This window comes from Pseudorasbora parva, chromosome 19, assembly GCF_024679245.1.
Source record: "Pseudorasbora parva isolate DD20220531a chromosome 19, ASM2467924v1, whole genome shotgun sequence".
Classification (NCBI taxonomy): domain Eukaryota; kingdom Metazoa; phylum Chordata; class Actinopteri; order Cypriniformes; family Gobionidae; genus Pseudorasbora; species Pseudorasbora parva.
The window spans coordinates 35,025,659-35,097,747 of NC_090190.1; the positions used below are offsets into that span (position 1 = coordinate 35,025,659).

Below are 72,089 nucleotides of genomic sequence, written 5' to 3' on the forward strand. Positions count from 1 at the left end.
CAAGTCCGATCCATGGAGGCCCCACCTCGCACAGGACTTAAAGGATCTGCTGCTAACATCTTGGTGCCAGAGACCACAGCACACCTTAGGGGATCTAGTGAAGTCCTTGCCTCAATGGGTCAGGGCTGTTTTGGCAGCAAAAAGGGGACCAACACAGACACAACACACACACACACACACACACACACACACACATACAGAGAGAGAGAGAGAGAGAGAGAGAGAGAGAGAGAGAGAGAGAGAGAGAGAGAGAGAGAGAGAGAGAGGTAAAAAGTATTGACTAATTGCTGTGCATTAGCACTTACCCATATGGAAATGCACAGAACCGCTATAGCTTTTCGTCCTGCTTCCCCAGCTTTCCTCTTCTAATTTCTTTTTTAGATATAGAGAAGATGAAAATATTAAGTAGCCTAGTGCTGACAGCTCACATATTTTATAGAGGCTACTTCAGCTCTTAGCAGCGAGCAAAGCATGCAGGAGATTGTTTTGGAGAGCTACACAGATTTACGCGTATATTAGCCTATCTAGGCTTTGTGCAAACGTGATTGCTCTCTGTAAAGCAGGCGAGAGTGATTTCCCGGAAATTAACGACAGCATCCGAGCAAAGCCGATCTTAAATTGTCTTAAAAACGAAATCAGCCGAGGTCTTCCAGATAACGCCGATTTGTAAAGCAGAAGTGTCTTTCTTTGGCAGATTGGGGGCGATGAAGAAGGGTTGGGAAATAGGAGGACGAAAAGCATCCTTTTAAACCATCATTTCTTTCATATAGCCTGCCGATCCTTTTGCTGATTTGAATTCCATAGCCTACAAAGGTAATTACAGCACTTTCTTTATAATATTTTAAAAATGTGTAAACCGGATGCTTGGCAGCATAAATAGGGATAAATTATGCAGTTTTGTCGTTTACCGCTTTAACTTTATTCTTATACAGATTTAGCCTACAGATGATTTAGGGCGTTTCTATTGATACTATCAAGCAAGAAACAGTTCGCGTCAGGACAAATTTTCTTAAATTGTAATAGCCTCGTTATAGGCTAAATGCAGAACTGTGTGTGGAGACGTAAAACCCTTTGACACAATTAATAGAATGTTGTATTTATGCACAGTTTTAGGTTAATAGCGACTGTTTATTTTTTATTGCTCGTTTGTATCAAAACAAATCCTTATATAATTTATCACGTTGGTTGTAGCGCAGCCTAGACTGTCAGTGCAGTGAAAGAAGTGGCCGTATTGGTAACACGATAAAATATTGATTCATAGTGTATTGTCGATTGATGCAGCTTCCACCTGAATGGGACATCAAACACCGTCCACCCATGACACACTGCTCTCAAAGGCTGGACACTCGTGACTTTATTATCGCTATTCTGCTGAGCGCTAAACCTACTGTAACCACAAGATTTCGCGACGCACCAGTTCGTTTACATAAGACAACCGGCAGACACGATATTTGAGTCTGTTTATCATCTCGCTGTAAAAGAGTGGTGATCGCCGCGTTTTGTCGTGCGTGTTCTCATTTCTGTAATCTGCTTGGTTGAAGCTTAGCCTGTATGTCTGCATAAGAGAACGAAAATATTCCCTCCATTCTTTTGATGGGACCGGTCCAGCAGAAGACTGTGACACACCCTTGTCGCATGCGGCCCGTGTGGTTAACACGAAAAAAAGGTGGCTATACATTTAAGCGAAACGTTCCCTCACGAACGTATTTGGTAACCATGTAATACACCGACTGAATACTTTATGAAATATAATTTAATTGGTTGTTTAATTAGTAGAGTCACAATCATCTGAGTCAGCGATTTAAAAGGCATGCACGCGGAGTCAGTCAGTCAGTCAGCGTCTCCTCACCCCATTTCATTCAATATTTTCTGTGGCAGTCTCTTAACGTAATATCTTACGCCAATAAGAATGAGAAATGAGCGTCCTTTCGGGTTAAGTGCATATAAAAACCAAACAGATTTATTCTAAAAATGCGGTGTTATAAAATCGATTGTTAATCAAGTGGAAGTGGAGCAGATGCAGTTCGTTTTCACGCGGAGGCGTTTTGTTCTGATTCAAGATGAGGCCAAAGAGTAGGCTAGGCAAGGCCTGATACTTTGGCAAAGGACTAGAACAAAGAAGATTGTATTTCTCTTTTTCGCTCTCCCAGTCTTGAACCTTTTTGCCACGTGATATTAAATATTATTTTTATTAATAAAAATATTTTATTTTATTAATAAGTGGGGGGAAAATAATTTCTAGTGACTATTTCAGTCACTAGAAATTATTTTATTAAATCTTTTTAATTATTTTAATAAATCTTTTTGTTAAAAAAAGCACCTAATTACACAAAGTGTAAATAGCAACTAGATTATATTTAAACTAAGTAAAAAAAAAAACAGATTTTCTTAACAATAGATGCTATTAACACTAATAGCAACAATAGCAGCATTTCTTATTGAGATGCTACACTAAGTGCAAGAAGCAATAGTTTAAATAGCAATAGATTCTTTTTACACAAAGTGAAAATAGCATATTTTCTTAGCGATCTGCTATTTACTTTATCCTCAGTGTTAATGTACACTAAACAGTATGCTAAAATTAAAAGAGTGTAAATAATTATATTTATTCAAATTATTAAATGAATTGTGCCGCCTTATTGCCACAAAAAAGCCCTCCCTAAACCTACTGTAACCGATAAACACGTTAGACACTTTATTAGCACTTTACAAATATTTTCTTCATCTCCAATCTGATATGTAGTGGGAAGAGTGATTAGAGCGAAATTTGAACCTTGGGTCGATTTGCGTCAAAACTTTCTGCCGCACACTTAAAGGGTTAGTTCACCCAAAAATGAAATTTCTTTCATTAATGACTTACCCCAATGTCGTCCCACACCCGTAAGACCTCTGTTCATCCTCGGAACACAGTTTAAGATATTTTAGATTTAGTCCGAGGGCTTTCTGTCCTTTGAATGTAAGTGTATGCCCACTTGCTGTCCACGTCCAGAAGGTAATGAAAACATCATCAAAGTAGTCCATATGTGACATCAGTTGGTTAGTTAGACTCTTTTGAAGTGTCGACAATACATTTTGGTCCAAAAATAACAAAAAAGACGACTTTATTCAGCATTGTCTTCTCTTCCGTGTACCTCAAATAAAGAATCAAACGGTCTTGAATCATGATTCAGATCGCGTGTCAAACTTGCAAACTGAATCAATCTGCTGATTCCCAACCGTTTGATTCTTTATTTGAGGTTTGAAAACAAACATAGAAGAGAAGCCAATGCTGAATAGAGTCGTATTTTTGGTTATTTTTGAACCAAAATGTATTGTCGACATGTATTGTTCAACCAATCAGACCACAAGAGGCGTGATCAATGTCCCATCACTTCTCTCACCATGTTAAGTCCGTAAATAGCGGGTCAGGGGGATAAGTCAGTCTGTGATTCCGCAAAAGTGTAACAGAAGCAGTAGAAATGAATGTACCGGCTTCCAGATTGAGTTGTAGGGCGAAATCAAATCACCGGTAGGTCAGGCTGGTTTACCCAGTCTAGTAAAAAAGTAAACCTTATAAGGGAGAGATAGAGTAGTAGAGATTTTAACTACATTTCTGGGCTTTTGGAAGAAATGGCACTGCCAGCTGTCTTCAGTCTGGGCAAGTAGCTTCTGCCAGAAACTGGATGTCATGGCATTATGGTCAGTGTTCATTACAAAGCTACTGTTTGAGAGACAGCCAACTAATCACCTCCCTTAGTCAGAGCTCAAAGAGACACCGATCAAACTGTCACGCTGCTGTACAGTCTGTTTAAACTAAACGCAATAGTGGTCTCATTTGGTATACAAGGGGGGATTTAGTTTGCATTAATGATTCAGCATTAGGCCTTTAGTTAGATAACAAGTGCTATTTGACTACGACAAGAATCTCTTTTAAGTCTCTTCACTTAGTGTCATCTTGCATCAAGTATTTATGAAATCCTTTTTTGAATTGACTTGAAATCATTGGCTTCATTTTAAAGGCATAGCTCCAGAGATCATATTCTAATTCAGTGAACAATTCATCAATTGAAGGGAAAATGGTATAGGCTATTTTATATGCCATATTAGGCATCTTAAATTATGATTTCATCCCATATCTTCCCGCTGGATAGACGTGTTTTGCTTGTTTATGTTGTTTCACTTTTCACAGTTGCATTTATTTACACAGATATCCAGCCAAAATGAGCATCACGTGTGTGGCAGTCATTACAACGCTCCTGTGTTCAGGTAACGCATTGAATACCTCTTTAGAACACATTTCTGAAGTATAAAAATAATTGTCGGTACAACAAATACTAGACTTAGCTTTTCATTTGCATTATTTTCTAAATTGTGTTATTTTACAAGGACATCATTTATCATAAGATGGACTGAAAGTGCACAGTTGGCAGTTTGACATGGCAGCATTCCTAATAGTCCTTTCATATTGTCCGTGCTGCAGAGAAGGGAAACTCTTTTCTCAGTGTATTTTTATCGTCAGCAAAAAGGCATATATTTTTAGAGCCTGTATATTCAGGCCATTGGTTTTTAAAAGCACGAAATGTTAGCATTTTAATTTGTGTTTGTCTTTTCAGTTAAGAGTGTATTGCTTAAATAGCTGAAAAAGGTTTTAAGATTTTGTTCACATTTAAGATATAAATAAAGAGAGAGAGAGAGAGAGAGAGAGAGAGAGAGAGAGAGAGAGAGAGAGAGAGAGACTTATCTCCTTGTTATTCTCCTTCATAACTGCTGATTTCCAAGTCCAATGGGATTTAGTTGGTGCGAGCATAAGGGCAAATTCATTGCTAACTTGCTGCAGTTATATAGATAAGCTAAATTTGATCTAATAGAAATTTGATCTGTCATCTGAGCATATTTGTGACCCTGGACCACAAAACCAGTCATAAATCGCATGGGAATATTTGTGGCAATAGCCAACAATACATTGTATGGGTCAAAATTATTCATTTTTCTTTTATGCCAAAAATCATTAGGATCTTAGTAAGTAAAGATCATGTAAATTTCCTACTGTAAATATTTCACAAATTTATTATTAGTAGTAATATTTCTTGCTAATGATTTGGACAACTTTAAAGGCGATTTTCTCAGTATTTAGAATTCCTTTTTGCACCCTCAGATTCCAGATTTTCAAATAATTGTATGTCGGACAAACAATTGTCCCATCATAACAAACCATATATCAATGGAAAGCATATTTGTTCAGCTGGATATGATGTATAAATCTCAATAAATAAATAAAAATTACCCTTATGGTTTTGTGGTCCAGGGTCACTGCCAGTGGCACTCTGAACAGTTTAGATTGTTCAATAGGATGTACTCTTATAGAGTTCCTTTAACTCGGATATTTGGAGTTAAATATGAAAACACCCAGATTAATTAAAATGAAATCAAAGATGTATCAATAAGGGGAAAGATGGTGTAAATGGTCAGTGTTTTATTAATCACAATTAATAACAACATTTAAGGTTATTGTAGGATAAATGAAGACAACACACATATATTTGAAAAATAAATGCTTTGTTTGCCTTGATTATACTTGTATTTACTTATTTTATTTTTATTTTTTTCAGCTTGGTCATCAACCATTAAAGGTAATGAATCTGAAATTATCATTATAATAATTACAAAGCAACTTACTAAGGATAGATCCTCTATCTCCTATATGTAGATTTTGTTTATTAATATATGCTTCTCAATTTTCTGTAGTTGATAAGTGACTATATTGTCCGACTCTGTTTTTTTGATCACTGTGCAGCTAAAGATGAACACCGCACTGCTTTCTTTGGAGAGGATGTTCATATTCCAGTGTCGGCTTTAGACACCTCAGAGGTGTTGTTCAAGCCGAGGATGGAGCCGGTGTCAGAGCGGGTTCTCCTGCGGAACGGGACAATCCTGGATCAAAGAGCCAAACTGAACGTTCACATCAGCCATCTGATCCTGGAGGATGTGGGCGAGGAGGATGAGGGCACATATGTGGTGAAGAATTCTGCGGCCCCAGCTGATGTCCGACGAATCATCCTTGTTGTTAGAGGTAAAAGTTACAATACCACTATATAAGTAGTTGCTCTGTTGGTTATTTTATAGACGACAGGAGGATAGAATTCACTCCGCAAAATGCTTTTTTAAATGATTAAAGGGGTGATGAATTGAGAAATGATCTTTCCCTTGAGCATTTGATCAATAAAAGGTCATGGTAATATAAGAATATCCTGTAAATTCCAGAGCTGAAAACTTCCTTGTTAGTCTAAAAGAAAAGCTTTTATAGACACCAGACTCAGCAAGCGATCGATTTCAGAATATGCCACACCTTGACGTCATCGTATGGTGAAACACCACCTCAACATAAAATGAACAACGCTTGGTTCTATAGCCCCGCCCACTGACTCGTGCCACTGACACAGGCCATGAACTGGAGCTAAGCCGGATCGAACTTCTTAGCGATAAAAATACCGCATAAAATTCATTCGGATTCCAATATTATGAATGCATGGATAAACTTTATTTTTAATTAACGCGCTTGTTCCTTTATTTCTGATCACGGATTAGTTTGTAAACAAGACACTGGATTTGCAGACAGGATGACATTACATGAATGAATAAAGCAACACACTAAATGTGAGTAAAAAATGTTTTTTATATGTGATCGTATTGCATTGTTATAGATTGTAGACTGTAAGACTGTACGTGTCTAACTGAACATACCTTAGGACGCTGTAAAAATTTGGAGAATCCTTTATTAGTAGTGTTGTTGGTTCATTGCTATTCGGAATCAGACAATGACATGTATGGGCCAGAGCTCCCAACGTCCCAACGGTGTTTTTCAGACGGGCTACCGAAACGTATCACCGGCCTACCGATGGGCTACCTTAAATAGTTAAAGAACGTTGTTCACTCTCTTGACCTGATATTTGAAGGAAAATACAATCGTGGAAGTTTTGATCATGCTGTTTGCAACGTACTTGGCGTGTGTGTGTGTGTGTGTGTGTGTGTGTGTGTGTGTGTGTGTGTGTGTGTGTGTGTGTGTGTGTGTGTGTGTGTGTGTGTGTGTGTGTGTGCGTGTGTGTGTGTGCGTGTGTGTGATGCACGCACGGTTTTCGCTTATATCACCGATCGGGTGGGCCAAGCAATAAAAAAAATAACATTCCAATCAGTTGCGGGTGGATGAGAGATAAATCATTGTGTTTGTTTGATAAAGACATTTTGCGAGCCCTGTGGGAGATTCATTCCAGTTACCGTTTCTCCACACGCTTTCAGAACAATTCCCACATGCACTGACAAGGGAGCTGGAGCTCATTATAATATTCAAATCTTATCCAATCCTAGCCGTGGGCGTTTACTTCCAAGTGTTCAGTGCAGCACGTCCATAAAAACCGATTGTTCAGGAGAGTGGCTCAACACCAGTGTAGAAAATAGCCTATTACTTATTTATTATGATGTTTTTGAAAGTAAAAACCATGCAAACCTCAGACAACACAGTATAAAAAATAAAAAAGCCAGTTCGACTCCTTTAAAAGCTTTGTTCACATGTTATGAATATATATATATATATATATATATATATATATATATATATATATATATATATATACCAACACACATATATACACATATACTATATACAGGGATTGACATTAACACCCGCCAATGTGGGTGGATTTTAACAGTGTCGTGTAATACCTACTACTAGCCACTTTGGCGGGTTGATTTTATATATAATATAGGTTATACATTTTTCAGTTGTAGTTTCTTATAAAGGCACCTGAAATGAAAAACTATGTGCAATGCAGTGTTGTCAAAAATACTGTTTTTTCGATCGATAACGATTCTGAAATAGCACTTCCAATACAAATTTTCTGCAGAATAGATGCATGATAACAGACTGACAGTTGACACACACCGTTTACTCATTCGTTTCATTGGCTTCAGATGAATAAGTAATCTGACCCTAAATTGTAGAACTGTACCGTACCATGATCTCCACAAAAAGCAGAAAATCAGCATATTAAAATGATTTCTTAAGGATCAGGTGACAATGAAGACTGGATATTTTTGTGTATATTTACACACCATATTTTTTTAATTTAGACACTGAATCACAGATTTAAAAAAAAAAAAACAGTATTATTTATATTTTTATGATATAAATCCTCATAGGTATTCAGTCCACCTCTATTTGCGTTCTGTTTTTCTCCTAGACTGTGCACTAGAGACTGTGGTGAAATATGGAGACACCTATCATATCCCCATCAACCCTGCGATCGGTCCATACACCCTTGAGTTCAGGCCTGGAGCTCTGACTCCAGTTAACCAGACCACAGAGGAACCACCTGTACTTCTTGTCAATCAGACCGGCATCCCTGCGGAACAATACGAGAATCGCCTCACCATGGGCGAGAAGAGGGTCAACCTCCTTCTGGTTACAGGAGCCGATGAGGGCAGCTACACCATCATGGACAGGGAGGGAAAAGTCAGATTGAGGGCCTGCCTCAACGTGAAAGGTGCAGAATCACTGTTTGTGAGTGCATTATATGAGGAGAAAGTTTCAGCGCTTGATAAAAGAGAAAGCCATAGATGACTAATGTGTCAAAGTCTTAAAATGGTGTAAAAGTACAAAGAAGGAAGTGTAAGAAGAAGTGAAGAAAAGACTATGAATGTAAAAAGAATAAAGGATCAAAAATAGGACATGTAAGCATAAAGATTCTCTAAATCTAATTATTTCTTGAGTCTTACTAACGAAAGTAAAACATCAGCTGGTCACTGAAGGAATAAACCATAAACCATTTGAGTCTTTGCATTACAATTATTATTATAATTTTTAACGTAAGTAATGTTTGTTCTTAGGCAAGAGATTATAAAGAAATCAGTGTTCAGAAAATTATTATTATTCAGATAATTAAAGAAAATTATAATTAAAGGCATGCTATCTTTGGGTATAGCAACACTATCAGACTATAGTAATGGTCTTACTGTCAGCTGTTTGCAGGGACATAGAAATATGGTGCATTTATTATTTAATTCAAGATTCAATATCTGTGTATATTCAGAGTCTGAGCTATCCTTTCTTTTTTTCACAGATCATCAGATATTTGATCACTTGAATTATGGTGAAACCTTGAAGATCAAGCTTCACGTGGACCACACCAAAGTCAAAATGGTCTACATCCCAGACTCTGACCACAAGGAGCGAGTCCTCATGGACCAGGGAGAGCTGACTATTGAGTCTGTTTTTGAGGGTCGGGCGTCTGTGGAAGGATCCGTATTCTACTTGAAGAAGGTCAAAGTCAGCGACATGGGTGTCTTTCGAGTGATGGACTTCTCAGGCTTCCGCATAGCTGACGTCTACCTTCATGTGGATCGTGAGTAGAGAATTTGAGAACGTACTGTTGAGTGTTAGACTGAGTAAACCCAGCCTGATCTGCTGGAGATTTGATTTCACCCTGCAACTCAAGTCTGGAAACCCGTACAATAATTTCTACTGCTTCTTTTACACTTTTGCAAGAACCAGTCACAGACTGGCTTATTCACCTGACGCCCTATTGGCGGGTTTAACACGATGACGGATAGAGAAGCGATGGGTTGATCACGCCTCTTGTGGTCTGATTGGTTGAAGTTGTGTACAGAGTCATTCAAATAATGCTCATATGTCACGCCTCTTGTGCAGGAGAAAATACAGAGCAGACTCCCCAGACCAATGTTCAATCTTAAATTGAGCTTGGTCAGGTGATAGCCAGACAAGTTGATTGTGTTAGCCTCGGATTTTAACCTTAGATCGTCCCTGAATAGGGTTTACGTTTAAGTCCCTTGGGGTCAGATAGACCCCAAACTTTTACAGAGCAATTGCATAAGGAAATATAAAAAATGTATATGGCAAACTATATATCTTTTTTTATTTACTTCTCATCTATTCATTCATGCTGTGTTTTTGTGGATATTTTGTAGTTTTTTACCTATTTACTGCACAATTCCCTAACTATGCCATAAATTGGCTCATGGAAAACTATTTTTTTATGAAAAAATCACTTAAATGATGATTTTAATTAAATCTAAATTGTTTTTGGACATTGCTCTATGTGTTAGGGATAGAATACTGCCATCTGCAGGTTTGTCAAAAAACGTTAGTCTTTATAATTTAAGATATAAAGTGCAATGACCACATTATCCACTAGAGGTCCATATAGGGACCCACTTTCACTTCAGTTTTCTTGATACTTCAACTTCTACTCACAATTTTATGATATACAGTTTGTAAGAATCTATATTTAAAGATTCTAAAATACATTCAAAATCTATATTTTTGTATTTATTTTTGTTGTTGTATGATATATTTTGAATCATTTGCTTTTGCAAATTATTATACCTACATTTGCAGAAATGTTACAAGTTGCCACTAAAAGACTGTAATCACATATTTCAGAAAAAGGATTTTAGAACAAGAAATTAATTTTAGAAAAGTAAATAAAACGGACACAATAGAAAACAAAACAAAACAACAGCACAAATAAACAGTAATGAACAGGAGTGAAGAAGTGTGTTTGTTTGTGTGTGTGTGTGTGTGTGTGTGTGTGTGTGTGTGTGTGTGTGTGTGTGTGTGTGTGTGTGTGTGTATGTGTGTATGTGTGTGTGTGCATGTGTGTGTATGAGATAGAAAGTTTGTTCCACTTTGTTTATGCTCTAGGACCAGACTTTGATATAAATGTAGACATTTTCAGATTTATACTTGATTTAGTAGATTTTTTTTTACAAACAAAGTGGGGAAAAACAGCATTTTTTTTACAGTTTCCCATTCATTGCTAAAATCTAAAAAATGCCCCATACACCTGTGTGCGTGTGTGTGTGTGTGTGTGTGAGTGAACATGCTTGCTCCATATTGCATTTGTGCTCTAGTATTAGTCCTTTATTTATGAATGAAATTTTTTCAGATTTATGTCATTTTTGCTTATTTTATTTGCCATTTTCAATAAAAATACTCTCTGTTGCAGTCACATACATGTGTGTGTTTGTGTGTGTACGTACGTGTGTGTATGAGATAGAAAGTTTGTTCCACTTTGTGTTTATGCTCTAGGACCAGACCTTGATATAAATGTAGACATTTTCAGATTTATACTGGATTTAGTTTATTTTGTTTTGACAAACAAAGTGTAAAAAATACTTTTTTACATTTGCCCATTTATTTTCAATGTGGGGTCAATCTGACCCTGAGGGACTTAAACGGTAAAAAAATTTTTTTTACACACCTTTAGAGCAACCAAATCAAGCCTAGATTTTTTGTGCATGTTTAGATAGATTATTTAGGAAAAGTCCCAGAGTCTCATAGCCCTGAGATGAAGGGAACACTTTTTAAAAATGGAGGAAAAGTCCATCGGGGTCAGCTGGAGCCCAAGGGCCGATCAAAAACCAACGAATTGAGGTCTGTTTTCTGTACCCATGATCCTCTCCTCTCCCATAACAGCCTACAAGCTGCCCCACCTCTATGTGGCGATCATCTCCTTGCTGTCTCTGCTGGCGTTCCTGCTGTTGGTGTGTCTGCTGTCCTGTCTGATCAAGGTTCACCGCCGGACGGAGAGAGAACGTAAGATCTCTCTAATCGCTCAGCAGGCTGGCAAGGGTGATGGAGAGGCTTTCAGACAGGTAAAACCAGACACCCCAGACATATAATCAAACTCAATTAATGTTTACTTTTTTATTGAACACAATTCAATAAAAACACATATTGGAACACATGCTCCTCTACATTTGGACAGTATATTAAAGGTTGCAAAATACTCTACCGTTCAAAACTTGAGGTCAGTAAGATTTTTTTTGGAAAATTAATTAATAAATTGATTTACATTTTTTACATTTTTTTATATTGTTGTCTGAGGTCAACTTATGACTTTCATCTGGTTTTTACATTCAAAAACATCATGACTAATAAGTAATAGGCTATTTTCTACACTGGTTTTGAGGCTCTCTCCTGAACGGTGGGTTTTGATGGGCGTGACACACTGAAGATTTAGAAACAAATGCCCACGGCTAGGATTGGATAAAATTGGCATATTTAATGAGCTTCAACTCCCTTTTCAGTTCACGGGAGGGATTGTTTTGAAAGCGGCAACCGGAATAATTCTCTGACGGGGCTCAGTCTCAAAACGTTTTTATTAAGCAAGCACAATGATTTAGCTCTCATCCACTCGTGATTGATTTATTTTTTATTACTTGGCCAGCCCGACCGGTGGATATAAGTACGAACCACAAACACACACACACACACACACACACACACACACACACACGAAATTAATGTTATTTCATTATTTAAGATTCACCAGCCTGCTGACGTGCTTATGTTTTGGTAGCGTCTGAAAAACACAGTCCCGGGACGTTGGGCTTTGCGAGCTCTGGGAGTCTGATCCCGAATCGCAGTGAACCAACAAACAAGGGATTCTCCAGCCTGTGACAGTGTGCTGGTACGCTCTGTTAGACACGTCACATAAGTTACACATAATCAATACAATCTGTAACAATGCAATTGTTACCATCGCATATAAAAAAACATGTTACTCACGTAAGTGTGTTGCGCCATTCCTGTCGGATCCAATATAGAAGGCACAGCATTGTGTTTTAATCTCAATATGTCTGCAAATCCAGTGTCAACCTGTGTCTTGTTTACAAACGATTATATTGCTATCTTCGGTGTGTTTATTGCTCGCGATCAGTTTAGCTCTACGAGTCGGTGGGCGGGGCTACAGAAGCAGCGTACACATAGAAGCGCCGTTTCACCCTTCTACTATGTCATGGATTTGAGAGCTTCGTTTTCTGGGCCTGCTGTCTATAAAAACGTTTCTTTTACTAACAAGGAAGTGTTCAGTTCTGAAACTTACAGGATATTCTTATATTGCCATGACCTTTTATATATCAAAGGCTCAAGGGAAAGTTGATTCCTCAATTCATCACCCCTTTAAATATATCAAAAGTGACAGTAAAGACATTGTTACAAAAATCCATTTCAAATAGATGCTTCAAGTTCTTTTTTATTCATCAGAGAGGCGTGAAAAAAGTGTCAGTTTCCTCAACCATTTAAAGAAGCAGAACTGTTTTCAGTATTGATAATAATAATATAAAGAAATATATACTGAGAAACAAATCAGCATATTGAAGAGTAATGGCTGCTAAAATTTCAGCTTTGCAATCACAGAAATAAAATACTTTTAAAATCATTTTAAGAGGTAATAATATTTCACAATATTATTGTTGTTTTACTGTATTTTTTTTATCAAACAAATGCAGCCTCTGTAACCATAAGGGATTTCTTTCAAAAACATTAAAAAGTCTTTCTGACCCCAATCTTTTTAAACGTCACTGTAGGTTGTGATTATACAATATATAAGGATAATTAAATCAGTTTCAGCAAATGTAATTGAACAAAAATATGTGTCTATGTGCTTGTTTTAAGTCTCTTCTCTTCTCATGTCTTGTAATTGTTTTGTACATCCATACATACTGATTAATCCCTAAGGATTATGTCTTATTTTTAAATGATTTTGTTTAATTATTTGGACTATTAATGGGTAATTTGTAGTTTGTGTTTACCCTGTTTTAACCTTGTGAGACAAAACCTCTTATAGCATGTTGTTTTAGCTTTAAGAAAATGTCCCCTATTTGTTTCAAGCCCTTAGAAACCTTTCACATGCATCCCTTTTCCAACAACAAAGCAATCCAATCCAGTCTTATCTATCATCACCATCAGTCGATACAAAAATAATCGGGCTGTTTGTCTGTGGAGTGTAAAGTGAGATTGAATGTGTGTATTTCACCCAAACACAGTTATTTGGAGGAGGTTTTGTGGTGGTTAGCTTAACACTTCATTTCTCCCCCCTAAAGGATCATCTGACGGAGTCCCTGCTGGGTGAGAGAGCTTTGCGTTCCGGTGTCGTATTTTCTTATATTGCTAAGTTGATGAATCTGTATTGGTGTTGTGGTAGCTCAATAGGAGTCCCAAATGCCTTCTGTCACTCTTAGTGACTGTGTATCTGTCCATTATTCCCTTCATTTTCCTCTCAGACCTCCTGAGATGAGTAACTTCAGGTGTATTGCACTGATCCTAATTTGACTTTTTCTTAATATAAATGGGTATAAAGGTACATACACCTGTGTGTTAAAGCTTCTGCTGTGCTTAAACACACATGCACATATGTAATATATGTGGAGAGGTAAATATGAATCTATGTGTATGTGTGTATATGTGTGCTGACTTCTGTTTATATGCGGCTGTGTGGATGTGTACAGGCTGGCAGTGATTAATGGAGTCACTTTATATTTTAATTATGTCCTGCTCATACTGAAGTGCTTTGGACATTGTTGCAGATTTTGTAATTGTTAACCATTTTTCTTTCACAATTCAAGTGTTTAGCTTTGCAAATTAGATACAGAATAGATATAAGGCTATGCTCGGAATGGAATACTAGCATACTACATACTACACATTTAAAGGGATTAAAAAAAGATTTTAAAAAGTATTAATTTACTTACCCTCAGGCCATCCAAGATGCACCTACATATTGGATGTCCTGAGTTTGAGCAAATTCACAGCAAACTTTAATTTGTGGATGAATTATTGCTATAAACTGCATATTTATGTGAAACAAAATAATGACCAGTAGTATGCTACATTGTTTTCACTTGACCTCATGACATCATATTGGAAATAAAAACATTTACTTTGCATTTTAGTTAAAGGTCCCGTTCTTCGCGATTCCATCTTTCAAACTTTAGTTAGTGTGTAATGTTGCTGTTAGAGCATAAATAATACCTGTAAAATTATAACGCTCAAAGTTCAATGCCAAGCGAGAGATTTTATTTAACAGAAGTTCCCTTTCAAAGCCTACAGCGAACGGCTGGTTTGGACTACAGCAGGAAGTGCAGGGATGTAATGACGTCACTAGAACCGTTTGTTGACTAACCCTCCGCCCACAAGAACACGTAAAATAGGGGGCGTGGTGTTGTTGCTCTCCCACGTGGAGAAGAGCGCGCATTCAGCGCTTGCATCTCCCCGTTATGGTAAGAGGCGGGACCTTTCCGGGCAAAGTGCGCACAGCTGCTGTCCAATCACATCACGGGAAGCACTGGCCCAATCAGAACTCGTTACGTGTTTCTGAAGGAGGGACTTCATAGAACAAGGAAATCATCAGGCCGTTTTCATAGCGGTGCACAGATAAGTAAATTGTGTTTTTTTACACGCGAAACATGAACTCATGTTATATTGCACACTGTAAACATAATCAAAGCTTCGAAAACACGCGAAGAATGGGACCTTTACATTTTTGTAAGACAAGTTTGCTAGACCAAACGGTGTGATTGGAGGGGGGGGGGGGGTCTATTTTGAACTTAATTGAGTATCAATTCATATGTAGTATTTAGCTTACTGTACATAATAAGGAAAAGTTAGTTTGTCTTAGCACTATTTTAGCACTATTTTAAATGTTTGAAACATTTCAAATTATATGTGCTCGCATTCATTAATATTCACTTGTGTGTGCATAAGTCTCATTATTCATTAAAAATATTAGGATACTAAGTCCTAATATGATGCATAAGTTATTAACGTTTTAAAATTTCACATTTAAAGAAATCTAGTGTTTGATCATATCTAAATATTTATTCTAATGGAAGACAACTGTAACTAAATTAGATACATGTATATTTATTAAAGAGCCATAATGCACCTACTGGGTAATAATGGCATTACAAATTAACATTATTATTTTTAAGCAACAAAATTACTTTAATTTATCACTTTGAATTGGTATTCTCTATTTTAACCTTAATTACTGCACAAATTAAAATATAAATAATAAAACAATTTGAAGAAATATATTTTAAGTGGTCATTAATTGACAACAATTATTGCATAAAATTTTGCATAATTTATCACGTATTGCATAGTATTTAGTAGCCTACCAAAAGATCTCTTTAAAATATTCAATAAATTTTATTGAACTAAAATATAGAACACAAAAACTGATTACGGTGTATGGTCACATTTGACCATCAATGAGTATGAGTGTGACCAATTAGTAAGGAATACCTGAGGGCTAAATACAAGAATAAAATTAATGTTAACAATGTTACATCTCTATCACTCTCCATAATAAAACGATCCTGGGAATATGGCTGACTTAATAATCAATGCACAAGCTGTACTGTTTACTAAAACTTGCTGCAAACATCTGTATAGTGAAACTGTTGTGTAACCGCTTAAGCCATTCAAATGCATTGACACCGCGCTAGAAGTATTGAGCGCTCCATGAGCCACATGACTGTGCGCGCCGCCGGGAGACGAAAGCATGCTGCCACTCTGCTTTTCAACGCCTCTGGCTTTAACATTAGCGCCAAAACACTATTTATTGTTTGAATTTCGCATTAAAACTTAATAATAATAGTAATAATAATAATAATAATAATAATAATAATAATAATAATAATAATAATAAAAAGCTATAGGCCTACTAGCTTTGTTTAATATAAAAAGCAGGTTTGGCAATTTGGCGTGAGATTAAGATGGGCAGCGTGAGAGCGTGACACAGAGCCTGAAAGCGTGTGTGTCACGCCAAATGCGTGAGAGTTGGCAACCCTGTTTCTGGTCTTTGTCGACTCACGCATATGATCCGCTCTGTGCTATCGTCTCTGGACTGGAGCAGACTGTGTGTGCACTGTGAGTCAGTTCGCATGACACTAACGTGAAACCAGACTTCATTCCCCTCAACTAAAAGCATTTACACTGTCTGAATCTTTCTCTATCCCCTTTACAGTGCACTATGTGCCATTCACCATGTAGAAAATAGTAAATGTGTGAACAAGAGACCAATTTCAGCTGCAGCTTAAGCTACGTTATTTATAGTGTAGGGTCACTTCGGATTCTAGAGAGCATTTGTGGTCGGACAGAACATTTTAAAAAGTGCAGCGTGATGTCATCAAAATCATTAATCTATATTGGTGGAAGTGAGAGATTGTATGTTTTGAACACTTATCTTCTAAATGCAAATGTCATTGTTTTGGAGCACAATAGCTTATAGATATCAGTAAGGCTAACATATACTAATAGCCAAACATTTTGATTTCATGGGGACTTTAAACCACTGTATCGGTAATACTGCTGGTTAGATGCTAGGTGGTGCTGTGGGAACATTTTTGCTGTGCAATAACTCTCAAAATAAAACAAAGGAAGCTTGATTTCCAACTTTTATTTATTCATTTAACTGGGAGTTCAATCATGTTTATTACTTTTTGATTACATTTCTAAATTCCAGCATTGAAACGCCTTTATCAGACATGTAGCCTAAAGCTTGTAGCGGCGATGTGGATTGATATAATTGATAACCTGAGGCCCTGCAAATTCAAATGAGAACCAATCAAAAGCATCAGAATAGCATTGCTTTACTAAACGGCCTTTAAATGGCATCATGCACATTAAAAAAGGCAAAGCAACAAATTTATATTATTCAACATATAGATTATTACATATAGATCAACATACTAGATTTTTAAGATTTAACCCCCTTTGTAATCATTAACATTTTCATAAGTAACTGTAATTTAATTACACATGTTTTCTCAGTAACTGTAACAGATTACAGTTAATTTTATTTTGTGATTTAATTATGTAATCTAGTTACATGTAGTTACATCCCCAGCACTGCTTATAATCGTCTTGACTTCTAAATGCAACTAGATCGATTCCTTGGCAGTGTTTGGATTACTGTATTAATATTTTACACTCTTAAGATGTGTGCCGTGTAACCAGATAAGCCAATGACTTCAAACAACTGTTCCGGTCAAGGTGATGTATTCTGTCAGAGCATATGCTGTGTTACCTGTGTCATTTTGATCTGTCTATAGAAACATTTGGCTGTCAATGCGTTCATTTAATTTGTCATTAGTCGCACACTTTTCATTAGGCGACTATAAGGCTGTTCTTTTTGTTAGGATGTTACTATTGAAACTGTAGTTACTAAATAAGTTTCATTAATAACATTTCCCTCTTGATATCAGATTTGCTATCGTCCCTCACCATGGCAAGAATTCTGCTGCACACAATATACAAAATACTGCAGAGTAGTATGCTAGTATGCTATTCTGAATATAGAAACAAGACTCTAGCAATTAATCATCTGCCAGCCTATAGTGAAATTCATGTTGTCCATGTGTTTGTCTGTGACATCATTGTGTTTATCCTCAAATTATGGGTTATTGTGCCTCAGGGCTTTTACAATATGCTCATACTGTATATATTTTGTGACACTGTGAAGGGCCAAATACAGGAGAGTTGCTGTGTGTTTGAAATCAGAAGTAATCAGATATATTTGCCCTTTGCATCGTCCAGTTTTCACAATGTTACAGTATACAGTATATTCTGTTTCCAACAGCCCTAATCTGTGCAGAATATTTATTCTGGAACTGCTGATTTCTCAGGCTGTTTTCACACTTGGTGTGATTTGGTTGGTCTGAACCTGAATTCATTTCCCCCTGGCCCTGCTTTCACACAACATTTCAACATTGCATTATTTGGCTCCAAACTGTGATACGTTTGCATCAGCAGCACAATGCGGTTACCAACAGCAGCTGTCTGCCACTCTAGATAACAGCTCAGGGGAAGGAGCCAAAATGGAAAGCAAAATTCAATATTCATTGTTGTATTCATATTTTAGTCCCTTTGATTTTCACTAGCAGATTTTAACACCACTTGCATCTGTCATGGCAAGAGAAGCAAAGAATGCAGGATACTTGCCAGAGGCAATTTCTGCAGGCAAACAGGAATGACTGATTCATTGTACGATGCAGGTAAATCGGGCCACTTTTTGGACTGTCAAAAAGTGACAGTTCATTTCACTATATCAGTAGCGGTTCACTTCTGCAAAAATGTCTACCATAATCCACATAAAACATCCATCATAATCCCATTTTCAAGTCAACCCGTGAACTGGCATGTATTCAAGTTCAAAACTAGCTTTCACGCCCAACAAACCAAACCTTTCCTTTAATGGACTCTGGTTCGAACCACAAGCTCTAGTGTGAAAAAGCCCTCGCTTTGATTTTAATGCTATTGTGGGGCCCCCGACAGACAGTATGATTATTTTTGACATGTGTGTTTATGTTTTTCAGGTGGTTCAAGAGGTTTATACTAGATTCACAGAGGAGTCCACCATACAGTCCACATGGGAGAACAACACTGAGAGCACAGAAGTTGAGATTAAAGTAGGCGATTTTTTTTTTCAAACATGATTTTGAAGGGATGGTTCACCCAAAAATGAAAATTCTGTCATTAATTACTCACCCTCATGTTGTTCGAGACCTTCGTTAATCTTCGGAACACAAATTAATATATTTTTGATGAAATGCTACATTGTAAAAAATATTTAAAAAATAAGTTACCTGACGTGCGGGACAAGGGGTGAAAATGCTGTACCCTACGGTACACGCAAAGCGGGACGGGTGGTCACCCTAGTAAGGATTAATCTAAAATGCAGGTTAAACTCACAGCACATGCAGTGATGGAGCGTAGCATTCTCAACAGAAACGCTGTGAGTATCATGAGCTGCTCGCGTGAACAGTGCAGGCGCCAGGAGCACGGCAGCGAGGTCTCTGTCCCACCTTTCTCACTACAGCACCATCGCCTCGGGCAGCCCTCGCGGTCGTCATTCATCCTCGCCGCCCGACCTCCGCAGCACCGCGATCCCCCTCAGCAGCGAGGGCTCTACGACAGCATGTCCCTCCTTCCCCCCGGGTTTTGGCACCAGTGTAACGGGGTTCGTGGATGGACGGACGACTGCCCGCTCATACACACATAATAAAACGTGTGCAGCCCCTCACGGACGACTGCCCGCTCATACACACATAATAAAACGCGGGCAGCCCCTCACAGACGACTGCCCGCTTATACACACATAATAAAATGTAAACAAAACATAACATAAAATCCAGGCCTGGTCCTCTCTCGTCTTCCGCTGCCTTCGCTACTCCTTTTATGCTCCCGTCACTTGGCCGCGAGACGAGACCGGTGTGTCCCGCAGCTGGTACTCATTACCACTCGTCACCGGCCCGCTCTCGCGGTCCCTCGCCCCGCTGCTTGCCACAATTAGAATAATAATAAAATTTTTAATGAATTAATGAAAATTACTACTAATTTCTCAATTACTAAAATTACTAACTGGAAATAAAAAAAATAAAAAAATAAAAACTGAAATAAAAGCAAATTAAACCTGAATGTTAATGTTTTAGAAGAATAAAAACTACAACAAAATGTAAAAAAATGGTATAAAAATAAAAAGGAAAATATAAACATAAAATATAGTTCTGGAGCCGTATTCACAAAACTTTTTATCTTACCACTAAGAGTTCTCCTAAATGGCAATAAAAGTTTTTAGTTGAGTTTTCTCTTAAAACCTTTTCAAAACGCTGAGAGCAACTTTTACTAATGGCGGCCGTACACTGTGCGAATTCGGACATCACGGATACGAGCATCCATGATGTCCACGCGACTTCTCCCGAGAGAAAAAAATCTTCAGCGAGTTCATACGACAGCAAAAATCGCAGCGTGTACGCCCGTTTTAAGGAACAGAGAGAAGTCTTAAGCTAAGGGCGGGGTTGACCTCATTGCTATGGATGATGTCATCACGCTTACTAACTATGACCACAGTTATTGGCTGATAAATAAATAAAAAAATAAACATTAAAAAAAGTTATTGGCTTATAGGGGAGGGGTCAGCTATTTAAATATAGAAATATTTTGTTTCATGCCGCAACATTCAAATAAAAATGTTCAAAATCGAATGTTGCCATATTCAAATAACAATTTTTTTTTTGCCATATTCAAATAAAGATTAAAAAAATTAGGGTCAAGTGTTACAAACTAAACTAGTATATGATCAGCTAATTGTCAATTGACTCTAACATGTCGTGAGTTTGCAGAATTCAGGCGGAAATTATGTTTTATAAACAGAGTTTGTGAGGAGCACGTTCAAATGGTCTATGTAATCATCTCAGGAGGATGTATATATAGACAGCCGAGAGCCGGCTCACCAAGTTATCCCTCCGCCCCCTTCCTCACTCACAGACTGCAGTGTTGGGCAGAACTCTGGGTTTGGGCTCAATTCCGAGCTCTGAGCCCTAGATCCCATCGGACCTAATACGCTTATATCGTTTTACTCTATTCAATAATTTTTTACGTGTAAACTCATAAAAACAACTGCCACAGGTAATCTGACATCATTTTTTTATTTTATTTTATTAAATAGAGGCCTATAGCAGGATTGTTTGTGATTTGGTCTTAGTGAATTAGGAGTCCTCTTGACTACTCCTAGCGTTTCATGGATTTAGGAGCTAGTTTTAGCTCTAAAATGCTTTGTGTTGGAGTCCTAAAATTAGTACTGACACGCCCATTATTTTTTAGATTTTCTCCTAAATCGTCAAGTTAGGAGCTACTTTAAGCCTTAAGATGTATTGTGAATACGGCCCCAGAACAATAATACAAATTTAATACTAAGTTATGTTTCCATGGAGCATAGCAAATTTTATGCAGCTTGTACAACAAATGTTTATATTAGACCAAAAAAAAAAAATTGTATTAAATAAAATTTAATTTAATTTACTTAACAGCAACATAAAAATAAGTAATGACAGAATTTTCATTCGAGGTGAACTTTTTCTTCTTTTTGCATTACTATTTGAATAGTTCAGACATTAATCTCACAGTTCTGCGGTTCTAATTAAACTTCACTTTCAGGGTCTTGAGGTATCAAAACCAGGTCAGTACCAGGCCCTCAAATCTGACAAAAACTTCTTGGAGATGAACGACTCAGGCGTGGAGTTCTCCACTTCGGCGCTTCCTCTGGACAGTGACACAGACGTCCCCGACAATTTCACCTCTCACAAGCTCCTCCTGGAGTCTGACACTCTCGCCGGCGTCCCCCCGGCCATTTCTGAGGGCGACCACAGTGCCACTCGCACCCCTGATTCCATTCTGAGCGCCAGCCCTGTCGTCCAGACCAAATCCGGGGCTCAGATAGATGGCGACTTGATCGGCGCAACCACGCCTGAGGAAATGGCTATAGTGAATGAGGCGGATGGAAAGACGAGCAAAGATGCTTCGCCACATTCTGAGAAAGCCGCTTCATTGGATCCAACTAATGGAACCACAACCTGAGCTCTGTCAGTTGTGTCACACTAACAAACATCTATAACACCAGTGCGGCCACTTTTCATTCGCAACATCTCAACATCTTACACTTTGAAAATGACACTACACCTTGTTTGGACTCATCTGATGCTTAACAAATGGCTTGTCGAACAAGCAAGAAGAAGAGCGAGAAGACAACAGCACTCACAAAAAAAACTAAAAAAAAAAAAAAAAACTTTGAAGAACAGAAGCGGTCCTGCACTATGCATGCATTTGAATTACTGAGGAGTTCTTGACTAGTTTAAAGCCAAGTGCTAGATTAGAGTGGCCGTGTAGTGCATGTAAAGATGAAAAAACACATCACTTGTGAGACTTGACAATACTTTTTTGAAACTTTATTTAGCCATGCCACTGTCGCTAGAACTTTTACAAGAGTGTCAGACTTTCTGAAACTCCAAGGACGCTTCAAGCAACACCTGAAGTGGATTGCAAATGGGTGTCATATATTTTTCAAACAGTTCAAAATGCCAAAAGAATATTGGTTGAGTCACTTATCATCAAGCTGGATTCCTTTCGAGACCAACCTGGACGCATCTCTCCGGCAAACACACTTTCCCAGCGCTGCACCCGGTGAGAATGCTCCTTTTCCGTCTGCAATCGCCGCCGGCTTTGAAGTGCTGTGCCGATAATCCTTGCCAATGGTAAACCAAACACCTTGATGAATCAGGTCCGCATGGATGACAGGTATCTGATACGGTGGTTTAACACTGTAAATAGGATCGGCTGTGGTGGAGGGTTTTGGCACTGGTTCAGAGGATCTCCGCTGAAGAAACGGCTTGTCTCAGCAGTTTCAAGTGCTGACTCCGCTGGGGTTTCTCCACAAACCGGGGCCTTTCCGGCGATCTCTTTTCTTGCGCTTCTTGTGATCCTTTATTCTCACTCATTTGAATATGTTTTAGGAGCTTTGTAAGACTTGCTGAAATGACAGAAATTCGCTTGAGAATCACATACATTTACTTTTATTCAAAAGCTCATATAATGCCCTTTATAAAGTCTAACAGAATATGTTTTTATGCTTGAAAACATAATTATTTACATAGTTGATATAGGCTGCATCCAAAATCGCATGCTTCCCAACTGTAAAGTGGGTTAGAAACATTATGTGATAAAAGAAGTATGTCTGAATTCACGGTACTCATAAAGAGTTGGCGAAAAGTACCCGGATGACCTACTACTCCTGAGATTTTGAAGTGTGCATACGATGGACACTTTACTATCTCATGAGGCCACCGGAGAGGATTTATGAATGGCGTTGAAGCAATGTAACTGACGCTGGTAGGTCACATGATAATGACATCATGGCGAATGTAGTATGTACGGATTACATTCATACTACACGTTTATACCATATAGAACACACTTTTTTAGCGGTCGTGAAGCAATTGCTTATTCAAAATAAGCACCGACTCAAGAAAGTGCGATTTCGGATGCAGCCATTGTTGCGGCTTCCTCTTCCAATTCCGCCAGTAACGCTCTGTTTAGTTACGGTCTCCGTGAAGCCCCTCCTTCCGCGAAGCATAATGCGCTCTGATTGGTCCGCTGGCCCAGTGTGTTGTGATTGGCCAACCACTTTGAGTGTGTTTCAGAAATGTCACATCCCTTTACCATAACTACTAACACAACACAACCAAGCCTCGCCCCCCTTTTTTGCATATGCCTTTGGCAGGAATTATTTAAATGAGGGATATTGTCACATGTTCTTGCCTAGAAGAAAACTCAAGACTACGATTGTGGCGTTTCATGGAATACCTTATTTGGAAAGCTTTTTGAACCTTCTTCATGCCATACACCCTTATCTTTATTGGCTTTGATGATTCCATGCAGAGCTATTTATTATTTACTGAAAGGTTGGTGGAATCCAAATTGGAAACTTTGTTAAGAGTGTATAGGTCTAATTCTCTTTCATTATTCTTCTAGCAGCACTTGATTTTTAGGTTAACACTACTAGTTTCTACTGGAAAAAGGCATTTATATAGGCAAATGATGTGTGAGGAAGATTATAATGCAATATTAAAATGAGCTGTAGATGGTGGGCGGAGTCTTACATCATGGGGCGTGGCTTAGGCTGCTGGTAAAATTGCTACCTCATGTTTTGATGTCTAAATGACACACAGAGGGGAAAAAAGACACAGGGTGTCAAAAAAGCACAATTAAGACGAAATCCTTGCAATGATGTGAATTAAATTTCAGCTTATGTAAATACATGGTTTGCAAAAAATAATGGCAAAAAGATGGTCAAATTATGAACTAAATGGATCCCTTTTTTGATTTGGTTTACTAACCGCATTCAGTACAGGTATAGATTGTAATTTTAAAGCATTGTATAAAAGGTAAAAAAGTTTTCTATATTGCATTGATACTTATTAGATATATTTCATGTTAAAGCCCTAGATTTTTTGACTAGCAAACCTTCTTTTAAACGCCCATTGCTTCAGAAGAAATTGTATTGGTTTGTTCTTTTGTCACATGACTGAATGTGCAGTAATGGGCCTTATGAAGCAATATTAGTGTGAAAGCATTGAGCCTCATTTATCAAACACGAGCAGAACAGATTTATTTGTAAGTAGTCCAGAAAGCCATTTTTGCTTTAATGTTCATACTCAATTCAGTGGAACATTGAATGTAAGAATGTATTATTGATTTACACAAATTGGTTCTGCTCATGTTATCTAAACGAGACTGAATACACACACACACACACACACACACACACACACACACACACACACACACACACACACATACACATACAGACACAGGGTAGGTGCAACAGTGTGAACAAACACTTCTGTACATAGATATATTGCATGTCGATGATCAATACTCTTTCTGTCCAATGATTGCTGGATTCTCAACGAATGACAAAAAAACAAGAAACATTTAGCACTGTATTTTACTGAATCAGAATCAAATGCTTTGACTGCTTTTTATCTTCGCACTTGAGAATGGTTTTTATAATGCTAAGACTCAAGGTATATTTCACCGAGACTATATTGTTATTGCTATTTATGAATTATACAATGCGCTCTATATATGCGCTGATGTCATAGATCTATATACACAATTAAAAGCATCACAGAAGCATGCTAAACTAGAGGTTGCCTGCTAGAAATCAGATTTCATTGCATTACTTTGCCTCTGATGAGAAGTATTCTTAATGTCAATGTCATTTTAGCTGCTAATATGACAATATATTCAATATTAGCAAAAAAAAAAAAGAAAAAAAGAAGGATGTCACATTTAAGCTTATGCAATTTTCAATTATGAATGGATTTTGAGTGGTGCACACATTTCCAGTCCTCAGGCATAACTGAGCACAACAACATCAAAACTGGTTAGCAGCTCAATCAAAGGGAATGGTCATTTTTTCTATTTCTTACTGGGACTGAAATCATTTTTTTCAGATGATCACTAGCGTACAGAGTAAGCCAGGTGCATAAACTAGATTATACTTGAACAAATGCATTCAGCTCTCAAAGTTCAGCGTGAGTCAGATTTTCAGAGGTCATTGCTTTTAAATATGTTGGAATTCGCATTTGCGTTCGGTGAAGTGAACTTTACCCTGAGTGGTTTGAGCTGGATAAATCAAATTCTACATTGAATATGCACTTACTGCACTGAAAGTGACTGGTAAAAAGACTGGTAAAAAAAAAAAAAATGTAGCAATACAAGCCCATCCTGTAAGTCTGCTCAGGTTTGATCTGCGGTTTACACAGATGCTGGCATTACATTATCAAACGAGCTCAGGAGTGTGTGCTTTCTTCATCGATTTATGCTGATTTCATTGTTTCAATTGATCTTTTGTCAACGCACATGCAAGAGTTCTCAGGACAGTAGAAAGTGCTTTATTCATCTGCAGCTGTCAGTTGTGATTGTGAATATTATAGCATTTTTCCTCAAGCATTGAAACTCACACATGGATTTGCTTTGAGCCAGATAGCAGGCAAATAACTGACCCACATAAAACCATGAATATTAACAATACTTCACAGTCATGTACAAAGTATGGTCATGTACAAAACAATTGTATTTTTTGGCTGCTTTGTTACTTTAGTATTACATGTGGCTTCATAGTTTAACTTCTTTTAACTGTTTTTCCCTCGTGAATGAAAGATGAAAATAAAAGAACTTAAAAAATCTCACGCTTGATGTTCTTGTCTGTTTGTCTTGTCTCTAACTGACACGGCCATTCCCAACCAGGAAAATAAAATTAGGATTTTTAAAGTATTTTATAAATATGATTCATATATTTAAATAGCCTACAAATATCATTTCTATTTTTATTATTTAATTTATAGTTTATTTAATTTTTTTTTTCAGTTACAACATTAAATAGTCGCAATGATTATGTTAACAGCGAAAAGTTAATCTGTGGTTAAAAAGTCATTCTCCAGTGACCTCTTTGACAACATCGACGGAAGTGGCGTTGATTTTCGCGCAAGGAAGCGCGTCCTGGTCCTGGCGCGCCAAATTTCAAAGCACTTCCTGGGGAGAGGAGGCTATATGGTGTACCACGGAGCACAAATAAAAGACCAATGTTGCGTCTTATAACACATATACCTTCATAATTTAGGTATGTCATGCTTTTGTAAGTGTTTTATTATCGTGATGTTCGACGAACTGAGATGGTTGTATTTATAAAACAGCTGTTTTCAACTCGCTTTGTGTGGATGTGCTTTATGCGCGAGACATCCACTGCTCAGCCTTCACAGCCACTAACTTTTCCTTTTGCGACGCTGCTCGCGCGAAATATTTATGACGAACAAACGTTTGCGCTTTCTCAATACCATGCTTGTTTATAAACCACTGCTTTGCTTTGCTACGTTTTTTTAATCAACTCTTTGTATATGATTCATATTTTGGTAAGGAAACAGGCTACAGTGCATGGTGTAAGTTAAATCAGAGAGAATCAGACGGCGATAGTGAATAGACGATGCACAGCTAATTTGACATTTGGTCAAGCTATAAATCGTCAGTTTATAGAAATGTATGTATTATTGGAGCAGTGCCATGGCCCACGTTGCCTAGCGACATCGTATATATATTTTTGGAAATTTAATATAATATTTGTACACGGTACACCCTTCCTTTATTACTCTGCATTAAGAGCAATACACCATATTTAACTATTGTGATATAATTATTAAAATGTTCTATGTAAAAAAAAAGTATGAAAATAAGCACACTTGTGCATTATATATGTATTAGTAATCTCTCTCTCTCTCTCTCTCTCTCTCTCTCTCTCTCTCTCTCTCTCTCTCTCTCTCTCTCTCTCTCTCTCTCTCTGACTCTCTCTACACACACACACACGCACACACACACACGGAAGATATATACACACACACATATATAGTTAGAACTATTAAAGCATGTTTTTAAATGACAAATGTTCACTATGTACAAATGCTAAAAGAGTTTGCAATAAATAAAATTACATATTACACTATATAAAGAATGTAATATTTGTAATGTCACTAAAATGCTGTATTGTTCTGTTTTCCAGAATGAAGACCAGCAAGTGACGGCATCCAGCCTGGCACTGCTTAACCACTTTTAACACTTCACCTAAGTTACCTAGAAATTTAGTGCAAATATCTGTGCTGTAGCTTTTTAATTTGTCCTCCCAACATTTTAATAATGTCTAATGTGTCAGATGTTATTTACTGGGCTTAATCATTTATTTATGAGGGTCGTACTCCTAAGAGTCTTTCTGAGCGGAGAGTCTTCGATGGAGGACGTTTAGCCCAGTGTTATGCGAGTGGCCCAGCTGCTGCCGGCGTTGTTTCAGATTTTCTCCTCATTCACCTGTGGGATGTGAAAATGTCGTCAGGAGTCCAGCCGTGTTTTCAGCTGTTGAGGATTGGATTGTCTCATACGAACAATAGTAACGGCCATGGAAATGAGCCATCAGACGCTGTGCGTGACCTGTACACTTTCCGCCCCGTGCTGGCCCAGTGTGTGTTCCGACTGGGACGGGCCACAGAGCTCTGCGACGTCACTCTGGAGTCAATGATCGTGTCCCGTATCCATGCCGAGCTCCATGTGGAAAGAGAAACTGATGCCTCCGGAGAAGAGGGCTGGAAGGTTCAGGTGAAGGACCGCAGCAGCTGTGGTGGGTACAAATGGTATAAATGGTTTTATCTGTATGGTAGATGCAACCATTTATAATTATGTTTTTCATATACGTTTATATGTATAGTATTCTTATATTTAAGTCAGTATAAATGGTAGGGATGCACTGAAAAAATGTTGATGCACGAAAACTAGAATTGTATTAAAATTTGACATTTTTTAATTAAGTTCAATAGCCTTATTGAATCCAAATAAAATAAATAGAACCCAGTAAAATGACCACACTTTTATATAAAGTAAAATACCAAAATTGGAAAGAGAGTATATAATAAATAACAATATATTATTCTTCATTCAGTTCTATGCAATAGAATCAGATCTATCAGATTTATTAACACGGGGGCAGGACGGCACATATTTTTGGCTGATAATGTTTAACAGATTAAATTTCCGTGCATCCCTAATAAATGGTTTTATATATCTATATGGTCGTTATATCAACTGATATGTTTATATTTATATAATCCCTATACATGGATATATAGAAAACCATTATAATGATTTCAATGTAAATAAACATACAAGATTAACACACAAATACACACACATACACATTTATATCTATACTGATCAGGCATGACAGGTGGAGTGAATAACACTGATTATCTCTTCGTCACGGCACCTGCTAGTGGGTGGGATATTTTAGGCAGCAAGAGAACATTTTGTCCTCAAAGTTGATGTGTTAGAAGCAGGAAAAATGGGCAACCGAAAGGATTTAGGAGAGTTTGACAAGGGCCAAATTGTGATGGCTAGACGACTGGGTCAGAGCCTCTCCAAAACTGCAGCTCTTGTGGGGTGTTCCCGGTCTGCAGTGGTCAGTATCTATCAAAAGTGGTCCAAGGAAGGAACAGTGGAGAACCGGCGACAGGGTCATGGGCGGCCAAGGCTCATTGATGCACGTGGGGGGCAAAGGCTGGATCTGTCTGAACAAAACAGATGAGCTACTGGAGCTCATATTCCTTAAAAAGTTAATGCTGGTTCTGATAGAAAGGTGTCAGAACACACAGTGCATTGCAGTTTGTTGTGTTTGGGCTGCACAGCCGCAGACCAGTCAGGGTGCCCATGATGACCCCTGTCCACCGCCGAAAGCACCAACAGTGGGATCTTGAGCATCAGAACTGGACCACGGAGCAATGGAAGAAGGTGGCCTGGTCTGATGAATAACGTTTTCTTTTACATCACGTGGATGGCTGGGTACATGTGCGTCATTTACCCGGGGAACACATGGCACCAGGATGTACTATGGGAAGAAGGCAAGCCGGCAGAGGCAGTGATGCTTTGGCCAATGTTCTGCTGGGAAACCTTGGGTCCTGCCATCCATGTGGATGTTACTTTTACATGTACCACATAACTAAGCATGATTGCAAAACAACAATCATGGAATTGGTATTCCCTGGTGACTGTGGCCATTTTCAGCAGGATAATGCACCCTGCCACGAAGCAAAAAGGGTTCAGGAATGGTTTGAGGTGTTGAATTGGTCACCAAATTCCCCAAATCTCAATCCAATCGAGCATCTGTGGGATGTGCTGAACAAACAAGTCTGATCCATGAAGGCCCCACCTTGCAATTTACAGGATTTAAAGGATCTGCTGCTAACAATCTTGGTGCCAGATGTCACAGCACTCCTTCAGGGGTCTAGTGGAGTCCATGTCTCGACGGGTCAGGGCTGTTTTGGGAGCAAAAGGGGGACCAACACAATATTTAGAAGGTGTTTATTGTTATGCCTGATCATGTTTATATAAATCAGTATACATCATGTATCTATACATCCATTTATATCTTTATATTTATATAATACAATATATAACCGTTTTAATTATGATTTCAAAGTACATATATAAATGTTTACAAATGCAATATTTTATATAAACTTGATAAAAATGTTTGTGTCAAAATATTCTGCTTTAAATGTGCAGCCTAATGTTCTTATGTGAACATGACCTACACAGTTGCATTCTGGGACAAGTGTAGAATATTTGATTAGCTCCGATATTAAATGTTTTTTAAAAAGTTTCTCTCTTTTCCTCAGGCACTTGGGTAAATGACATGCGCCTCCAGCAAGGGGTTTTAAAGGAAATCTTTGATGGCGACACACTCACCATCGGTGGCCAATCCGGACGGGCTAGCCCAGAATTCTACTTCCTCTTCCAGAAAGTACGGGTTCGCCCACTGGACTTTGACGCCATCACTGTGCCCAAAGCGGGTTCCTTCTCATCTGACATTAAGAACCGGATCAGAACATGCTCGGACCGTAAACCAGACCCTGCCCTGGACATTTCCAAGCTGTCCATCAACAGAGCCACGGTCATCCTCAACTCCATCGGCAGCCTGAGCAAGATGAACGGCAGCTGCTGGACTTTTAAGAAAAGCGAAAAAACGACCACCTTGAATGCTCCAGCATTCAACGCTTTGGCCCCGCCAACCACCCCGCCTCCTTTCCAGGCTGTTGGCGAGATTTCATCCAAGTCTGTCCCGCCATCCTCAAAGAGCCGACGCAAGTCAGCCCACACGGTTCTGCTGGAGGACAGTTCAGATGATCCTGAGGGCCGCAGAGACATGGAGGATGGGAGGAGAGCACAAGCAAAGAAAAGACGCCGGCTTTACAAGTCCGAGTCGGAGGTGTTTCAACCCCCTCTACCCAAACTGGAGCAGAATTGCCGGTCACAGTTTGATGTGTCGAAACACACCGGCAGCATTTTCAATGTGGCACCGAACAGGCAGTTCAATCATGTTGTGAACATGAGTCACACCACAGGCAACAGCATCAATTTGACTCCCCTCCGCCAGCAGAAGCCCTGCTTGTCTGGACCTGGAAGGAGACCAAGAGCCAACAGTTCTCCGATATACTCTTCCCTTGGGGTGGGAAGTGAGAATTACAACCTGACCTCCCCATCAGCGAGGATGTCAAAGACGGAGAAGGCGAGGGGGGTGATTTCTCGCTTTCAGGCCTCAACTGGGTGAGTAATAATGGATAGTCAGATACAGGAGTGTCACGATCATCAAAAACACACAAAATCTGTGATTCTGAGGCCTGCAAAAACTTTCTTTTCTACAATATAAATAAATAAATAAATAAATAAAAAGGGGAGAAATTTATTTTGTGTGTTTTTTTTAAGTTTATGTACTTATTTTTATTGTAGAAATATAAATGAATTCATATGTCTAATAGTATCTAATTAATCGCATATACAGTACAGGCCAAAAGTTTGGACACATTACTATTTGTAATGTTTTTGACAGAAGTTTCTTCTGCTCATCAAGCCGGGATTTATTTGATCAAAAATACTGAAAAAAGGTAATATTGTGATATATTACAATTTTAAATAATTGGTTTTCAATTTATTAAACTTTAAATTATCATTTATTTCTGTGATGCAAAGCTGTATTTTCAGGATTATTCCTCCAGTCTTCAGTGTCATATGATCCTTTAGAAATCATTCTGATATGAGGATTCATTTTCAAAGTTGGAAACAGTTCTGCTGCTTAATATTTTTTCATAACCTGTGATACGTTTTTTATAATACTTTGATGAATAAAAAGAAAAAAAGAAGCAAATGTTTTAAAAATATAAATATTTGTAACAACAATATACACTACTCAATAATTTGGGGTCAGTCATTTTTTTCTTTCTTTTTTTGAAATAAATTAATAATTTTGTTCAGCAAGGATGTGTTAAATTGATAAAAATTAATAGTAAAGGAGATTTATATTATTTGAAATGTTTTTATTTTGAATAAATGCAGTTCTTGTTCTTTTGAACCTTTTATTCATCAAATATATTAGGCAGCAGAACTGTTTCCAACTTTAAAAATGAATCCTCATATCAGAATGATTTCTGAAGGATCATGTGACACTGAAGACTGGAGGAATGATCCTGAAAATTCAGCTTTGCATCACAGAAATAAATGATCATTTAAAGTATAATACATTGAAAACTGAATATTTTAAATTGTAATAATATATCAAAATATTAAAAACAATTCTGTATTTTTGATCAAATAAATGCAGGCTTGATGAGCAGAAGAAACTTCTTTCAAAAACATTACAGATAGTAATGTGTCCAAACTTTTGGCCTGCTCTGTATATATGTACAGTACATGTGCTAAATATCAGGAATTAATTTGTGAACGTTTTATTCTTTTCAAATTAATATTTCTAATAGTGAATATTTTGTAATTGTATAAATTATCAGGCAACTTGTTTTCAAGGACTGAAAAATTAATACAATCTTTATTCTGTATAAAAAGTGTTTTATTTAGATATATAACAATGTTTATATAAAAAAGTCTTAATTAATTGATTTTATTAATATTAAATATCAGGGAATTTGTGATTTCCAAATCTGGAAAATGTAAAGGAAATGAATAAAATATTTATTCTAAAAGAAAAATAAAATAACATTACCATTTGTTTTAAGTTTCTAATTAATAGTATGTTATTAATTGATTGCATTAATACAATATAAATAAATGCAAATGTTATTATTAGTCATGTGTTGCTGCTTGAATCAATCATATATATTACAAATTCTATCTGCACAAAATGATGCGAATGCACAAGTGAACTTGCATTAAGTTGCGTTATATTCATATTCAGAATTGTCGTACACACAAACTCATGTTGTGCACGCACTCTTCCTGGAGAAACATGGTGAAACACAACTAAACCCAAATTATTCACCAAGTTTTATTACAAATACAATGTTCTGATTATATTGTTATCTAATATGACAGTCCCAATCATAGTCATTATTAGTTGTGCATAGCTGAAGATGATCACCTACACGCTTTAATACCACGTTAATTCTTAACCAAATGCATCTTTTATGAGAGAAATCAGATAAAGATAGGCCTCCACAAAATAAACACATTACAACGTACATTTTGCACAAAACAAGAGGCTGTGAATGAACACACAACGCACACTTAGTCATAATGAAGGAGTAACTCCGGCTGTAAAACGGTCCCACACAGAACTCCGGTGCGCTCGCTTTATTTTTCCTCATGTCTGCTTTAAGTGTTTCGCGGTTGAGCAGCACGCACATGCATGACCTTGCTTAAGTTTTATCGATTCAATGCATTATTGACCATTAATTGATCATCGATTAATCGTCAACATCCCTAATTGCATTTATTAATGTACAATTTGACAGATTTTTTTTCTTCCTGCAGGCGACGACGTGGAAGGCCTAGAAAACACCCGCTGCCACGACCTTCCCTGCCGTCTCCCTCCTCATCATCTTCCTCTAGCTCCTCCTCTTCCTCCTCTTCCTCTTCATCATCTTCTGAAGACGAGGACGACGTTGGCGTGGGGGTCGCGCAGGGCGTGGAACCTTGCGCGGCGGCCCATTGCCGTCTCCCGCAGCAGGACACCGTGCAGTGGATCCAGTGTGACGACTGCGACGCCTGGTATCACCTCGACTGCCTGCCGCACAACCACAACCGAGACTCGCTGCTGCGAGACCCCAATGCAGACTTCCACTGCGGCTGCCACCGAGCCAGAAACCGCTGAGTCCAGGAATCAATCCGGACAAACGCGGCTTCCTCTCTCATTTAAGGCTCTGTAATAAACCAAATGCTTTCAGATGTTTTTGTTATTGCAGTCAAATTCATGGGGATTGGCAAATATGTTGCTGCTTGGCATTCACCATGCAAATGATTGTGGGATAATGTTTTCTGCAGTGGTGCTAATTGCTTTGAATGGTGATTTAAGCTGATTTGGATCAGAGGAGGGGTGTTGGATTTGCACACCAGCTTCAATACGCACTGCATCCCGTTAAAACTCAACACTGGATGCTTTCTTACAAGTTATGATATATGTATTCAATATACACAAGGATGTAATCTTCTAAAAGCTACAAATCAAAAATATGTATGAATATAAATGTCTTTTTTTGTGGGATTTTATATTTTCTGAAGTATGGATTGATGAATTAGCCTTTGGATTCAGTTATTGAGGAAGGCTTGGGCTTTGTTAACTATGTACAGGTTGTTAAACATACTTTACCAATGGCTGGTATGAAATATGTTATCATTAAATACTGTATGAAAGGTTTTAAATGGACAATGAGAATATACACATGCAGTTATGAAGATGTGCTGTTTTACTCAAGGGTTTCATAAGCGTTCCTTTCAGAACATTTAATAACAGATAACCTGAAACCACTCCAGAAGCTTTGATTGAATTCATAAATGAAGTGCAAGTGTACATTTTAACCTTGAAATTTCATCGCACACACAGTTTATTGTAATGTGGCCTGTTATTAACACAAGTTTTGATTCTGGTCTGGACTAACCCTGTGTAGATGTATAACTGTCTATAAGAATAGAATTTCTGTGGTATGAATGTTCCAATATACTTTCACTGTCTTCACTTTAACTCAACATTCTAAAAATGACAAATGACCCCTGTCACCATGTTTGTCTTGTTGGGAATCAAGGGCTGAATAAAGAATTCTATATTTAAAATATGATCTGTCAGTTATATGTATAAGGGTGCAGTGAGGAGCTGTTAGTGGCAATGGGACACATTTGACATCTAGTGCAGGTTTAATAAGAAACTTTAGCTGTTAATATAAATTTATACTATTATAACAATAAAATATGACATGCATTTCTCACTTTTGCAATCTTGCACGATCTATGATTTGAACAAATTCATTAAGATACATTAACATTTTATTTATATATATATATATATATATATATATATATATATATATATATATATATATATATAATTATTATAATTACTATTATTATTATTATTAAACCATGTCATGAATACAGTACTTTTCTCTCATTGCTGGTCCTGCAGTTTCATTTCAGGGTTTGATTACAGGACAGTTATGTACTAACAACAAGTTTTTCCTTCACGTTTTTCACGCACAGGCGACAGTGTTGTCAAAACAACATAAAGAAATAGTGCGCATATAGGGCCCTATCACATACCTAACCCGGCACAATGCAGCGCCAGGTACAAGGCGTGTTTTTTGCTAGTTCTTACCTGACGCAGTTATCATTTTCATGTCCAGCGCAATGTTATTTAAATAGCAAATGCACTCGTGCCCATCTGTTCACCCATGGGCGTGCTAGTCTGAAAAAAAGGTGTGTTCCAGAGGTGGACAAAGTACACAACTCTATTACTTGAGTAAAAGTAAAACTACTGGTCAAATATTACTCCGTTACAAGTGAAAGTTGTAAAAACAGATTTTTACTCAAGTAAAAGTACAGAAGTATTTGTTTTCCAAAGTACTTATGTATAAAAGTAAATTTCCTTTTTTATGCCAATGTCATCATAAGCCAGTCAGTGATGCTCCATCTAACATACTACCATACGACTAACTTGAACTAATTTAAATACTTGTATAAAAGTTACAAAGCTCTTTACAAAGCTGCTGTCACTTTAAGGCCGAATGCACGGATCCAATACACTGATACACATCTGAAAATCTCCCAACTTTACCAATCTCTTTCTCCCAGACGTTTATATTTTATAAGACACGCACCAAGTGTATGCCAAGTAAATTAATCTTGATTTTTTTTAAAAAACTGAAACATACTTTCAAAGTATGGCTATGGGTGCACACACTTGTGCCTAAGAACCGTCTTCTTCCATTTTGCTATGAACAGATCAGTGTTCAAAAAAAGTTGGGGAAATGTTTATTACTATAAGATTGATTCCTGATAGACTGTCTGCAACAACAACAACAAAAATTATTTTAAAGAAGGAAAAAATCATCCACCGACTTTCAGAGCTGCAACAGAAATGACTTTTGACCTTGATAGAAATGTAGTGGAGTAAAAAGTACGATATTTGTCTTTCAAATGAAATGTAGTGAAGTAAAAGTCATAAGTTTCCAGGAAAAATAATACTCCAGAAGTACAGATACTCAAAAAGTATACTTAAGTACAGTACTCAAGTAAATGTACTTAGTTACTGTCCACCTCTGGTGTGTTCAGGCGCATGGTTGGGATGTTGCTATTTTGAGGCAACAGAAAACTGAAAACGCAGTATTTTTTGTGTTATTTAAAGAGTGCGTTAGTAATATGTGCCTATAGACGGGAGCACAACTCGCATACACTCTGCTTATTATTCAAAATTAAAGGATTCCTCTCTGGAGAAGCTCAGTCTTTCCACTCGCAAATTCCGTCATGTAAAATAGCAAATCCACCATGGTGCAAGCACGGCTGGCTTTTAAAGGGAATGGGAGATGAGACTCTGATTGGTTTATTGCTCGTTACACCCCCATGACTCGACTAGGTACAACCCTTTTGGACCATGCGCTGCCTGGCACAATGTTTTATAGCGAAAGTGGATTCAGACACGCCCTAAGTGCACCTGTCCAATGTGCTTCAGGGACCATGTGCTCAGATCGTTAAAATAGGGCCCATAGACTGAACTCGTAACGCGCATGATGTCACCATTTTCACAAAATCCCGATTTTGTAGTTTCAATGAGACAATAGTGGTATTGTGTTCAAAAACTTGCATATTGAATCCTGTAGTGCACTTTTAGGCCTTCAAAACATTGTTGTCTTGTAAATGAACAGTCAAATAAAAAGTTTTCACATAAAAAGTTTTCGTTTTAGTTGAAAACTGTCATGTAAACCCCCACCCCCCAACACACCTGTTTATAATGTTCAGGTAAACCTACCTTGATTTCTTGATTCTAGTGAATTGTGCAGTAAAGATGCTCTTTTGGACCTGAAGGAGAAACCCATTTAAGGCCTTTAGTATTTTTGTTATAAACTATAATCTAAAATAGGGTTGTTAGGGGCTAACAGCTTATGACCCAGGACCAGTAGTGAATAAAATGAAGACAGAGTCAGGATTGCAATTCATTAAAAGAAAAAATTTCTAAATAGTTTGCAGTTTCAAAAGCAGAAGCCAGCTTCAAGTCTCACAAGGAGTTCGTAGGCCGCGCTCCCGCTCTCACCGTCTCGTTGCCTCGCCCTATCGTACATACAATTGTCCCAACGGTTATACCGTTTTCAAGGTCTTATCCACGTCATTACTGCAATGTGGACAGTTCTGATCGGCTCAGAGACAATGCACAGTCATGGTAAATTTCCACTCGAGTCTAGACGTGTCACTTGTTGACGCTTTCACCCCAGAATCAGGCCCGTAGTGACCTTCCAGATCTGGAGCAGGCGCCAGCTTACCCAGAACAACAAGTCCACCCATGTCTTAGGGTGCTCATCGTACACCATTCTCAACACTGATCTGTGACACAAAATATTGCACACATACACAGATACAGTCTCTCCAAGGTTGGAGCTGATTAAGCTCCAATTCTAACCAAAACATACTGATAACATGTGCTTTCTTTCAGTGAGAAATAGTACAGGCAATATTCATATTGACTCTTTAGTGTTTCAGAAAAAGGAAATATAAAATGAATAAAATATAATAAATTAAATGAAAGACAAATCCATATTTCATCTCTCGAAGCCAGGCTAAGTGAGCAAAAGCTGTTACTGCACTCCTGACATGTTAGGGGTGTGTGATACCTTAAAAATCCACACACACGACCTTGTTGCCATGTTTAGTGACACATCACACATCTCTAGACCAGACCCTCAGTCACTCCTCAGAGACCAAATACACACTTTAGAAAAATATAAACATAAAGCAAAATCATAAATGGAAAGAATCACTGTAATAATATAAGAAGATAAATATTGATTAAGGTTTTGATTATGAAGTTAATTAGGATATATGTACTATTGAAGCAGCAGTGGATTTTTGAATCCCCCTTTCAGGGAACATTAGTAGCATGAAAAGTATAGCTTGTTTAAAACCTTAAAATGACTCTTGATCTCTGGAGGGCTTGATCTTCATAAAATGAAATTATACAAATATGTCAATTTTGAAAGTAGGCCTATGTGGCAGTTAGAATATTGAATGGAAGTCTGTGAGTGAGTCATTTAATTGGCTATTTTTTGTTTGGTTTTCAGTTGTATTATTGTAGTTATTGTTTGAGTCATAATTGTGTATTTATATAATGCTTGTTTTATGGAAGTCAAAAAGCTAAATTTCCACATTGGTGATTTTAAAGTTCAGTCAGTGTGGAAAAAAGTTAATGTCAACATTTTTTCTCCACTAACCTAACCTAGTTCGATTTTTTGACATTTATTTAAATAAAAAAATAAAAATTTCTCAGCACAGCTGAACAAGAGTCCATTATTGCTGTTGTTCGGTTATGAATCCAACTGCACAATGCTGTCGTATAGCTGGACTGTTTGTCAGGTGGAATCCAGTACAATTCCTCTGACCTTCATGAAGAATGTGACCTAAATGTCTGAATCACCTAGTGTCACATCACATCCCGTCACATCTGTCCATTCCTTCAACATCCCTGTTGGTCTGGGAGGCATTTGTAACACCTTGTGGGTTTGAGGTCAGCAGAGACTCATACCTGGGCATTACAGAGGCTGTCTCTCTGATGGATGGCTTGTATTAACTGTTCTCTGCTCAGATAAAGTCAAACGCGTCTAATCTTGTAAAAATTTAAATAACACTGGCTATTTTATATCTGTAGGCAGGGCCGGCTCTAGCTGTTTGGTTGCCCTAGGCGAGATGGAGTTTTGCGCCCCCCACCCCACTCCACTCACTTTTATCGTCTCTAATTCAGCACGTCTGTTTTCCTAGGCCTACCCCTAACCGAGAAGCACTTATTATTAAACACGTTCGACGCTTTATTTCCACTTTTCAAACATTTTCTCACTTTTTATTAAAAATATATGCCTTTCCAATTTGATATGTGATGGGAAAAGGGAATAGAGCGAGTGTGGCAAAAGGCAGGATCGAACTACTGATCGATCTGCATCAAATCTTGATGCCATGTGTCTTACCACTACACTACAGCCACTGTAAAGAATTAGGTGAACACAGCATATTTGTGTTTAAGGTAAATAATATGGCATATATCATTAGGCTGCTCCAGTAAAAAAAAAAAAAAAAAACGAGAGGCCGTATTTATTTCCTTCCGACGCCCACGTAGAGAGCGTTTGTACTTTTCATAACTAACATGCATACGTTATCCATATTCATAACGAACTGGACTTTTGATATTTAAATGACATCCATGTAGGTTATTGTAGATTATTGTCAGTGAAGTTATGTTTGCAATACGTATAGTAATTATGTAGAAAACTAGCAAGTGATAGCTTAGTGACAATACTAATAATATTTATAAAATAAATATTAGTTGATAAGATTGATACTAAGTAATTTTATTTTGTTTGACAACTTATTGGCTGAGATAAGAAGACTAACCTCTATACTGGGCTTTCTTTCAATTTTCTTCCTTTCTTTTTTTCTCTTTTTCCGTCCCTGTGCATCCGCGGGGTTTAGACGTCTCATTTTTGATGAACGCGCAAGATGAACTAATAATCAATAATCACCATCAATTCAATCTAATAATCAGGTTGATAAGTAATAAAACGTGTGGCTGAGGGGGCGCCCTATGATGATCATGTTTAATGAACATTATGTTGTATTTCGCTTGTTCCGATTCTATGCTTAATGGGTAGTAATGCGCGGCACTAGAGCGCGCTCGCGCCCCTAACACAATTGTCGCCCTAGGCAACCGCCTAGCTCGCCTATAGCAAACGCCGGCCCTGTCTGTAGGCATGCATCTAGAGGACTGAGGGCGTTTGATTTGTTATTATTATATTAAACTCTATATTAAATACCTATATATATATATATATATATTGCATATTTTATACACAAAATACATAATGTAGAATAACAATATACAATTCATATGACTTGCATGATATATATATATATATATATATATATATATATATATATATATATATATATATATATATATATATATATATATATATATATATATATATACACACACACAAAATTATGTTAGATGCAATTAATCAATTTAACTGTTATAGTTATATAGTGTGTGTGTATTTCAGTGTTGTTCTACATAATATTAATTTATATTTATGTTACCATTTTTGGATCTTCTTAATCTGAGAATAATTAACGAATTCATGTTTCTTTGAAAGGAAATAAAATTATCATTTTAACACTATTTAATGGTAATTATTAATGTCAATGATAATGATGTATAAATTAATAATGAACTAATTTAAAAATAACCTGCATAATACATTTGCACTGCAGAATTAAGGACAGAACAATCTATTATTCATGTTATTTATGTGTCCAGCACTGAGCACACGGGATTTATGATTATATATTTTAGTCCCGTAAAATTGTCCACCTGTCCAGTGCTCTTATATGTACAGGGGTTGCCATGTCAACCTGACATCTGTACGTTATCAAGGAGAGATAAAACAGAGGTGTGAAATCTTTTCAGGTTCTTCCTAATGAGGGCAATGGATTGCAGTCTGTCCGTGTTGCCATGGCGATGCTTTTTGCAGTCAATGGAAGGATGTGGCGCGCAGACTGCAGCAGGACCTGGGAGACAGAGACAAATGCTGGAAGAGAAAACAAACTGATGCGAGAGGACAAAGCTGAATACTGCTGTGCTAGTTAAGAGTCTGATTAAGATAGTTGGGATGAAGCGAAATATAAGGGCTTATGAGGAAGATTAATAAATACACATACCGCTCCGTGCTGTGTGAGCAGCTTCCTTTGGCCACCAGAGGGCAGACTCGTCCCATTAGCCTGAGCCTCAATGCTATTGCTCAATACTTTGGCATAATTTCTATCCCGATGTTTTAAAATTTGGCATGCACCTCGTCCCATACTTGTGCGACAGACAAAGACTAATTATAGCGGCTACGCTACTTCTTTTATAATCAATCTAACAAGCTCAATCCAAAACAGGTGGAACATTCTCAGACTTACTTTATAATGTCACCATGAAATTATTTCGTATAGACAAGCAGCATTTATTATAAACTACATATATTCTCTGATGACGCGTTTTTAGGCGCGAGGACGCGGGACAATCAACATGAAATCCACCAATAGCAAACCACAACCATTAAAACATTTCCTGGTGGAAAATCAAGCCCGGACTTAGTTTGCGTTCCAGGTAGGTTTTTCAGCCCGTACATTACGACTTCAAACCACGACTCACGACTTTGTAGCTCCTGTCAAATTGCCCGAACTCGAGGAATTGCTTAGCTAGATGTAAACAAAGCATGCTCATTTACAATCGTTTCTATCGCCAAAGGAGTTTACTTCTTGCTTACTTAAGGGAGAAGGAGGAGGAAAAACGGCGTAAAATGCAGGAGAAGCTGTTATACCTTTCATTTTACATTATTTGCATATTTGGAAATGTATTTGGTATTAATTTATTCTTGCACGCAATGGACTGAAAAACTAGCTAAAGCTAGAAAAGCTGCTGATAATGCATAACATTTGCGTAAGAGCAATACCTTTTTTTAATAAATGATTTGACTTCCAACACCACTTCCGTAGGGGCTGCCATTGTTGTTTCGCGGGCTGTGTGACGTCAGAATTTATAACTGGGAGTACGTGGATCTAGTACGAGTTCAAGGGTGGGAAGTCACAGGTTTGACGGCCGTTCCAGTGCTCTTTCACGGGTAGAAGGTTGGAAAAACACGGGTTACGGGTTGTCTGGAACGCGGCATTATGCTGTTTCCGGGCCAGGCAGGGTTTTTTTGAGCCTGTAAGTTATCTTCCTCAAACCACCACTTTTTAGCCTTCCAGGCAAAGTCACGCAGAACTCCCTGAGCGCAAGGAATTGTAAATTTGAGAATAATATTTGAGAAAAAATTACACATAAGGCAAGATAAGCTGTTATACCTTTTATTTTACATTATTTGTATATGTTATAATGTATTTGGCCTACAATTTTTTTAATTTGGTGCACAACTTCCATCCTGTAGGGACTGCCATTGTTGCTTCGCGGCCTATGTGACGTCAGAGCCCGTAACTGGGAAAAGGCTACACTGATCTTGAGGTCACAAGTTTGACTACTGCCGCTCCAGTGCACTTTCACAGGTAGGAGGTTGGAAAAACATGGGTTACGTGTTGCCTGGAACATGTTTTATTTGGATATGTCACAATAGGGAAGAAAAGGCCATCACAACTTCAATTTCATCCCAACTTTTTAATAAAGTCTCAGAGCCATAGAGAATTGAAGCTGAACTATTTGACAACCAGAATGTAAAGTAAAATATACTCATGTTATATATTTTTATATATCGTCGTTGTCAGGTGGAAAGCTGATAGGCCTACCTCCAAAAATGCCATTTTTTTAGGAAATGGAAAAAACACTGCATTGTCAACGTTGTTATTGTGGCTTTATATATGGTCAAATTTCATGTGTTATTTTATTATTAACATTTTACCAAAATGTTATGTTTTGATCAGCAAATTTCTGAGATTTTCAGATATAGGCCTACATGTCTTTTGTCTGTCATTACAATTATCATGTCACATAAGTGCATTACGTTTTCAACTACTTCCAGGTTATACAAATTATTGTAGATATATGTGCACAATTTTTTTTCTGTCATTTGGCCAAAATCTCATTTCATGAAAGACAAAGTGCTAAGCAAAGAATTCATTAAAACCTATAGATTAGTTGAGTGAAATCATTAAAGGTCCCGTTCTTTGCGATTCCATCTTTCAAACTTTAGTTAGTGTGTAATGTTGCTGTTAGAGCATAAATAATACCTGTAAAATTATAAAGCTCAAAGTTCAAGGCCAAGCGAGATATTTTATTTAACAGAAGTTCCCTTTCAAAGCCTACAGCGAACGGCTTGGACTACAGCAGGAAGTGCAGGGATGTAATGACGTCACTAGAACCGTTTGTTGACTAACCCTCCGCCCACAAGAACACGCAAAATAGGGGGCGTGGTCTTGTTGCTCTCTCACGTGGAGAAGAACCGCATTCAGCGCTTGCATCTCCCCGTTATGGTAAGAGGCGGGACCTTTCCGGGCAAAGTGCGCTAAGCTGCTGACCAATCACAACACGGGAAGCGCTGGCCCAATCAGAACTCGTTACGTGTTTCTGAAGGAGGGACTTCATAGAACAAGGAAATCATCAGGCCGTTTTTAGCAAGGGGGTAATCTAGCGCTCGGAAAGCGTTCCACCCCTAGGGGCTGCCATTGCTAACCAAGCCATCACCTGCTGTTAGCATCCCATTGATCCCATTCATTTTTGAGTCACTTTGACAGTGAATAACTTTACATCAGAGACGTTTAAAGACTCCATTTGTCCATTGTTTTTATCTAAAGAAACACGACAATGCATAAAAGGCTCCATTACCTTGTATCTTACACTATCGCCCCGTAGAAGTTGTTTTTTAAAAAATAAGCTAACGATTGCATCATAACCAACGCGACTCTGTCGCACAGTTGATAAATTACCGTATAGACCTGAGGAGACGCTCAGAAACAATCTTTAATTGTCTATGAGACAGTCGTGGGGACGTGGAGACATAAAGTCTGATAAAGTCAAGAGAGAAGTAAGAGGAAAAGCCGATAGTGAGCAAAAAGCAACGGGAGAAAATATTTAAACAACGTGATTCTGATTTCACTTTCCACAACTACTAGAAGACTCACAGCTGTCCGACAGGAGGCTCACGTCACATCTACGTCCTCAAGCTCAGTCTGAGCCTGTGCAGTTCGCTCAGCCATCAGGAAGTGAGTGCGTCTAATTGGCCTCATTTTCCACCGTTGAAGTCAATGGGATAGCTCTGTCCATTTCTTTTACTGTCTTTGGTTTTTAGGAAAGAGGAAACAGCGCTGTACAGATAAGTAAACTGTGAAAAATACTGTTTTTTTACACACGAAACATGAACTCATGTTATATTGCAAACATAATCAAGGCTTCGAAAACACGCGAAGAACGGGACCTTTAAATTTGCCTTCTTCCTATTATGACGTATCTTCAATTGAAATATAGACAAAAGTAAATATTTATGCCTGTGCATAAGTCATAGATTTTTTTTTTTGTATTAATTTCTTTTACTGGGACTAAATTGTCAAAATAAAAATGTAATTACAATATTAACAATGAACGATGTTATTTCATATTTTACATTAACGGCACTTTAAAAAAATATATAAATAATAAGAACAATTACATAAAAAATACGTCAAAATAGGGAAGAAAAGGCTATCACAACAGTTTTATCCCAAATTTTATTATCTGAAGCATAGAGAATTGGCTATGACTTGAAAACAAATGCAAGACAAGGCACTCTTCTTCTCTCCTCAAATACATAAAACATTATCCTTTATAAGTATTGTGACTCTTGAGTAAAGAAAACGTTGTACTTATTCAAAGAACCAGTCCTTTACCCTTGCAGACTTTACCCTTGAAAATGTTTTGAACAGGATTCAGATGTCAAAATGTTTATATATATATATATTTTTTTCATTTAGTACTGCACTTCGGAAGCAACAGAAGACGAATTAAGTACAATTTACCTTGATCTTCAAATTCAGAAAGTCACCCCCGGCTCTTAATGCATTGAGCTTCCGTCTGGAGCATCAGTGAATGTTTGAACATTTTATTAATAGTTGTGTTTGAGTTCCTCGGTTGTCCTCAGTGTGAAGGGAAGGATCTCAAAATCATACAGTCACTGCTGGTTCAAATATGCAGAAGATGCTGGAAAACTCAAGAATTTTTCTGAAGAACGTTAGGCACGTTAGGCTCAGGACAAACAAGAAACTCAAGAACAGCCATTACTAAACATGATCATCCAGGGAACGACATGCAGTCTTAAGAATCAAGAGATATGTAAACTTTTGAAGAGGGTCATTTTTATAAATTCAACAGTTTTTTATCTTGTGTTCTAGAAACAACATGTTCCCTATTCCCTCTATTTAAGATTCTGCAAAGGATATATATATATATATATTGGGATTTAAAATAGACAAAACATTCACACATAAAAGGCATTAGAAAATAAGCAATAATATACATGGATCAGGCATAACATTATGATTACGTTCCTAATATTGTGTTAGTCCCCTTTTTGATGTGTCGACAGCCCTGACCCGTCGAGACATTGACTCCACTAGACCCCTGAAGGTGTGCAGTGGTATCTGGCACCAAGATGTTGGCAGCAAATCCTTTAAGTACTTAAGTACTTCAAGTTGCGAGGTGGGGCCTCCATGGATCTGACTTTTTTTCCCAACACGATTGCAGTGAGATCTGGAGAATTTGGAGGCTAAGTCAACACCTCAAACTCGTTGTGCTCCTCAAACCAATCCTGAAGCATTTTTGCTTTGTGGCAGGGCAGATTATCCTGCTGAAAGTGGCCACAGTCACCAGGGAATACCGATTCCATGAAAGGGTGTACATGGTCTGCAACAATGCTTAGGTGACACATGTCAATGGATGGCAGGACCCAAGGTTTCCCAGCAGAACATTGCCCAAAGCATCACACTGCCTCCGCCGGCTTGTCTTTTACCCATAGTGCATCCTGGTGCCATGTGTTCCCTGGGTAAGGGACACACACGAACCCGGTCATCCACGTGATATAAAAGAAATGTATCAGACCAGGCCACCTTCTTCCATTGCTCTGTGGTCCAGTTCAGCAATTTTAGCTACAGTAGCTTATCAGTTTAATAGGACCACATCTCCAAGCCTTGACTCCCCACGTGCATCAATGAGCCTTGGTCGTCCCACCCACTAACAGGTGCCATGATGACGGGATAATCCATGTTATTCACTTCACCTGTCAGTGCTCATGCCTGATCTGTTATATATGAATGTTATTAATAAAATCCGTGATATCTACCATTCCTTTTCCACATCTGCTCCTCTACATGATTTAAATCATTCAGAACTCTCTACTTCCCAGTTAGTCCACCTGCTCCCAAACTTCACTTTTCAATACATCTGTGTTTGAACGATTATTAAATCTCCTCTTCCTTTCAGCTTGATCCTATACTGACACGCCTAATAAAAAAGTGTTGCCTTCTCTTATTATACCTATTACTCATATGATAAATATATCCTTCATGACTGGTTATGTTCCAATAGTCGCTGTCACCCTGTTACTAAAAATAAAACCTGGCCTTGACGACAGTTAAGTCTTCAGTAACTTAAGACCAATATCCAGCCTTCCCTTTTTGTCTAAAGTCATAGGTGGTCGCCACACAACCACAGTCCCATTTGAACTAAACCAACCTGCATGAGTCATTTCAATCTGGATTTCGTCCTCTCCCCAGTAGAGACTGCTATTCTAAGAGTTGTGAATGACCTCCTCTTGCCTCTGATATGGGTGTCCTTAGCCTTCTGATTCTTTCTTCTGAGCAGCTTTTGATAAGGTTTGCCATTCTGTACTGCTATCTCGTCTAACTGCGGTATTACTGAAACTGTCCTTCAGTGGCAAAGCTCTTATCTCTCAGACAGGCAAAAATTCATAAGCATTAATACACATAAATCTCGTTCTGTTTCCTGTGGAGTACCTCAACGATCTGTTCTTGGTCCACTTCTATTTTTAATCGACATGCTTCCTCTGGGTCAGATCATCAGTGTCATGGTCTTAATTTACACAGTTGTGCTGATGTTACATACATCTGTCTTTCTGCTTAGCACAATTCTGTTTTTCCTCACCGTTCCATTACATCATGCCTATATGATCTCAAAGGATGTATGGCTCAAATCTTCTTAAATCTGAATACTGAATAAATAGAAATCCTGTTAGGCCGTAAAACATTAGAATGAGTTCTGTGACACTGACAACTGGAGTAATGGCTGATGAAAATTCAGCTTTGCTTCACAAAAATAAATTAGATTTTGAAGTATATTAAAATAGATTTTTTTTTTTTTAAATATTTCACAATAGTACAGTTTTTTTTAACTGCAAACCCTAACGCTCAAAATGATTAATTGGTTTGAGTAGAGCCAACTCAAATTAAACAAATTATTTCAATCAAATTAACTTTAATGAGCAATTAGAACTTTCTTTCGAGTTCTCAAAACCAACACATTTTACGTAATCTGAATTGCTTTGCGTTTTTGTTTCTTTTAATTTAGACTTACTTAAACTTTAACCGAAACTGGGCTGGGATTTCTATTTACCAGCATGCTTTTCAGCATTTACTGCACTTTGACAGTAAATGTTAAAATGAAGTGTTATATAATGCTTTTTTGTGCACGATTAATGTTAAGTGGGAGGTTTAGTATAGTGTTGAATACTTTATTCTAATTTTGAAGTTTCTGTTTTTTAGGTTACCATCATGGTGACGAGTGGATCATGCTTAATTTGAGAACAGATATATGTTAAATGTATTATATTGCTACTCATTCAGCAAGTGCTATGCTACCAAATCATTGTGTAACCAATTAGTATGGTGGCATTTATTGAATTAGTTAAAGGAATTGTATGTAAGAAATTAGTTTCAATTAATCATAAAATGGCCCTGATATGTCACTAGACATTAAGAAATCATGTTTATCAAATACTTATATCACTGAAATCCAGAGCTTGACATTAACTTTTTTGCTCACCAGTCACTGTGGCTAGTGGTTTTCCAAAGTTACTAGCCACTCAGCATTTTCACTGGCCACAATTTTGCTGTTTGGAAATTACATTGTATATGTTTAAAGTTGACTTTGGGATGATTAAATCACTTGATTTTGAGTCATTTTACTTGATTTAGAAGATTTAAAACCCTTTTAAACTTTCAAATGCAGAGTGACCCCCCCCCCCCCCAAATATATATATATATATATATATATATATATATATATATATATATATATATATATATATATATATATATATAATTAAAAAAAATACCCTAAGCAAAGTATAAAAACAATAGTAAATAAAAAATAAAATAAAAATTTAAATACTAATACATATTTATTTAATATGTATACATCTATTTAACATCTGTAGTTGTTTGATTAACATTAATGACAGACAGGTATTTAATTGGGCTGCTGAATGCATGGATGTAATATTTGTGACACATATCAAGTTATTACCCACCTGTTTATGTACACTTAAGCCATAACCGACTGTGTTCATGCGATGCGCGTGTATTTGACTATTCAGGAGCAAGGAGAACTGATCACGCGTGCGACAGAGAGCGCACGAGAGAGAGCGCTTTTGTTGTGTGTCATTCAGCGAATTGTAGACACCTGCAGTAGTTTTGGCCACAATCTTACATACACTTAAAGCTAGTCAAGTTTCCACTACCTAAAAATGTAATTAAATGTATGGATAAGCTTAATCAAATGTTTAAAGTTCAGAGCAATTAAAATGAATGATTACAAAATTAAAATCTGTAAATTCTGCTAACTTTATGTTTCTTAACATAAAAAATTTAAGGCAACCGATTGTATTTTTGATCAAATAAATGCAGGTTTGATAAACATAAGAGAACACATTAAAATGGTAATGTTTCAAAACTTTTGAACGGTATTTACTGTCTGTTCAGAAAAAGCCCAAATCTACTTTTTGGTCACTTTTTAACCTTATTACAAATATACATTTGAAAAATGTGTGTGAAAATTAAAAGCATTTGAAAACTCACTTCTCAGTTAATTATCTCAGTAGCCTCAATGCTATTTTGCAGAATCTTATTATATATTCATTCAGAAAAATTAATATTTGAATGATATGGATGATAGAATATCTAGCATAACGTGCAATATAATGTATAATGTAAACTGGAAAGCAGGTTTTTCCACCTGACAGCTTAAACCGTGATGGACTGCAGCCAGATGGTTGGGTTATCTGAACATGGCTCTGCTTCAGATCATCTGGGTGACTGACAGGGATCTAATGGGATTGCAGTGCGTGAAGACACTTGAAAATTCATCCATTTTCTGCTGACCGGGATTCAACCCTGAGAGGGTGGGCTGCCAGCACAGAACTCTCTGGAAACCAGCGTCACTCTGCAAGCTCAGGGCAAAAGCGCTCAGGGCAACTTCATGGGGCACAGGCTATCTGTACCAGTCTCAAACATTAGTTTGGCTAGTAGCTTGTTTTATAAATGATGCAGGAGAACAAATGAGGTTCCACACCACCTGCATTTCCCATGCCTAAAAAAAAACATTTTGGAAATACATTCCTGTGGGGAAAAAAGTCTCCAATTTTCTCCACACAGAAAAGAAAATGCTTTGGCCGCGACTCTGTAAGACTTGGAGTTAATCTTTTCTTTGAGAAAAGAACAAAGAATGGCACTGGAATCATTCTTTAGAAAGGAAGATCTTTTCGGAGTTTTGCCGACTGGCTACGGCGAAAGTTTAATCTATCAACTAGCTTTGCTCTGGTTGGTTGTAGCGCTATCCTATCACGAGCAGAGGGAGACAGCCGTTTATCCCGCCCCTCAGATTGAGCCATCAATGGTGAGTTTCCAGACCAAACATCTTGATGTGGGTCTGGCTTGTCAGGCTAGCATTCAGTCTTCTCGCAAATTTTGGGGTTTTCAAACCTGGATAGGCGTTTTTAACTATCCAATCAAGGGGCAAATCATTTTTTTTCTTTTCTTGTTTTGTCACAATATTGTGGCTGCTGCACACACATAATAAATCAAAACACAACATGAAAATCCAGGCCTGTTCCTCCTGTTCCTCTCATCCTTCCGTATCTCTCCTCCTTTTATGCCTCTGAAGCTCCTCTGTGAGATACCGGTGCTGCTAGTGCTCATTATCTCTCATGCCACCGGCCTCACAACGCTCGCTCATGGCCTCTGCCTCGACTGCTTGCCACAGTATGCAAACATTTTACTTCTACACTGTTTTGAAGAGCATCAATTATTATGTAATATTTGTAGCTTATAGCTTGAGAAGGTGAAATGTGGTTTATGAAATATTAATATTAAGCATCACCTAGTTGTTGTTTTTTGCATAGACTACATAAAATAATCTTTCTTTTGTATTATGTTGTCACAATATATCTACTGTAGCCTATATATTTACATATAGGCATAAACCATAATTTGACGTCTTGAGATATAAGCTAAAACGCCCCAAAAATTGGGAAACACACTTTTTTTGTTCTGCAGAGACATCATACTCCTTAAAGGTGGGGAAATTTGATGTCAACCAGCAAGCAACCACATATCAGCACACTGTAAACCCAAATTTTGGGTAATTTTTGTGGAAAAGTAAAAAAGAAACAAACCAAAAAACTTTATTTTGTAATCATACATTTTAATAGCTCTTAACTTCAAATATTTGAGTAAGCTAGTTCACACATTTAAATTAAAATGATCAACTGGAAACTTTAACTAGCTAATCAATACCTTGTTAATTGGTAGCATAATGCATTGAAAGCATTAGCATGGCACTTGCTGAATGACTACAGCAATAATTCATTTATAATATATCTGTTCTCAAACTCAGTTAATGCTCCACTTGTCGCCATGATGCATTTCGGCTGTTGTGAAGTCAGTTGTTTATTCAGGTCCTTGTAAAGATCATCAATTATTAAATTAGTTTATTTCATTTCTGCAAAAAATTATGTTATCGTCCTCAGTTCAGTTCTCAGACAACAGCATTGCAGTAAACTAGGAACCTCTGAAGAGTTTGCATGGGAAGCGCCATACAGATTTGCTTCTGAAAATGTAAAAATTATTTTTGTTACCCAACAATGGAAAACAATTGAACTAATTCATCAATTAGACTTTTTGCTCTGTGCATATATTTGAGAAAACAAATCAATAAATTCAGGGGACCTGATGGAATACATTTTGCGTTATTGATTTTGTTATTGATATGGTTCTGCTGGCTTTATACGATGCAGTCAGACATTGAGTGGTGATTTGAGATGTGTGTGTGTGTTGGTGCAAGGGACACAGGTGTCCTCGACTTGCGCCTCTGCAAATTCTCCCCCAGTCATTGCTGGGATGATGTGAGCGGATGGATGATAGCTCCGCCGTGGAGACGGATGAGTGGCTTTGATACCTGCCACATTACTCTTACTCATGCCTAAATTTCAGATCAGTGAGCAGAAAGAACAGGGGATATTCTAAAGGTTTTATGTCCAATGCACTCTCTTAGACAGACCAAATTCTGTGGAGAATTTACAATGGGTGGCCACTCCGTTCTCTCAATGCATAATAACTGTAGTATGGGGTTCATTTTTATTCAAACAGCACATTTTTTCTTACATTTTTTACACTTTTCATACATTCATATACACTGATCAGGCATAACATTATGACAGGTGAAGTGAATAACACTGATTATCTCTTCATCACAGCACCTGTGAGTGGGTTGGATATATTAGGCAGCAAGTGACCATTTGGTCCTCAAAATTGATGTGTTAGAACCAGGAAAATTGGGCAAGCTCAAAGATTTGAGCGAGTTTGACATGGGTGATTGCCAAATTGTGATGGCTAGATGACTGGGTCATAGAATCTCCAATCTAGCTCTTGTGTGGATGTTCCCGGTCTGCAGTGGTCAGTATCTATCAAAAGTGGTCCAAGGAAGGAACAGTGGTTAACCGGTGACAGAGTCATGAGCGGCCGAGGCTTATTGATGCACATGAGGAGAGAAGGCTGGTCCGTGTGGTCAATCAGATGAGCTACTGTAGCTCATATTGCTCAAGAAGTTAATGCTGGTTCTGATAGAAAGGTGTCAGAATACACAGCGCATCACAGTTTGTTGCTTATGAGGCTGCATAGAAAGCGCAAACAGTGGGCATGTAAGCATCAGAACTGGACCACGGAGCAATGGAAGAAGGTGGCCTGGTCTGATGAATCATGTTTTATTTTACATCACGTGGATGGCCGGGTGCGTGTGCGTCATTTACCCGGGGAACACATGGCACCAGGATGTACTATGGGAAGAAGGCAAGCCGGTGGAGGCAGTGTGATGCTTTGGGCAATGTTCTGCTGAGAAACCTTGGGTCCTGCCATCCATGTGGATTTTACTTTGACACGTACCACCTACCTTACCTAAACATTGTTGCAGAATATGTACACCATTAATCGACAATCTGTGAACATGTCAGACTAACCTAGCCTAGAAATCTAGACGCACCCTAGCGGCAGCAAATCTAATCTGCCCGCGAGTGTCGTCTAACAACTCTCAATACACTTCTGAGCTGTAAACGCCAAAGTCTGGTCAGGCCAATCACATCGTGTATAGAGTCCGTTGGGCGGGGCTATAATGACGACGGCCGAGTTGCGTTTGCGTGCTTCTAGTAAACACAGAAACTGGCGAACGGCGGTTTTTCGAATCAGCTTTGACCGCGACTCTGGAAGACTTGGAGTTAAGCTTGTCTCTGAGAAAAGAACAAAGAGCGGCACTGAAGTCATTCTTAAAAAGGGAAGATGTGTTCGGAGTTTTGCCGACCGGATAAGGCGAATGTTTAATTTATCCACGAGCTCCGCTTCCCCTTCGTTGCTCTGGTTGGTGTAGCTCTATCCTATCGCGTGCAGAGGGAGTTTGAAAGACAACCGTTTATCCCGCCCCTTGGATTGAGCCCTGTCAATGGTGAGTTTCCAGACCAAACATCTTGATGTGGGTCTGGCTTGTCAGGCTAGTGTTTTTCCCCTTTAAAGAACTTTTTGTGCAATGAAAAGGTTATAATAACGTTAAATGTTCTTAATTGAACTATTAATACCAATAAAGAATCTTTATTTTTAAAGGGATAGTTAACCCAAAAATGAAAATTAGCCCATGGTTTACTCACACTCAAGAGTTGTGTGACATTCTTCTTTCAGACGAATACAATTGCAGTTGTAAAAAATGGCCTGGCTCTTCCAAGCTTTATAATGGCAGTGGCAGTTGGGTAAAGTCCATAAAAGTGCATCTATCCACCATAACTGCTCAACACAGCTCCGGGGGGTTAATAAAAGCCTTTTGAAGTGAAGCAACGTGCTTGTGTATTGCCTTCCATATTCAGATTACGGAAAAAAGTGTAGCGTCTGGCGTTCAAAAATGTTACTTCACTTCTGACGAGCGTAACGTGCATTGCCATCAGATGTAGCGTAAGCACTTTAAACTGCGAGAGGCGCAGACACTACACTTTTCTGTAAGTTGAATATGGAAGGCGATTTGCCGGAAGCTAGATAATTTACAGTATAACGTGTCAAACATGGATTTTTTTACACAAATGCATTGCTTCAGAAGGCATTTGTCCACTGGAACCGTGTGGAGCAATTATATGATGCATAGATGCACTTTTATGGACTTCATAAATGACCCAACAGTCACTGACATTATAAAGCTTGGAAGAGCCCAGACATTTTTTAATATAACTTTGATTGTATTCGTCTGAAAGAAGAAAGTATACACCTACGGTGGCTTGAGGGTGAGGATAATTTTTATTTTTGGGTGAACCTACCCTTTAAGACCATAGTAATTTCACACCTGTCTCCTATAGAGTTCCACATAATATCAATCTCATAAAAATTAGCTCGGACATCAGAGCTTTCACTATAAACCTAAATATGTATCAAAAAAGCCAGGCACATACATTTTATAGCTTATAGCTCTGTCGAATGTTGTCTGATTTGTGTCTATTTGTATTTCTCCTGGGGAACTTTCTCCTGAGCTCTGAGAAAACAACCCCAAGCAATAAAACTGTCCTTTGTGTAATTTCTAACAATATAAACTGCTGTGAAACACATAGAGAGTGAACTCCAACAGAAGAACTCTTTGAATGTTGTATCAGATGGTGTTCACACTAAATTAAACCTCTCTGCTGTTGCTCCAGTCAATTTGGATGCAGGAATCGATGCTAAATTTGGCTCACCGCAGCTCATCAAAGATACAACAGCCCCCCGTTTGTCAGTATGGAACTCTTACGTGGATCGTTCATCCAGAAACGAAAATTGTCATCATTTACTCACCATAATGCTGTTCTAAACCTATGATTTTCTATCTCCAGTGGAAGACAAAGAGCTGTTGTTTTGCACACAATAAAGGAAATGGGAAAAGAGCCTTTCAAGCTCTAACAATGCAAAAGATCTCAAAAATTCTAAAAATCTCAAGACTTGCAAAAAGTGGCATATTTTATATATATATATATATATATATATATATATATATATATATATATATATATATATATATATATATATATATATATATATATATATATATATACTGTAAGTAAAAAATTGTGGTGGTTTTTGTCGGTTTAACTTAAAAAAGTAAGTAACCTGGTTGCCTTAATTTTGAGTTTATTGAAATGAAAAATTGGAGTTGATACAATGAAGGAAATTAGTTTAATAAATAGAAACTCAATATATTTTTGTATCTGAACCACATAAAAAATGTGATAAATCATGAAAATAGCACAATTTTGCATGTTTCACTGCGTCATCACAAATAACACACACATAATTACCCAATATGCTTATAAAATCTTTTAATAATCTTTTAATAAAGGTTGTTGAATCTCAAAAAATGTTCATTGTATTAACTCAGAATTTTAATGCAACCAGGTAACTTTTTTCTAAATAATTTTTTACAGTGTATATATATATATATATATATATATATATATATATATATATATATATATATATATATATATATATATATATATATATACTATATAATTATACTATATTAATAATTATACTATACTAATAATCATGAAAATATATTATATTTAGTATATTTATAGTATATTTATATTTTAAAATGTAATATAAATTTAAACTGTAAATAAAAATGATTTTAAATATAAATGTAATAAAATAGAATATTACAATATAATGATGTGAAATATCTTTTTGGAGGGTCTTGGAAAACGCTTAATTTCCCAGAATGCTATTTACCCCCAAACTCTTCAAGATTCAGTAAAATCTGCTTCCTCATTTCATTTGAAATATCAGTTCCACATCCTGTTAGTTGTAGCCAGTTCCATTCAAACTCACACTCAAGCACTGAAAGAGAGGAAATTCTGAGTCTGTTCCTCACACAAAGCTATCGTATAACTTCAGAACGTTAGGAATATAAGTCATACAGACTTCTTTCATGGTCATTTTTATGACAAGTCTTTTGTATTCAAACTCTGATTTCATGTGCACATTCATCCAGCGAACACAAGCACATTGCTTCAATAAATCATGCGCAGAATGACTCTGAGACCATAACTGACAAAAATGACATGACCTCTGGTTCCTCTCCATCGCGCACACACACACACATACACAACAGACACACACACACACGCACACACCCACACCAGTGGAACTGAACATTTGTGCGTGTGCGTGCACACTCAGGACTATTCTAAGCAGATCATGGTTGACAACTAGACGTCCCACAGCTCTGTTATGACAAAATCCCTCCATCTCATTCCCGTTCTCATCTGCGTCAAAGTCTGCCTGCACGCCGCAGATAAAGACTACAGGGCTGTAATCAAGCCGCTCCTTTCCTTCGGCTGTACACAGCGCTTTATGTTATTTACCAACAACTACGTGCTGCACAGACTGCAAAAACACATCAGGACGCGAGACACAATGTATGTGGACATGAGAAATGAGCTACACGCAAGACAAAGACGGCTGATATGCTAGATATTTGTTTGTGTGTGTGCATAAGACAAATAGCTATTTGGCTCTATGGAAAAACAAAAGAAATGGTATAAAACGCAAAAAAAGGAAGCAGAAGAGTGATATTTTATTTCGACGTGGCCCTCAGGAAATGCCTCACTTTTGCAGCATTAAGGCGTATTTCTGAATAATTTCAATTGATTTTTTTCCATCACACAATGTCTCATTCTGACTTAGTGAAAGCCATTTTTTTGAATATTGATTTTAAATTTAAAACAGAAATCCCATTACATTAGCATTCAGAACTGTGTCGGACAGCAGTGATTACAGCTTCAAGTCCTTTTGGCTCGCTTTCTGAATAATCTTTCCATTTGTGAAATCCCTCCTGTTTATCCACGCATGCCTCCTTGAGCTTTGTCAGAAATTATGGATGTGCATCTGTAAATGCAATCTACTCTGCCTCCAATAGAACTTTGTTGCAATCCAGCACTGGTCTTAAAACATGTTTACTGTAGAAACACGTCTCGGCTGTTTACTCTGACTTGTTGTGATGCTGAAAGTCTATTTTTTCAGCTTTTCTCAAGCTGTGTGTGCACTCCAGGCTTTATTGTCTTCAAATACCTGTCGGTATAAGCTTCATTTGACTTGCTCTCAATGCTCAAGTGGCTTTCAACTCCACTCGACCTGATGGACGGAGTCCTGCAGAGATGCCTGCCCTTCTGAGAGGTTTGTCCATCTCTTCATTGTTAGAATTCACCCATAAAAACTGTTTCCAATTAGATTTGAGCAGAGTTTTATAATCTGATGCAATACAGGAGAAACGTGTGATCTTGTGATCACTCAAAAACAATCTTAGAAGGAAAGGTTCTGTGTAGAATCTTAAAGGCCTCTTGCTCATCATATAAACATCTTAAAGGTTCCCATCATGGGATCCTTTTATGGATTTAGTTTTTATTAATTTGATTTTTGATATATTTTTTTATTAATTAACCAGCATGTAAACATACTTTATCAGTAGAAAAAATGAAATAACCTGTTAAACATTAAAGTATTATGCAATCATTTCCGACATTTCTGGCATACAGGGTTCTTTACACTTGAGTGAAGAACCCTATAGGGTGCTAGAACCCCACTGAACCTTTTTTTCTAGCGAAGCCAAAAAGTACAGAACACAGAAAAACTGTGGAATGGGAGGAAATGTAAGATCTCTAGGCACGTTTTTTTTTTTTAAAGTATTTTTTTTAAACTTTGGAACACAGGATTTTTAGTAGTCGGATTAATGAGTGAGAGACAAAGATCAAACACGTCCGTCTATCGCATGTTTTCATAAGCCGCATTTCCACCAGAATTACCTGGACCAGTAGCCTCATAAGCCAGACCCACATCAAGATGTTTGGACTGGAAACTCACCATTGACAGCTCAATCCGAGGGGCGGGATAAACGGTTGTCTTTCAAACTCCCTCTGCACGCGATAGGATAGCGCTACAACCAACCAGAGCAACGAAGGGGAAGCAGAGCTCGCTGAGAGATTAAACATTCGCCGTATCCGGTCGGCAAAACTTTGAAAACATCTTCCCCTCTTAAGAATTATTTCAGTGCCGTTCTTTATTCTTTTCTTTTAAAAAAAAATGCTTAACAAGTCTTCCAGAGTCACGGCCAAAGCTGATTCGAAAAAGACCGCCGTTCGCTAGCTTCTTTGTTTACAAGTAGCACGTAAGAGCAACTCGGCCGTCATTATGTTAAGTCCCGCCCACCGACTCTATACACGATGTGATTGGCCTGACCAGAGTTTGGTTTTTCCAGCTCAGACGTGTATTGAGAGTTGCTAGACTACACTTGCAGATTAGATTTGCTGCCGCTAGGGTGCGTCTAGACTTCATGGCTACCGGACCAGCTTACCTGGACCAATAAGTCCGGTGATGTAGGACTGCGGGAGACTTTGCAGTTCCCACTGGTTTTCGTCCTTCGCATGTAAGCTTAATAAAGCCTGAACCTCGTCGTCGGACAGCTGTATTTTTTCAACTGTATTTTTGTTGATTTAAATAGCAAACAACTCTTAACTCAACCAACCAATCAGCATGTTCTGTGTCCAATCCCCACCCTTGTCAGTTCTTGAACTTTCGGAGGGGACATTTTTACCTAGAACTTAGACCCTGGTCCCTGTTGTTGAAACGGACTAATATTGGACCACCCCAGAGTCCCTAGTTACTGGGGAAATTTCCTGTGATGGAAAACGGCTATGAAAACTATGAAAAAATTAAAATAAATAAAATAAAAAATACAAATGAAATAAACAGTGCTTTAAAGTCTTTTAGGTAGGGCCTACATTAGATCTATTTAACGGTAAGAAACAATACAGAAATGTATTAATCAAATGTAAGACTGAAACACTAAAACAGTATTAATTAAATATACATTGATTTATAAGAAATCTACAAAAGTCAAGAGCAGAGAGTGATTTTCTTCTGTTGTTTGAAAGAAAGCAATAGGCTTTCCCAACTGTTCATGTTCTCTAATGACTCTTTTTGCAGGAACACTCACCAAGACAGGCATTTTGACATAACTGTGTGTATATTTGACCGTTTTAGAGCAATAAGGCGCGAACAAGAACTGAAGGGCTCACACACTTTCCGAGAAGCCGTTTGCGCGCTTACTTCAGGTGTGTGTCTGACAAGGTGTTTGTTCCGCCCACTTATTGCACTTAAAAACTATTTTTAACATCAAGCAAGTCATGAAAGTAACATTCACGTTCCCAGTCTATTCTCTGCTATATGTGTCGACCTAAAACTTTGACTTTTTTGAATGTTTTGATTTGCTTTTGAAGCCTATTCAAATCATTCAGATATTACATATATTGTTGCAATATGCATTACGATAATTTCAATATGCTGTGTGCAGGGGTGCCACTATAGGGTTTCTGGGTGCTCTGGCTAATTTGTATCTGGGTCTCAAGGCCATAACCCCCAATTATATATTTTTGCCACCTGTAACAACAATCATTATCTATATATTATTATAGATAGATGCTATAGATTATAGCAATTATTGTATATTCAATAAGAGACAATAAAGAACTACATTTAAAAGTTTATTAAATTAACTGAATTTATGTATTCATAACTGAATCACTGAGCACGATGACCTTTTACATGCACACCATTAAGCTGATAACTCACAAATATCAGCTTTTTGAAATAACCAGTTTTCCCGTTTACATGCAAACCAGTAAACTGACAACGCAAGTAAACCGCGTTTACATGACTTTATTAATAAACTGAGTTATTTCCTTGTAGTGACGTCAAAAATTATAATTTCCGCATCTGAGTATTCCAAATGTTGTGATGTTAAATAAAGCTGGCAAACGTGTCAGTGGGCAGTTCCAGATGCAGCGTTTTGACTGAACCTCTTCTACTTCTGCTGCATGAGATGAGAACACATCTTTACGATTTTCTGGGTTTTAAAAGAGTGCATTTGTGACATTTTTTTAAAATTTATTTATTTATTAGGGACAGTGTGTGTTAATGAACAGACATGATTATACATGAATGTAAACACACCAGATTGTAGCAAAAGGCTAGTTTCCATCCGTTGTTCCATGTGTCCCATATGACATATGTCCTTATTTCATGCAAAATGCTAGCTCGCTCTGTCTGGATGCGTTTAAATCTGCTTGAAGTTTACGTTTTTGTCTCCTATGCGCACTTCAATAAGCCGACAGAAAGCAGGTTAATGCGTTTACATGCAGCGCGAAATTGGGATAAGAGGCAAAAAACGACCTGTTCCGACCGGTTTATGCTTACGGCGTTTATGACCTTACTCCGATAAAAGAAAATGGGTTACTGCATTTACATGACCATGTTTATTGTCTGCTTATTAGGGATAATTGGCTTAAAGGGTTAGTTCACCCAAAAATTAAATTTATGTCATTAATGACTCAAGACAATGCTGAATAAAGTCGTAGTTTTTGTTATTTTTGGACCAAAATGTATTTCCGATGCTTCAAGAGATTCTAACTAACTAACTAACTGATGTCACATATGGACTACTTTGATGATGTTTTTATTTCCTTTCTGGACATGGACAGTATAGAGTGCATACACTTGCATACGCTCTCGGACTAAATCTAAAATATCTTAAACTGTGTCTGAAGATGAACGGAGATCTTACGGGTGAGGAATGACATTAGGGTGAGTCATTAATGACATCAATTTCATTTTTGGGTGAACTAACCCTTTAAGAACGTGGATGTTAACACAACCAATGATTCAGTGATTGGAACTCAATAACCAAATCTATATTCATGAATCATTTAGACGGTTTCTCCTAGTCTTTTAAGATTGACGGCAGAAGGTCTCTATCGCATCACAGCTTTCATTGGCCAAGGACTGCCCAAGAGGACGCTTGACTGACATGTAACGCAACCAAGCACCGTTAGTTTTGTTTTACGTAATGTTTAGGGGCGTGAAAATATAAAATTGATGTCCCTGCAATAACAGACTGGCATGCATCTACAAATTATTGTTGTTAAAGTTTCAAGTTATCAAGTTATATCATCAGTCAAAGATGTGTTCGGTGACAGTGAGCTGCATTAAATGTGAGATTGAAATGGTGGCTATAAAGAAATCTGTAGCGCTCATTTTGGTCATGGTTTGGCTTGAAAAATTAAGACAATTTTACGGTCATCATGAGAAGCCACACTGCTAGAGTTTCATCTGAGGTAAAATTTGACTGCAGTGGTCATTAATCGACAATCTGTGAACATGTCAGACTAACCTAGCCTAGAAATCTAGACGCACCCTAGCGGCAGCAAATCTAATCTGCCCGCGAGTGTCGTCCGGCAACTCTCAAATACCCTTCTGAGCTGTAAACGCAAAACTCTGGTCAGGCCAATCACATCGTGTATAGAGTCGGTGGGCGGGGCCATAATGACGACGGCCGAGTTGCGTTTGCGTGCTTCTAGTAAACACAGAAACTGGCGAACGGCGGCGGTCTTTCGAATCAGCTTTGACCGCGACTCTGGAAGACTTGGAGTTGAGCTTTTCTCTGGGAAAAGAACAAAGAACGGCACTGAAGTCATTCTTAAAAAGGGAAGATGTGTTCTGAGTTTTGCCGACCGGATACGGTGAATGTTTAATCTTTCAACAAGCTCCGTTTCACCTTCGTTGCTCTGGTTGGTTGTAGCGCTATCCTATCGCATGCAGAGGGAGTTTGAAAGACAACCGTTTATCCCGCCCCTCGGATTGAGCCCTGTCAATGGTGAGTTTCCAGACCAAACATCTTGATGTGGGTCTGGCTTGTCAGGCTAAGACTAACCATCAAAGACGTCAGAACGAATCTTATAGGATTTTGCACAAAAGCCATTGGTCCATCTGAGGTTTCCATTGGTCCATCTGAGGCTGAGACTAGGTTTATCCTATTGATCGAAATGAACTGACTCAAATGATTCACAAATGATGAATCGGCCATCATTACAACACTTATAAACTCATAAAATCTACCAAGACAATTAAAGCAAATGTATAGGACGGACTAGTACATCTTACATTTTGATTCCAGAATCAGAAAGTGTTTCCAATGCTTTGGAAAGCCTGAATCCTATACATCACTGGACTACTTTTATTATCGCTTGGTGATTTGCCGTCTTTATTGGACCTCGATCAGTGCTTCATAACTATTGCTCAGTTACATGGAAATACATACATGTTGGAAATATTGTTATGTGTCCAGTGGATAAACATCGGGGTGAGTAATTGATTGATTTCTTTTATATGTTAATTAAACAGCGCCATAATAACACACAACTGGGCACATAAATCACCCTTTCTCTTGAAAAACTGGGTGGCTAGCTCTCTTCCCCTTCTTGCTCTCTCTTCTTTTCAAGCATTTCTTTCCTCTTTGGGTATCCTGATTTTGCCTCTGCCATCTCATGCTGTCTACCTGAATCGCGACATGTCAGAACTAGTGCTAGTGCACTACAGTGTTTCTGAATAAGGACACACACAGGCACAGCAGACATTATAGTGTGCTTCATAAAAGATTACCACAGGAAATGATGGGGTTCTGCCAGGCCCCTTGTCTGACCCTTAGAATCGCCCTAATCCTCCCCCGTTACCACGCCCCTGATTGTGTGTAGGGCTGCAACAACTGATCGATAATGGAAATAATCGACAACGGATGTCATTAGCGATAAGTCGCGTCTACCCACCATGGACAAAAAATCTTCTGCCAGTCGTGTCAGCATTTTTATGGGCAAAATGCATCTAAAAATAGTGGAGGAAACTGCTTAGCACAGCTGTTTTCAACCTTGTAATAAATCAGTATATAAGAATGATTTCTGAACGATCATGTCAAACCGAAGACTGTAATGATGCTAAAAAATACAGCTTTGCATCACAGAAAACCATCGTTTTAAATTGTAATAATATTTCACAGTATTACAGTGTTTTTCTGTATTTTTGATCAAATAAATGCAGGCTTGAGGAGCAGAAGAGACTTCTTTCAAAAACATGTTGACCTTTGATACATGTAGATCTATTAAGGAGACCTCCAAAACTAAATTAGGAACCTTTAAAACAGCGTAATAGTTGACTAAAAGTAAACTTGTTTTAACTTGAGCGCCACAGTTATAGAATGCCGTGTCATGCACTATAGATGCAAAAGATGCAAGCGGCCAGACACGTCAGTCTGGCGCATTTACATTAAAAAACAATGAATACGTAGCGCAGTTGAATGGAAAAATGCATTCTGTGCGAACAGCCCCTCAGGGTGTATATACTGTTACTTTAAAGAAAGCGGGAACGATACACACACACACCAGGGTCACATATGCTGATCTGAAGTTCCGTTTTCAATAAATAAACAAAATGCTCTTTCAGTTTTTAGAGGCTTATTGAAGATTTCAACGTTTTATTCAAAGATCAACTTTGTCTCAGATGTTTCTGCAAGGGGAAAAAAGAGCCATATGAGATTATTAGAGTATATTTCTAAAGAAGAAGAATAAAAAAGAAGCAGGATTCAATTGATCTATTTTCTTTCATTGATGTCCATGAGAAATAATTGAGAAGTAGAAGACATTATCTATGTGGGCACAATGTTATTTTACACTTGTTTTAACAAAACTTTCTCAAGATCCAGAACAGACAAAATATTATTTCCTGCCAATTCAACTCATTTACATAATGCATGAATAACACAGGGTTTAAATATATAAAAGCAGAGAGAACAGTCCCATTGGAAGTGAAAAGCAACATAGAAACTTCCCTGCTTCACACATTCAATTCCAGCTATTTTATTTCTCACTCTATCGCTCTTTTAATCCTTTTTTTCCAAATGTTGTTTGTGTTCCCCAGGCGGAGGATTTTCTATATATGGAGGGGTGTTGAGAGGATGTGAGCCGATCACATTGAGCCAGTCATTGTGTGCGTGTCTGAGTACATTGTGGCCTGAGAAGGCGGCCACACAAATTAACACACACACACACACACACACACACATACACATAGCAAGCAGATGCACCGTGAAAAGATGTGAATGGGTAAAATTCACTGCAATGTGTGAGAAGCACATATATGCGACACCTTTTTTTTCTATTTTCACACCGCAAGCGAATCCTTTGAAATCTAGAGCTAAATTGAGATATTATTATTATAGACACAAGATTGCTGTATACTTGTCATGCTATTTTCACCTCACATTCATTTCCCACACACACAGAGCTTAAAACTCACATTTTAAACAAATACGCGGTGAAGCATAAAAGATCTAATGAAAAGAACCACAAACCAGCAGCAAAACAGAGTGCTTGATATCACAGTAATCAAGAGGTGAATAAGGAGAATTGAGATAAATGGAGCGAGAGAGCACTAAAAAGGAATGTAATGAAAGGAGTCTTAAAGGAATAGCTCACCCTAAAATTGTGTCATTTACTTGTCATTCCAAACCTGTATGAGTTTCTTTGAGGGACTTTCAAGGTTCAAGGTTTCAAACTTCAAAAAAGAACACGAATAAAATCATATTAAAAGTTGTCCATATACACTGTAAAAAAAAAAAAAAATCAGGTCTCCAACTGAACATTTTAAAGTAACTGATCACATCTAAATTTTTCAGTTGGCTGAATTGAATTTCTGCGAATTAAATTGCATCTCACAGAAATTCAATTAATTTTTTTTATAGTATTGAATTTTTGTTAACTGTATGAATTATGATTATGAATGTAATCAGAACGTACAACATTTGCCATGTTGTCATTATAATGTGACCTACCAGCGTCAATTGCTTCCCTTTACTTTTACCATTCATAAATCCTCTCCAGTGGCCTCATGGGATACTACATAGTGTCCATCGTATGTGCACTTCAAAATGAAAATGAAAGTGCCCTTTTCGATCGCACCACAGTTCCCTCGCGAACGCGATTTCCAACGCGCACCAAGCTCAATTTCCACCCCACTGGAACGTGATTTCTACCCTCCCCCTCCATACTCTTTTGGCACACTGTGTTTATTCTGACAAAGCATTTATATGTAGGAAGACGGTGCACTCCGATTTACTTATGAATGGGAAAGTGCTAAACCCAATATGGCGAATAAGCTCTGCCTTCTAAATGAAAGAACTTTGCTGATTGGCAAAGTCATTGCATTACTGCAGCTGCCTAGTCTGACAAGCCAGACCCACATCAAGATGTTTGGTCTGGAAACTCACCATTGACAGGGCTCAATCCGAGGGGCGGGATAAACCGTTGTCTTTCAAACTCCCTCTGCACGCGATAGGATAGCGCTACAACCAACCAGAGCAACGAAGGTGAAGCAGAGCTAGCTGCTAGATAAAATGTTCGCCGTATCCGGTCGGCAAAACTCCGAACACATCTTCCCTTTTTAAGAATGACTTCAGTGCCGTTCTTTGTTCTTTTCTCAGAGAAAAGCTTAACTCCAAGTCGTCCAGAGTCGCGGTCAAAGCTGACTCGAAAGACCGCCGTTCACCAGTTTCTGTGTTTAGTAGCACGCAAGCGCAACTCGGCCCGTCATTATGTTAAGCCCCGCCCACCGACTCAATACACGATGTGATTGGCCCGGCAAGAGTTTGGTTTTTACAGCTCAGACGTGTATTAGGTGCGTCTAGATGCGCTAGGATGCGTCTAGATGTCTAGGCTAGCAGCTGCCATTAGAAGCTGCTATAGAAACGTGCCTATACTGTGACGTGCGCTTAGGACTGTGCATGTCCATGAGCTTTGTCCAGGCTGAAATAGTCATTGCTAACAATGTGTTAAAACATGTTAAATCATGCTAACAATGTGTTAAAACATGTTAAATCATGCTAGCAATGTGTTAAATCATGCTTACAACATGTTCAGTCATGCTAGCAAGATGTTAAATCATGCTACTGATGTGCTAAAACATGTTGCATGTTAACAACTGTAACGATACTGCTCCGAGACTCAAAGGTTGAGGATCCAACTGCAGCTTTATTGGAGGGCATTCCACAATTGTAGTCAAGAGTACAGGCAATGGGTCAGTTTACAGGCAGGCAGTCCAAACAAACACAACAAGGCTGGGAACACGGACAAAACAGTAATCCAGAAGAGGGAAGTTATCCAAAAACCAGAAGGCAAGAAAGCAGGGAGAATTTTTAACATTGTGCTAATTCATGCTAGAAATATGTTATAACAGAAATGTGTTAAATCATGGTTACAATGTGAAAAACTATTTCACAAAACAGCACAGCCTGTCTTACTATATTGCTTATTCAATGTTGTTGAGTACGAAATAGACTGAAATGTATGTAGAGACTGGATCAATGGATTAGTGAATTGAACTTAAGAACTCTAGATTTGCAAAGGAATCGATCAGAACGATAGGGCTTTGAGAACTGAATCAACAGATGAACAGTTTTGACTAAAATGAACAATCTATTTTTCTCCAAGTGTGCAGTGAATGACAAATTTGCAATATATGACTCAAATGAACCGCATGATGGTTTTGCATCCTTTTCGAAGCTTGAAAGCTTCAGATTTGTTGTAATTGCATATAAAAGAGCAACAAGCACACTGAAGAAAGAACACACGCAGTTTGGAACATGACGATGAGCAAACCACGACAATTTAAATTTCGGGGTGAACTTTGGCTTTAAGAAAGGAGACGTTTGAGGCAAATTAACTGAGACATTTTACACGGAGTGTGTACGCGGAATGTTCAAGAACCCTGCTGTGGGGTGGTAGCCCTACTCGGCCCTTTAATGCGTTTAATCATAGCGTATTATCAGCAGCCCCTTGAAGCGCCATTAGCAGAGCAACACTTAGCTGGGCCAGTTTAATGGAGCTTAAGATATACTGTAATAATGAAGGGCAGAAGGCAACCGGATCAAGTCCTGAGGAGAATAGAAAAATAAGGCAACAGTAAGGAAGGGGGATGGACACTCCAGTGTATTAATCAGTCTGTCAGAGTCGGAGAGTTATGCTGGTAAAGGTGTCGACAGGCAACTGATACATGATCACATTAAAGCAGCCACCAAGCTTAATCAATCTGAGCCTGCTGGGCCGAGCTAAGGGACAATCTCTCAAAAAGATCGGATGGAGGGCAAAGTATGCGAGTGTGAAGGAGGATTCTGGCCATTTTTTTAAAGGGTTGTCAGATTTAGATAGTTTGCCATCCTATTGGACCTGTGTTAGGACAGTGTGTTGGAGACAATGACATTGAATGCTTGAAAACGTATCATTAGTGCCAAACTGTCAGTGGTCGTTAGGAGCGTTTGGCCCGGTGAGCGGCAATTCAAGCTATTTTTTGTCCCAGATAAGATACACATCGTCAAGCGCAATTGAACACCCAGTACCGAGTGGGGGAATATAGACAGATTCTAATAGGATTCAATTGCTCTTTTTCCTGTGTGCCGCCTGACCGTGACTCAGCTATATTAAGGAGAGAGGGGGTGAGTGATGTTAGGTAACATCATAATAATCAGGAATCTTACTGAATGTTCTGTGGAGTGTTTAAAAAAGTGCATATGAAGGTCATGGATTGAAGAAGCATTTATAGCCCCACTCCCACTGACAGCATGCCACTCGTAGTTCATAGGACTCTTAATAGACCAGCAGTTACATTCGACCTTAAGGTGCTCTCAGTATGGACACTTCTAGACACACTGCTAATGGTGTACTCGAGGATTTTAATAATGGTAATTTACAGAAGAAAATAATAATTCATATTGAGAAGTGGAACTGAGATACAGCTCGTCCGTAATTATCTATCTATTTACAGGACATTTTAATTTGTTGTTTTGTTCAGTGGCCCATTTTAACATAGCTTTGTCAGGTTCCTTAAACCTTTGGATGTACCTTTGACATACACTTTTAAAAATAAGCGCTTCAACCAACCAGAGCAACGAAGAAGGTGAAGCGCAGCTATTGGTAGGTTTAACTTTCACTGTATCCGGTCGTCAAATCGAACACACCTTCCTTTCTTAAGAATGACTTCAGTACCGTTCTTTGTTCTTTTCTCAATGAAAAGCTTTTTAACAAGTCTTCCAGAGTTTTGGCCAAAGCTGATTCGAAAGACCGCTGTTCGCCAGCTTCTTTCTTTACAAGTAGCACGCGGAACCTCCGCAACTCTGCTGTCATTATGTTAAGCCCGCCCACCGACTCTATACATGAGTCGAAGTGATTGGCCTGACCAGAGTTTGGTTTTTCCAGCTCACCATCCAACAGAGAGTTTCTAGACTACCCTGGCTGCAAATTAGATTTGCTGCCACTAGGGTGCGTCTATATCTAGGCTACTGAAGGAACATTTAAAAAATCTAAAGAACTTTTTTTTCACTATCCACCTTATCCCTACACCCCATGATGCTTTGCCCGAATTATGGATGTCACTTCCATTAAGCTGTAAATAGTCAGTGAAAGTCTTGCTCTATAAATGCAATAATACGTTTAAAAAAAAACTGGGTTCCAAAAGATGACATTGTATACTCACCCATCAACCAGCGAACATTAAAAGGACATTTTGTGTAAACGCAGCTGACCAGAAACAGTACTTTCAACAGACCTCTAATAACCCTAAAAGCGTGATTCTTTCCACAGCATAACAGACGGGTTAAATATACAACCCAAATTCCAGAAAGGTTTGAATATTTTTTATTTAAATAAAATGAAAACTAAGACTTTCAAATCACATGAGCTAATATTTTATTCACAGTAGAACATAGATAGCAACGAATGTTTAAACAGAGAAATGTTTACGCAATTTGACGTCGAGGAACATTGTTTTTAAAGTATTCCATGATCTTTTTACTCACTCTTTCACAGATTGGAGAACCATCTTTGAGACCTTTTGTAGCAGGCATCCAATTTGAAATGAGCTCAATTAGTCCATAAAATGTAAGATTTCTACATTTAAACATTTGATGTTATCTATGTTCCATTGTGAATACAATATTGGCTCATGTGATTTAAAGTCTTAGTTTTCATTTTCTTTAACGACCCAATTTTCTGGAATTCGGGAAAACTGTAGTACTATATAATATATAGTAATATAGTAATATATAGCCTACGCTATATTGCCAAAAATTTGGGATACCCCTCTTAATCATTAAATTGAGTTTTCCAATCATTTCCAGGGCCACAGGTATATAAAACCAAGCATGCAGATGCTTCTACAACTATTTGTGAAATAATGAGTCACTTTCAGAAGCTCAGTGAATTCAAGAGTGTACCGTGAAATGGTTGACACCTGTGCAATATATCCATTCGTGAAAATGTCCTCACTATACCATGGTCAACTGTTAGTGGTATAGACCTCCGAACTTTGTGTGGCCTTCAGATTAGCTCAAGAACAGTGAGTAGAGAGCTTCATGGAATGGTTTCCATGGCCGAGCATCTGCTTCCAAGCCTTACATAACCAAGAGCAATGCAATGTTGGATGCATACCATATTACATCTTCAGCATACCAACACATTTTGGACAATTTCATACTTCAACTTTGTGGGAACACCTTTGGGATTAATTAGAGCAGAGGCTGCAAGCCAGGCCATCTCGTCCAACATCAGTGCCTGACCTCACAAATGCACTTCTAGAAGAATGGTCAACCGAAACCTTGTGGAAAGACTTCCCAGAAGAGCTGCAAAAGATGGGCCAACTCTTAAACCCTACAGATTAAGAATGGGATGTGAATATAGTGTATGTTGCCTTATACAAAAATGTTCATTAACTTCAGCATTGCGTGATACTATTTCAAAGTGATTTATGTCATTTTGTCAGATAATAAAACAAACCTGGAAAGAGATTTAAAGAGAAAAACAAGATATTCTTCATACCTTCTAGTGAAGAGAACAGAACGGGAGAACGGACTGTGCAGTGTGTTCATGTTTTCATACTATTACAGTGGAAGATAAAGGGAAAAAAAGAAAAGAATCATGAGGAAAATAATATAGAGTCTGAAAAGAGCTCTTACCATAGATATCGTTATGTCATGTTAACAGCAAGCATTGTTAATCTCATGATGTATGAAAATAAAACAAGAAGGAGAATTGACAGGTCATTGAGTCAAACTGACAGATAAGCTTTATTTGTAGGGCAACCTTATGATTTAAAATGATTTGTTTCAGTCTTTTCTCCAAACCGGAAGTGCCACCCATAATTAAAAACATGGCTCATCAGGAATAAAGGGGATAAAGAAGTTACTTGTTCTTCATGGAACCATTGAGGCAAGAACCTTTATTTATAGTGTGCGGTTGCACTAGAGTCGACTATGAGCATGCAGAATTACCCATGAGTCAACAATGAACATGGATGTCAAAAGGTTATGATGACATTCTCTAGGCCTCCTGTAATAAATCACAATTAATAAATATTATTAGCCTACATTCAGAATGTCACTTAACCAGAACACTGTTGAAATTTTCCCATCAACTCTTGAAAATAACTAATGGGATGATGCAAATAAAGCTTCACACTAGCTTTCAAGCAACCAAACACTCTGTTTAGAACTGGACTGATGACTCAATCGGACTAAAAAGCATTCAAAACACATCAATCAATTTGACTGAGCTAGATCCGAATTAAATTTCGATTGGATTGAAAGGAGTGGTGTAGACCTGAAATAATCCAATCAACAGAGGAAAGAAATCATGCACAGACATGAATCCAACTATTTTCTCAATCTGATTCAAAACTACCTTGAGTGTGATGCGCATCTGTTTACATACCTGTCTTACGGACGTGTCTGTTGATTTTCTGTACGTCTAAACACGTATGAACTGCTCTGCGGAAGAAAACATTGAATATTTGCTAAATAGCTCTAATGACATTAAGCCAAACTGGGACCTTTGCTTGTGTTATATCTCCGGTGACATTATCTCAGTGGCTTTATCTGGTTCTAAACATGATGAATACCTATTCGGAAAATACCTACAATGCACATGTAAACATGTATACATGAATGGAACGCAACTTTTAGGGTTCATATGAACAGAACTTTAAGAATCTGAAATTGGATTCATTCCAGTGACTGTAAACATAAGTCCAGATCCAGTTATTTTCAACTAGAAGATGGAGGAAGTCTGAGCAGCAAGTCTGGAATGCAGCATTAGTTCCAACTCTAATCAAACACCTGCACGAGCTAATCAAGGTCTATGCGGGATTACGTGAAAATTACAGCAGGTGTGATGGAACTAAAGAGGATAGAACTGCAGATGCAGGTAGAACTGAGCACCACAGATACATGTATTTTGGTAATGGATTTCTTTTTAAATTATCCTTGCTTTATAAATCTTAAATGACCATCTTTTTCACTCAAAACATTGTGGCTTTAAGTCTACAGTCTATTAGCCATGACCATGAGGTCATCCATATGCTAATACACTCTTAGCCGCTGACACAATTAACATATAAGGATGTGAAAGTGGACCAAACACATGTGACCCTGGACCACAAAACCAGAAGTCACACGGGTAGTCTATATTTGTGGCAATAGCCAACAACATTGTATGGCTCAAAATTATCGTTTTCTATGTTATGCCAAAAATCATTAGGATATTACAGTTTAGCTAACAATTTCGCTAACAAGCGTTTGTCCAATCAGTTGTCACATTTTCAAAACTCAATTAGCACAGCATCAGTCTTTTGTGGCCATACCATTCACACATTTCATGTCGTTTTCACACAATATACAGTCAGTGAACACATTTCCACAATGCTTACATTTTCTTAACAGCTATACTTCCCAACAAAATTATGGATTTTTTTGTTGTATTAACAAATGCTAACACACAACATCCCACAATAGAAAAAACTATATTCCTAGCCTTAGATACAGTATAAAAACCTCTGCTTCAGCAATATCAGTTCAAAAATAATATATCTTTTATTCTGATAATAATTCTATTCTCACTTGACATGTCAATGTGTCAATAAGGTCATACAGTAATGCATATGTAGAATGTTTTGTCCCTCTTAAGAATACAACGTCTTCCACCCTCTGGGAGAAGAGGAACGCTCCTCAATAATGATCAAGAGCTTGCCATATGGTTCTTGAAAATAATGCAATAAAACCGCAAGATATTCAAACTAGAATTGTGGAGGACCATGAGATTTTTGACAATATCGATAGCATTAGCCTCACAACCATTACGCGGGCATTGTCCAAACACAGAGTGCGGATGAAGCAGCTCTACACTGTTCCCTGTTGAGAGGAACAGTGAGAGTCAAGGAGCCCTATTCACGTTTCCTCAACCCCATAGAGGAGTTCTTTTCTGCATGGAGGTGGAAGGTTTATGACCATCAGCCACATGAACAGATGTCCCTCCTTGAAGTCATGGATGCTGGCTGCAGGGACATCACAGTTCGTAATTGCCAGGGGTGAATCTGACATACCAAGTGGTCTTATCCCAGGTGCATCGACTTGGATAATATCCGATGTGATGTTGATGAAAACATGTGGCCTAACCCTGAAGATCGAAGAGATTAAACACAGTAACTTTGTGCTTATTTTAGCAAAAAAAGCGTATTTTTTTTGCTGTTGTTTTTTTTTGTTCCAAATGTTCTTGTGTGTTTAATAGATATTTTGTTCACTGTAAGGTAAGCAATACTGTAAAACTTTTTTCTGTTCTATCATACAGTGTTTCTACTGTACCTCCCATAGTAAACAGTAAAGAAAAAAAACTCATTTGTTTTTTACTAGAATGCTTTTGAATGTGAACATTACTGTTCATGTGGACATACAGTTCCCAACCAAGAAATTTAATGTAAAAACGGAGGATACCTGTAAAATTGAAACATAAAAGTCTATGCAGTTTTTGTAATGTTAACAACAGCCAGAATTTTTGAAACCTGGTGT

General features: G+C 37.9%; 2 protein-coding genes and 1 long non-coding RNA gene across 4 annotated transcripts; all 3 read left to right on the plus strand.

Moving 5' to 3' along the window:
- Positions 1 to 459: 459 nt before the first annotated feature.
- On the plus strand, positions 460 to 26,370 carry LOC137047620 (uncharacterized). 2 transcript variants are annotated; one of them, XR_010899213.1, is made up of 10 exons: positions 460 to 813; positions 4,187 to 4,245; positions 5,589 to 5,609; positions 5,774 to 6,049; positions 8,214 to 8,516; positions 9,093 to 9,374; positions 11,468 to 11,646; positions 13,879 to 13,903; positions 19,156 to 19,248; positions 21,776 to 21,914. XR_010899213.1 is itself a non-coding variant. In XM_067425412.1 (9 exons), the coding sequence occupies exons 2-9, from the start codon at positions 4,200 to 4,202 to the stop codon at positions 22,193 to 22,195; spliced, it is 1,620 nt and encodes a 539-aa protein (XP_067281513.1). In that variant the 5' UTR covers positions 474 to 813; positions 4,187 to 4,199; the 3' UTR covers positions 22,196 to 26,370. The 2 variants fall into 2 exon arrangements, 1 of the variants encoding a protein (XP_067281513.1); XM_067425412.1 differs by lacking the exon at positions 13,879 to 13,903 and having other exon boundaries at positions 474 to 813; positions 21,776 to 26,370.
- Positions 26,371 to 26,643: 273 nt separating this feature from the next.
- On the plus strand, positions 26,644 to 34,830 carry tcf19l (transcription factor 19 (SC1), like). The gene is made up of 4 exons (XM_067425383.1): positions 26,644 to 26,801; positions 27,732 to 28,340; positions 30,391 to 31,318; positions 33,533 to 34,830. The coding sequence occupies exons 2-4, from the start codon at positions 28,049 to 28,051 to the stop codon at positions 33,870 to 33,872; spliced, it is 1,560 nt and encodes a 519-aa protein (XP_067281484.1). The 5' UTR covers positions 26,644 to 26,801; positions 27,732 to 28,048; the 3' UTR covers positions 33,873 to 34,830.
- Positions 34,831 to 40,994: 6,164 nt separating this feature from the next.
- On the plus strand, positions 40,995 to 56,444 carry LOC137048429 (uncharacterized). Its single transcript, XR_010899403.1, has 4 exons — positions 40,995 to 41,188; positions 41,295 to 41,399; positions 42,220 to 42,334; positions 56,376 to 56,444. It is a non-coding gene; the product is annotated as an uncharacterized lncRNA (long non-coding RNA).
- Positions 56,445 to 72,089: the final 15,645 nt, after the last annotated feature.

Bases quoted from the DNA above. Each gene is read 5' to 3' on its own strand.
- LOC137047620 (XM_067425412.1), top strand. From the start codon at position 4,200: ATGAGCATCACGTGTGTGGCAGTCATTACAACGCTCCTGTGTTCAG. The intron at 5,610-5,773 runs GTAATGAATCTG...ATCACTGTGCAG, and splicing joins TTGGTCATCAACCATTAAAG to CTAAAGATGAACACCGCACT. The intron at 6,050-8,213 runs GTAAAAGTTACA...TTTTTCTCCTAG, and splicing joins AATCATCCTTGTTGTTAGAG to ACTGTGCACTAGAGACTGTG.
- tcf19l (XM_067425383.1), top strand. From the start codon at position 28,049: ATGTCGTCAGGAGTCCAGCCGTGTTTTCAGCTGTTGAGGATTGGATTG. The intron at 28,341-30,390 runs GTGGGTACAAAT...TCTTTTCCTCAG, and splicing joins GAAGGACCGCAGCAGCTGTG to GCACTTGGGTAAATGACATG. The intron at 31,319-33,532 runs GTGAGTAATAAT...TTCTTCCTGCAG, and splicing joins CGCTTTCAGGCCTCAACTGG to GCGACGACGTGGAAGGCCTA.